The sequence below is a fragment of the Telopea speciosissima genome, chromosome 8 (assembly GCF_018873765.1).
Source record: "Telopea speciosissima isolate NSW1024214 ecotype Mountain lineage chromosome 8, Tspe_v1, whole genome shotgun sequence".
Taxonomy (NCBI): domain Eukaryota; kingdom Viridiplantae; phylum Streptophyta; class Magnoliopsida; order Proteales; family Proteaceae; genus Telopea; species Telopea speciosissima.
In genome coordinates this window covers 46188495-46250315 of record NC_057923.1, presented here as the reverse complement: position 1 = coordinate 46250315, position 61821 = coordinate 46188495, and the positions used below count along the sequence as shown (strand labels likewise).

The window sequence follows — 61821 nt, the reverse complement described above, 5'->3', positions numbered from 1 at the left end:
CATGTAGAATTCCAAAAGTGCCCTTGAAAAGTTGGAGGAGAGAGAGAGCAAGGGTGATGACTAGGATTTTCACTCAAGAATAAATAACATACCCATTCTATCCTTTAAAAACGTCGAGCATGGGGTGCTTATATGGGCCACTGTTGCATTCCTTACGAAAAATCACCCAAATTAGACCCAAATTTCGTCCAATTTGAAATTTGGAAGCCCAAGATATCTCAAGTTGAAGTTGGACTATCCGGAGCCTTCCAAATGGAATCTCTCGGTTACAGCAAGGGTAACTTCTGATTATTGCGCTAAAAACCCTCGAATCCGAACTTCCGTTTTACTTTGTCCCCAACCGATTTTTGATAATTACAAATAAACCCCTATAGACCATTTTTGTGCGTCGTTACGAAAACGGCCATAACTTCTTCGTTTCAACTCGGAATCAAGTGTCGTTTGAACCGTTAGGAAGCTGACTCGACGGGCTACGCATCCATACTATTAACACCTCAAATTATGCTAAGGGGCCCACTGTAATCACATTCAAACTTGACTAATTGGCTTGATTCTTTCAGTGCTCAATCCAAACTTGATTTTCTCGACTCCTGGGCGCTTCCAGCTATTCGTAGCATCTTTTGCTCTATTTTCACAAGAATTCACCTAAAACCTGAAAAGCACAAGAAAGCACCGAAGTAATTCTATCCCATGTGATAAAATATATGCTTTATGCCCTAAGATTTCACATATAAATGTGCTCATCAGATTCCCCCACACTTGAACATTACTTGTCCTCAAGTAAAGCAAAAGAAAAACTAATCTAGAATGCAAAAATCCTAACTCATTTTCGTAGGAATCACGGTTACACTTAGCACAAGCCTTTAAACCCCTAGGTTACCCCTAGTGGATGAGTTTTGTCTCGTGGGTGTTTGCAGTGAATGTACATCCAAATTCAATAAATCAAAAAGAATGATGTAAATTTTTCTCATGGCATAAGTAAGATAGTACACAGAATCTCAAATAAATACTCAACTAAAGATCAAGGAGCTAAAGATTCTCCCACACTTGAATGTTATCACCCCACATCAATTCAAGCAACTAACATATATCAAGATTAAGGGGTCTCATCATATTTTCTGAACACTACTCATCTTCAGGTAAACCACTCATAGTATCGATGGAACCAAAGACTTAGGCTTTGAGTATTTTTTTACCATACTTTCTTTTCAGGCATTAAGGCAAAAGATTTTTTTTTTTTCTTTCTTTCTCAACCACAAACTCCATTTCTACTCCACTACTGTTCTCTGAATAACATGGTGGAGCATACACCAGACACCCAAATACTTGGTAGCTTCGGTTTTTGCATATATCCATAAGACACTGAGACATTGATGCAAGAGTTTTTTTTTTGAGTTTCCTTCCAAGGAATTTCGATCAAGTCACCCTGCTTCATGAGGCACAGTGCTCTGTCTAGTCTCAAGGAATTCCACTTTTCTTTCTGTTTCTCTCTTCTTTTTTTTCATTCACTTTCACTTTCATGCCTTGCCTTGCCTTGCCACAAATAAATTGGTCTCAACTACTAGCCAAAAGATCAAGGGGTCCATAAAATACATGGAGGAATCTAACCATCAAATGAAGTAGCACTCATATTTTCAAACTCAATCCCCATCACCGGATACAAACCAACTACCGTCTTTGAAAAGAGATTTTTTATTATTTCGCATGCTGGGGCATCTAATTCCCTCTTTCTCTCACTTCGCAATCAAAGAGACTTATGCACAAAACCAAAACTACCGCCGTAATCAAAAGTCAGTAATTAAGTCCAACACACCCCCCCACACTTAATTCATGCAGTGTCCTCAATGCATGCAGAAAAGAAAGAATAAGGACAAGAGGTGAGATGAGGGGCCTTACCAGATATAATCAACAAGGAGGATCATGAAGAGTCATGAGCTCTACAAAAAGTGCTAGGAGCAGCAATAAAAATCTCAATCCATGGCCAGTAAATGTAGAAAGAGCTTCAGAACTAGAAAATACTCGACCATGAATTTTAGTAAAGCGAGACATAAGATGGAAGTTAAGCACACATGAGTAATACCCCATAGTAAAATCTATCCTCATGGGACAGTGAAAAATGAAGGCATTGAAACTCAGGTCATAAATCCTTCCATTCTCTCCCATTTGCAATGTAGAACACATGCCATTATCGCAAAAACCAACCAAGAATGGATCACAGTAAGCATAAAAAGGATTATGAATAACCTCATCCAAATAATCATAAAAAATAGGAGGTTTACTCAAATCAATCCTAGCAATACAACTTATCCCCCCTTTGCATAATTTGGTTTGCCAAATAAGGATCACAATTATATCCTTGAAGAGCATCATGACTAACATTGTCCTCCTCAATAAAATCATTAAACCTAGAAGGTTTGGATAAATCAACATATGGGACAATTGAATCCTCAAAATGACAATCATCTGGGTTTTCCAAAAGGGGAGAGGGAGATTGAATTTCTAGGGTTTTTATGCTATCATGAACATCTGATTCTAAATCAATAAAAACACTGAGCTGACTAAAATCAAAAATTTCAGGCAAAAGGTGGACTTCCCCAGGTAGCTCATCATACCTCACTTCACTAACATCTTCAGGAGACTCAATCTCAACAAATAAATCATCTTGAAAATCATTTTGTTGGGGTTGACTCTCATTAACTTCAAACTGGGGTGGTGGACTGGCAATGTCATTAAACTGGGGATGGGGTGGTTCATTCTGAACTGGAATCTGGTAACATGGATTAGGTTCAGGCGGACTAGGTAATTTACCCATTCCCTCCTCAAGTAACACGGTGATCAGTTGAGAGAGTTGCTTCTCCATTCTATTACTACTTTCTACGAACAAGGCAACGTTCCTATCAAGCTCACTCATTCTGGCCTCCTCACCCATGTTTTGAAACTCAGGGGGTTGTTGATATGGTGTAAGGAGAGGTGGTTCATGGAGATTTAATGGAGGGTTGGGCATTGGAGGACCAAATTGACTATGATATTGGAAATTGGGTGGTCCAGCTTGGTTATTCCTAGGCATTGGAGGACCAAACTGACCATGATATTGGAAATTGGGTGGTCCAGCTTGGTTATTCCATCGATCCCACGAGAAATTAGGATGATCACTCCACCCTTGATTGTAAGTGCCAAAAGAATTGTACTGAAATAGAGGACTCACATGCTCATCACCATAGCTCCCCCCATACAGATTAGGACATCCGTCCATAACATGGATAGTTTGGGGATGTGACCAATCAAAATTTTCTAAAAGCCCATAGTTGGATTGGGGAACAAAATTATACTGGGATGGTGCAAAGTGATTCTCTAACTCACTACTTTTGATCGCCCTAGCCTATTTAAACCTTTCCCCCAAAGTCATATGTGCCTTAGCCTGTTTCCACCTTTACCCCAAAGTCATCGGTGGAGGTGTATCTCCCATTATTGCAGACATGCATAAACCAACCACCTATCCAAAATTGAAGTCTCTTTTTTTTTTTTTTTTTTTTTTAAAGAAAAATAAAAGGACTAGAAAAAATCACTAAAAACAAGAGGGAGTCCAAGGTAGATAGTGAATCTATCCCTTAAAAATCGAAACAATGGTTCAAAAGCTGTAACGATGCCATATAGGTTGACAGCAAGGGAACCCGTATAGTCTTCTATAGCCGCCTACGGGCGACTCCAAGTGGATTCTGATGTTGAGTGGAGGTCTACTATACGTTTATATTTCCAACGCTCTCACTATGTCGCTTTCCTGTTATCAAAAGTGGTCACCTCCAAATGTAAGTCACATGTCAATCCACCCAACCAAGTCAAGATGTAGTGTCATAGGTAGCTTAATCCTATGAGGGACACCAAAAGATGGAGGGTTGAAGCATATGAAGGACTTTAGATTGGGCATACACTATTTGAAACAGAAAAGAAACAAGAAGAGGTTTTCAAAAACTGATTTTTTTTTTCTTTTTTAAGAAGAATAAAAGAAGAGAAAAAAAAAACTATAACACTTCGAACTACTTAAAAATCATAAAAATAAAGTGGACAATAATCTCCCCAGCAACGGCGCCAAAAACTTGTTTGAGTTAAAATAATACCGTAAGCGTACGGGTTGAACACGAGGAGATATATGCTGATCTATTTAACTAACTTGAAAGTAATGTAAAGTAAACCAAATTAAAGTGTTAACTTAAACTAATTAAACTAATAAAAATTAATGCATCCTAACTCATAAGCATCTAACAAAATTAAGGGATTAAATTGGCGTCCTAACGTATGTGCATCTAACCTATCAAACTAAAGTGAATTGAAAGGAATAAAAATGCTGCCATACATAATAACCACATAAAAAGAAATAAGGGAATAAAAGTGCATCCACAAACCACAACCATATAAAAAAAATAATAAAAGAAATAGAGAGAGAAGAAGAAGAAGATAGGGAGAGATAGAGGAGAGGGAGAATGAGATTAAGAGTATAGAGAATGAGATACCTTGATGTGCTTGAATACTTGAACAAACCTTGCATGGCTTTCTCTTCTAAATCTCCAAGTCTTGTCATCAACTTAGGAACTTAGACTAGAAAGCTTAAAACTAAACTAGAATTATTACAACCATATTGAAGACATAAAATTAAAGCATGAATCAAAAGCATTACAACCATGAAATTGAAAGCATGAAATCAAACTAGAACTTAGAAAGCCAAAAACTAGAAGAAGAGAAGAAGATGTTGATCCTGATAGCTCACCTAGTCTTGATGGTTTTCAGGGTTTCTTCTTCAGGAATTATTGGGATATCATTGAGAGGGATGTCTGCTGGGCTGTTTTCAGCTTTTTCAAAGAAGGTATCATTCCTAAAGTGGTAAACAACTGCTTTATTTCCTTGATTCCTAAGGTGGAGGGGGCAGTGTCTCTTGAGAAGTTTCACCCTATCTGCATGGGGAACTTTGTCTGTGAAATCATTTCGAAGTTCCTTGCCTCTAGACTTGGTGTTTTGTTTCCTCGCCTGATCTCTGAAGAACAGGGGACCTTTCAGAAAGGGAAAGTTATTTTTTCCAACATCGGTCTTGCTTCAGAGTTGGCTAATTTGATGCACAAATCTATTAGAGGTGGTGGCATTGGCATGAAGGTAGATATCTCTAAAGCTTACGATTCCCTCTCTTGGGGTTTCCTTTTCAAAGTGTTGAAGAAGTTTGGCTTTAGTGATCGGTGGGTGTCTTGGATTCATCAGCTACTCTCCTCTACTCGCATCTCAGTCTTGGTTAATGGGGGGCCCGTTGGTTTCTTTGGTGTGGAAAGGGGTCTTCGTCAGGGTGACCCCCTCTCCCCCCCTCTTTTCTGCTGAGGAGGTCTTGTGTAGAGGCTTGAAAAGAATGGTGGACTTGCTGCAGATTCTTCCCCGGAGAGGTCCTAGGGAGGTGGCTACCCCAGGACACTTATTATTTGCTGATGATATTTTTATTTTCTGTAATGGCTCTCTCAGGTATGTTCGGGTGTTGAAGGAGTTCCTGGAAAAGTACTAAAATATTTCAGGCCAAAAAATTAATCTTGAGAAAAGTAAACTTTTTTACAGTGTTGTAGCCCCCTTGAGAAGGCGTAGAATTTCTGAAGTGCTGAATATTCCACTTTGTTCCCTCCCTACAAAGTACTTGAGTGTTGAGATCTTCAAAGGGAGAGTTACATCGGCCATGGTCCTTCCTTTAGTGGATAAATTCAAAGGCAAGTTGTTAGGGTGGAAGGGGAAACTCCTCTCTCTTACAGGTAGGGTGTAGCTAGTGAAGTCAATCATGCTTAGCATCCCGGTCCACAATTTCTCCATTTATTGGTGGCCTTCTTCCATGGTGTCGCTTATGGAAAAATGGATCAGAAATTTTTTTTGGTCGGGTGATATTGAGTCAAGGAAGCTTGTGATGGTCAAGTGGGATTTGATGTGTAGACCGAATCAGGAAGGTGGTCTGGGGATCAAGAAATTGAGAGATGTGAATTTAGCCCTGCTCTACAAATTGGTGTGGTCCATCAAGCATGAAAACTCCCTAGTGAGTAAGTTCTTGCGTGGCAGATTTTTAGATGGTGATGGGAACCTTAAAACCCCTTCCTCTCCCTCTTCTATTTGGCCGGGAGTTAGAAGAGCTTGGTCTGTTGTGGAGTGCCATGAAAGGTGGATTGTGGGTGATGGTACCTCTATTAACTTTTGGAATGATCATTGGTTTGGGAGTTCTTCGATTGTTGAGGCCTCAGGGTTGCCAGAGGACTGGTTTATTAACAAGAAGGCTAGAGTCTCTAACTTCATTAAGAATTCTTCATGGTCTCTCCCCCCGGTCCAATCTGAGGTTCTTAAGAAAATTTTTGATGATGTCCATAAAGTGGCCATCCCTACCTTCTCTGTTACTGATGAGTGCTGCTGGGGTCCCTCCATCTCAGGCAAGTTTAGCTCTCGGTCTGCTTGGGATTGTGTTCGCAGTATTTATCCAGTTGTCCCTTGGGGTAACGTGATTTGGAACAATTCTTTGCTTCCTCGACATTCTATCTTTGCTTGGAGATTGGTCCTCCGAAAGATCCCAACCCAAGAGGCGCTGCGGTTGAAGGGCCTTCATCTCGCTTCCAGATGTGTCTTTTGCTATAGTGCTTCTGAATCTCTCTCCCACTTGTTCTTGAGGTTTGACTTCTCTATTGGCCTATGGAAGTTCTTTTTGAATTTTTTTGGTGTTGGTTGGCCGAATTTCTTCTCGTTTGAGGATTTGCTTGCCTGGTGGTCTTCTAAAAGCAAGGTGGTGCCTATGCCGAATGCTTGGGCAGTTGGAGTGGTGCTTATTCCTTTTTTAATTTGGAGGGAGTGTAATAATAGTCTGTTTGAGGCTATAGAGAGGCAGCCCGCTGCTTCCTTCCATGCCTTGCTCTCCTCCATCAAGGAGATCTCCTTCTCCTTCAAGCGGCTGGTGAGAAATCAAGCTGATTTGCTATGTGCTCGTCTCCTTCATATCCCTATTCTTCCTCGCCCTAGGCAGGTTGTTTAGGAGGTGTGGTGGAGTAGACCTCCTGGTGGCTGGGTCAAGCTAAATTCAGATGGGTGTTCTCTTGGAAACCCAGGCAGGGCAGGGGCAAGTGGGATTTTGCGTGATGTTACCGCGGTTCCTATTGGGCCTTTGGGTATCTTTTTGGGGATTTCGTCAAATTTCTTGGTTGAGTTCTCTACTGTTCTCCATGGCATCCTCCTTGCCAAGGAAAAGGGTGTCACCCGCTTGTGGATTGAATGTGACTCAATGGCTATTTGGATGGCTTTTCAAGGGAGGTCCATTCCGTGGCAGGTGCGTTAGTTGTGGCTTTCTATTTGGCCTTTCTTGGACTCCATTGAGTGGAAGATCAACCATTGTTTCCGTGAAGCAAACCATGTGGCTGATTTCCTTACGAAATACGCGGCTAAAGGTGCTTGTTCAGGTTACTGGAATGCAGCCCTCCCCCCTTCTTTGAATGGCCTTTTGTTAGATGATGCTTTAGGGAGGTAGAGATTCAGCTTTTGCTAGCCAGTTAGGCTGTTGTTGGGTGTTTTTATTGTGAGGATTCGATCCTCTCCTTGTTGCTGTATCCAACTGGGTTTGCCTGGTCTTTTCTTTTGTATTTTCTTTTTCTTTTTTAATACAATTTGTACTGATCTTGAGCAAAAAAAAAGAAGAAGAAATTTCACTAATTGATTGAACTAAAAACTGAATTAAAACCAACTTAAAATTAACTAAAAACTAACTAGAACTAACTCTCTTACAACCCAAGAGCATAGGTATTTATAGGGGGAAGGAGAGGAGAAGAAAGAAGAGGTAGGAGAAATATTCCCTTCTCCTTCCTCCTTTACAAAGCTTGATCCCCAAGAAAAAAAAAAAAGAAAAAATACCACGAGGGAGAGAAGAGAATATTGTTTACATAAACCTTCTATTTCTAGAAAAGTAAATTTCTAATTCTAACTTGTGCTTCCTTTTCTTTGTAGATATCATCTCTAAACAATGAGATCAAAGCATCTTTGACTTTTCAACCTTTCATAGATGAGAAAATATCTTTCAAATTAAATCTATCCCAAGTAGAATTTCAAAAATGCCCTTGAAAAGTTGGAGGAGAGATAGAGCAAGGGTGATGATTAGGATTTTCACTCAAGAATAAATAAAATACCCATTCTGTCCTTCAAAAACGTGGAGCATGGGGTGCTTATATGGGTCTCACTGTTACATTCCTTGTGAAAAATCACCCAAAATAGACCCAAATTTCGTCCAATTTGGAGTTCGGAAGCCCAAGATATATTAAGTTGAAGTTGGACTATCCAGAGCCTTCCAAATGGAATCTCTCGGCTACAGCAAGGATAACCTCTGATTATTGCACTAAAACCCCTCGAATCCGAACTTCCACTTTACTTTGTCCCTGGCTGATTTTTAATAATTATAAATAAACCCCTGTAGACCATTTTCGCGCGTTGTTACGGAAACGGCCATAACTTCTTCATTTCAACTCAGAATCAAATGTCGTTTGAACCGTTACAAAGCTGACTCGACGGGCTACGTATCCATACTATTAACACCTCAAATTATGCTAAGGGGCCCACTATAATCACATTCAAATTTGACTAATTGGCTTGATTCTTTCAGTGCTCAATCCAAACTTGATTTTCTCGACTCCTGGGCGCTTCCGGCTATTCTTAGCATCGTTTGCTCCATTTTCATAAGAATTCACCTAAAACCTAAAAAGCACAAGAAAGCACTGAAGTAACTTTGTCCCATGTGATAAAATATGTGCTTTATGCCCTAAGATTTCACACATAAATGTGCTCATCATGCATCATCATGCCAGGATGTTCCAGATGTCATGCATCATCCCTCTCCTCCGCCTGATCAAGTCCTCAAAGTTGGTGATTTGCATCTCCATAATCTTTGGGTGCTACATGTGGATCAACATCAACATGCCCTAGGAGTCCTATCTCCACTAAAACTATAATGGAAACTTAGGAAAAATTCTATACACTTTCCTTTCCATAAGTACAGAAATCCTGCATGGAGAAACCAACCCACCATTTGGGCTATCCATGGCGTGATATACAATTGTTTATTAAAAGAATGGAGAGAGAAAGATATAGAGAGAAGCATCACATCCACCCAAAATCCTATAAAGAAACTAACACATCACATGCATAAACACGCCATCCATTTTATTAGATAGCCAATCCCATAGTCACATAGACATTCTAACATCATGCATGGGCCCACAATGATATGGATCATTCCATAATTAAACTACCACATCTCATGTGACAACATGTACCCAAGCCCACAATTCAAAATTAATTTAATTCCAACTAGGTGAATGGCATGGCCTAGAATGTACTTTTGAATTATGTGTTTCTGAGTTGTGATGGAACTTTAGATCTTCTTTATTTAACTGATATATGATGATCTTGTGGATATTTTATTTCCCTTTCTTTTGGAAGTGTAACTATCAAGTTCTTTATATTTTTTTGAGCATAAATGAATATGCATACATTATAACACAAGTTTTTAGGATTTTACAATAAATCATGTAATTCATCTTTTGGGTGGTTCAAGTCTTCTGTCGCTCTTTGATATTTACTTATTATTTATCTACCCCTTTTTGTGTGGTTTGTTGCATGTAAGTGTTGCTTCTGGATCCTGGGGATTGTTGGATATCGTAGGATATCCAGGTCATTATCCGGATCCTCTAGGTTCGAGGTGTGGCATTAGTTTTTACAAAAATAAATAAATAAATAAAGTGACCAAAGCTTTTGATAATGCAATTTTGAGGTCAATTTGAAAGAATCTAGTTTCTATCCATCTTATTATCATTCCCCTTCCACTAATCCACCTAGTTGATTAAAGAGGATGGCGACTGCCAATTTGCGCCAACTAAACTTTGCAAACTCACAATCAAAAAAGACATGCGAGAAAGACTCACCCTGCTCTTGGCATAGCTCATACCTTTTTTTTTTTGTTTTTTTAATACAACACTACCATGATTTATTAAATCGAAGAATTCCAACAAGGTGCTGGGAGTACAATAGGGATAGAAGGGGGGGGGGACACTAACCACCAAACATTTGAAAGAAACAAATTTGAAGCTCGCACAGCAAAATAATGAGCTTCAGTATTGAGCTTCTGAGAAATGTAACGGAAAAGAACTGAAAAAAAACTGACTAACAATAGAATCTATTTCAGCTAGAATATCCAAAGTAGCCCAATCAGCCATTCTAGACGAAGAGTATAAAGCTGCCACAAGAGCCTGACAATCAAAAAAAATAACCATACGCTGCAAGCCTAAACAGAGAGCCAACAAAACACTATCTCACAATGCCTCAGCCTCCATAGCAGAAGGGGAGATACCAAAACCAGCAATACTCTGTGCCACCAAAAAATGTCTAGAGTTATTCCGTAGAACCACTCCACAACCATCCCTATGAGACAAAGAAGACCATGCACCATCTGTGAAAAAGAAATGGTAGGAGTCTGGCAATAAAGGAAGGGGACACAGAGAACATAGGCGGATCTATACGAAGCTGTTCGGATCTATGGGCCGCTTGCCTGCCATCAGCCACCAAAATGTCTATGGTACACATAGTGTTCCTTAGATCCGGGACACACCTACGAAAAACTGCATGGTTGTGAGCTTTCCAAATAGCCCACAGTACAGAAACCCAGATGATGGCAATATCTCTACCATCAGTAGAATTGCCAAATCGGCCAAGCAAAAAGGAAATCCAATCTTGAAACGATGAGTCATGGACGTCCGAAAAGTAAATGCGTAAAGGGTAGGCCCTCCAACAAGAGGCCGCAAATGAACACTGCATAAGCAAATGCAATACAGTTTCAGACTCTACAGAGCATGTATCTATAGTCAAGAGGTGTCTATTGGTCAAAGCACTATAGACAGCAAAGCTATTAGTGCAACAGCGCCATAAAAGAATCTTAAGCTTGGGCAAAATATCCAAATTGCATATTTTCAACCATAGTGGATTAAAGGTAGATGGGCTCTCAAAGGATCCTGCAATTTTGTTGTCAAAAGCAGCAAAGTAGGCAGATTTCATGCTAAAAACCCCAGACTTAGTGAAAGCCCACCACCAACCTCTACCATGAGATCGAAGACTAAGAGGATTGGTAAGGATATCGGTGGCCTCTGACTGGGAGAAGAAAGATTGGACTAAGGAGATATCCCACTTATGAGAAAGCAGGTAGATGAGTTCAGCGACCATCGTAGGGCCATTAATAATGGAAGGAGATACTATACGACCACCCGGGATACTAAGGACCTAACCATCAATGTAAATATTAATATGTTGCCCATTGCCAACCTTATTTCGTAGGCCACTAAGGAGCAGAGGGTGTCCTTTCAAAAGGCTGTTCCACGCCCAAGAATAATTAGAATGAGGAGAAGCCTTCAAAAAAGAGGAATTAGGGAAATAGCGACTCTTACAAACTTGGACCCAAAGAGCATCGTTCTCTTGTATAAGTCGCCAACATTGTCTGGCTAAAAGGGTTTGATTGAAGCAAGCAAAATCCCTAAAGCCCATGCCCCCAAATTTCTTACTCAAGGAGAGTTTCCCCCCCCCCATTTGATCCAATAGATGCCTTTATCTTTGTTATCTTTTCACCAAAATCATTTTAATATTTTATCAAGATCCTAACAAATGTTTAAAGGGAGATCGAACATTGACACATAGCCCATACCTTGAGGCTAATGAAATCCCTTTCATAGAAACTAGCTCATCAACCGGTAATTTCTTATGGATGAATCTCCATTCAAACCCAAGTCCTCAAAAGAATCCCCAACTTCCAAATCGCCTTCAACCAAGCACTCTTCGGATTTTTTAAGCGAATCTTTTTGCATGCTGACTTATAAAATTGCACCACTTGACACTAGTAATCCTAATAAGGAAAGAAACCAAGGTTTGGCTATAAATATAGCCTTAAGAAAATAAAATTTTCATAATTCATTATTAACTCATAGATTTGAGAGAAATTATCTCAAAAAAATTGCAGACTCTCTCTCTCTCCCAGAGTTGGTGATTGACATTGCAAGAGAAAGGATTCCACTACACTCTTCTCAATCAAAGACTTGAGTGGAGATCAATTCCTACCTCCGCGGATAATTCGATGTTAAAGTGTTGTGAATGGGCACAAATGCCAATAGGCTTAGTCAAGAGGAGAGACTCCAACGAAGAAAAAAAAAAAAAAACAACCATTAGAAGGATGATACATAAAAAATCAGGGTAGGGAAGAAACAACTCAAAGTATGATACAACAAATCTAGGGGAGGGGGAAACAATTCAACGGAGGATACAACAAAATCCAAGGGAAGAGGAAACAATTCAAAGGGGGAATACTAGGGCTGAATCTCAGCTTTATTCCTCTATATTTCTATTTCTAATCTATCACTCGCTTGATTTCTGGCCATATTATCTTTATAATACAAAGGGATGGCTCTTATTAACTACAAGCACCAGCGCCAAATCCCAACTTTCCTCCTGCCACATTATAAACCACCTCATATTTGTGCTGTTGCATATTTCCAAGGATCCCCAAATCGGTAGGAAGGGTGTTTCCAGCAAAAGCCAAGCAATATTGAGTTGAGGTTGCTTGAATTATAATTCCAGACTGATCAACATTCAAGTCAGTACCTCCACTAAAATGCAACACTATGCTTGGTACTGTTACTGTAGTGTAACCAGACAGGTTAAAGCATGTGTCGAATAGTGCATACGATGGCGCAGGGGGATAGTTTAACATTGCTAGACGAAATGCTGTACTTAGAGCTAAATAGGCTGTTGGTGCCAACCGAGTGATGACAGTTCCAGAATCTATAATGGTTCCAGAAGTTGTAAAAACAGATTCTGCAATTGATAGCTTCTGTCCTCCAACACTTATACCCGTCATATTTAGGAAATAGAACGAGGGGTAATTCGGATTTGTTAGCAGTGGAGTATATTGAGCAGTAGAAGAGGAACCCGCTTGGCTACCGAATGCAAGAAAACCAGTAGAGCTGCTTGAAGATGGAAGACAATAGGAAAAATTCTTTCCATATTTTGAAGCAGTCTGTGATACCGTAGAGAACGGTTGGCGGCCGAGACCTAGTAATCCATCTGTAGTACCAAATAGGCCATTGGTGTTGTGACCACACCCGAATTCAAAATTTGGGAAGAAATCAGAGGAAGATAGTGTTAGTGTATCGGTTACATAATCCCCTTGAGAGGTGGATCCATCACCATATTGGACCTGGTAGAGGCAATTGGTGGTGCAAGATGACTGTCCGTAGCCTGATGATTGCAGTTGTGTGCATGCATTGGAACCACATGAGATGTTGGAATAGGTGGAGGAAGCAGAAGAATTGAAGTAGGGATCTTGTTGTGAATAGCAATTGCTGGAGTTGCATGGTAGGCATTGGATCCAAGTGAGATCACTACCTGTATCGAATTCTAGTGTGAAATTTTGCTCAGGTGTTCCAAATCCAATCCTGACAACGTAGTTTCCAGTCCCATAAGAATCGCCAGAGTTGGCAGGAATTTGTACTGTAGAATCTCCTACCGATGACTGTTGGTTGGAGAATTTGGAATTGATAGACTTCACTCGGGTTTGGTCGTTGGTGAGAATCTGGCTAAGACTTGGGATTTTTGATTTCCCTTCTTTCAATAGTGAGCAAGGTCCATATTTGCGAGTTATTTGCAATAGCCTGCTTAAGATTTCGGAACCTGAAAGCATAGATTGAGAAGGTAACCATTGTTAATATATAATAATTGTTTGAGGGGGTGGGGGAGGTAACCGCCTAACCTTTCCTTGTACACTGTTATATTAATTTCCTTGGCATCTTATTGACTTTTTGAGTGTTTTGGATCCACCGCTGCTAACTGACCGTGCGGCCGGCGTGTACGTGCCTTCACACAGGTAGGGGCGAAATGACCACCCTACCCACTACCGAAGCACCCTGTCCAGGTGGGTTTCATGTGGGGTCCATGCCCTGCCTATCTGAGGCAACACTCCGGCAGCAGAGGATCCCGATCAGTTAAACTACCAATTATCCTTTCGGGAGACCTATTGTTGAATTGGGAAAAAATCATTGGCAGGCTACATGGCGCTTGTGCCTAGACCCCAAGAAATGTGAAATTTTCACCCAGTTGATCTCCTGCATGTACTCTCATTGGCCCTTGCACTAGTGTGGGGGCCAATGAGAGTATGTAGGGGCATCAACATGGATGAGAATTTTTCATTTCATTGGGGGTAGGTGGTAATTTTACATGCTCCAATGTTTGGGTTCTAGAGCCACGTGATCAGGCAACGTTCTTTTTCCCTTTAAAAAAATGTTAGAAATGTTACTTTCCATTGAGTGAAATGAAATATATTTAATACAAGATTCGAGAATTGTCAAATGAAAATTTTACCATCATTATAAGCATATGTTCATTAAAATGTTTAACATGAAATGGATTTCTTCCCAAATAGGTGAAATAGCTCCTAATCTATTCCTCAAGAAAGTGCGAAAATCATACCAAACACCTTCCAAAATTGAAATCACCCCTTAAAATATTTTTTGAAATCATAGCAAGAGAGCTTAGAGTACTGGTTTGTCGAAATTGGATCAAAGATAAACGATAAGAAAGAATGAAAACAGCCCTCTTTCTTATGAAAATAAATTTCTAGTAACCAAATGCATTAGAACAGATTTTTTTTTTGTCCTATGATCCTATCCATCCACATGTTTTTTTGCTTAAGGTCAGCAAAGTATGAAATAAGAAAAATCAAATGATGTTACATAAAAGACTGGAAAGCTACCAGTAATCCTTCTCAGAAATCCAACCTTTCACCTTCAACAATGTCATCAGCAAAAAGCCAAACTTTGAAGAACTAATTACATAGAAGAAAATTGTCAAACACAAACATAAAGTTGAAAGAAAATCACCTTCGGCTGGAGTAGGGCAAACGTCGGATGGATTCAAGGAGCTAAGTGAAACAACATGAGTCTGGAGTTTTCCAAATCTATAAGCCTCTACCTTCTCTAAAGAACAACCAGCAAAGAGAAACAAAAGAAGAACAATTGAAAGAGGGGAAAGGAAGGAGGAGTAGTTAATGGCCATGGATATGATGGGTACTGGGTTCTCTAAGACAAATACTTAGCTACTGGCAATAACCCAACCTTCAAGGTCTATATATATAGAGTGAAGAAGGATCTACTTCTTCTTATTTTGTGGAAAACCATTACTCTGCCAAGACTGACTGACTCATTCATTGGTCAAAGTCTTATTCCTCAACACAGTTGTAGCAATGCATAAATAAATGCGCACTCCATGTCCACAATAGAAGTACACTCCAATTAGCTGCTAGAAGAACCTTCTGTTCCAAGCATGTTTTAAGAAGCATTAATGTACATTTCAAGTAGCAGAAACTTCATAGAAGCGAGAACTGGAAAAAAAAATTTATATAAATTTATATAGCCGAAGGCAGAAGCGGCCAAACAAAAGGAAGTGGAGAGCCATCTTTGTTGAAATATTCTTTGCTTATTGCTTTTTTTTTAAAAAAAAACAAAAATTGTACCAAAGCTTTTGATAATGCAATTTGAGGTCTATTTTAAAGAATTCAGATTCTATCCACCTGTGGTGACATATGGAATGGAAATTATATTCAAGAATTGAATTTGTTCTCAAATAGGAAATGGAAAATGGGTTTGTTTACTCTTATGTTTATTTATTGTGTCAAATAATGGATAAAATGGCACCTCGGATTTCGTTGCAGTAATGGATCATAGTACTCATATGTTTAGTGCACACATGATTTATATTGACAAAGTCAACCAAGAAAAAGATAGTACATGTTGTACATTTTTACTACTACATGCCTATGATTCACGAATCGTTATCCTCTTCTGTTACAGCATGGTGCTGTAACGTATCATGCAGCGCTGCAGAGGCCATGTGGCACAATGGGCCCCACATGGTGCACATGGCCTCTACAGCCGCCGCACGATGCGTTACAGTACCGTGCTGTAACAGGAGAGGATAAAAATTCATGATTCACTGCATACTATAGGTCCTAAACGGGTCTGGGAGGTCTTGTATGTGTTGGATGTAATGTTCATCAAATTCAAATAAATTGTTTATTCTAATTAATTCGCATTTACTTTTATATGGGTGATTATATGTCCAAAGGTATAGCATCAAAGTGTTTGCAACTAGCTACAGGGACGGAATCGACTCCGTTTACATGGTTACCACATTGTGTATTTGTGGGAATGGAGATTTTAGACACAAATGTGGGTACGCTTCAGTTGTGTATTAGACTCGAACATTCGAGAACTCGGCATGATTTATTGCCGTATGTTTAGTGTAAATGGGTTCTCATGATAGTTGTGTGCTCCCCAGAATTGTGAGATCTTTGTAGATTGACATGGTGTACTTTAGTGTATATAAGATTATTGCCTACATATGACTGACTATACATTACTATGCTAGGTCCACTGTGTCTGCTTGTGGACAAAAGTGACGCTTGATAAGTTATCCACTTTTCGTGTAAGTGAATATCTCGAGAGAGAATCCTAAACTTGATTGGACAAAAATTCTGAGCTCGATCGATTGTAAAGTGTTTACAAAAGATTTTATTAAATTATTGTTATTTAATAAACATTTAATCTTTTTTTTTTTTACCCCGAATATTCTCTAGGACCTGGGACAGCCCCTAGCATTTTATTAACAATAAAAACACTAGAGAATCAGAATACAAGGGGGGGGGGGGGGGACATTCCCGCCTTACCCCAAACCTCGCCATAGTGGCTAACATCACTCAGCTCTCTCTAAGCTCAATCCTTCCCTCCACACTATTTTCTTATGACAGGTAGGCCTAGTGCATCTTCCCAGATTATCTGCAGTAATTCACGTGGGAGTTCACTTTCTGTTGCAAAAATCATGTCTTCCTTTCTATCACATGCATAGTTTGCAAGCCAGTCTGCTGCCCTATTGCCTTCTCTATACTTAAAAACCACTGTCGCCTACATTTCTTGCATCAGGGATAACATCTCATTGAACCAGTACCAAGCCCTCCAAGAATTACATTGGTTGCTCATAGCACCCCGTACAATTGTACTTGAATCTAAGTTGACATACACATTATTGAGTCCCTTCTCCCTACAAAGAATGAGACCATCCACTAGAGCTCTCATTTCAGCTAAATTATTGGTGCATTCACCATAAAACTTGGTGTAGGCTGCTACTACTCTTCCCTCACCGTTTCTGAGAATAGCACCTCCACCCCCCATTCCTGGGTTCCCCCTGCACGCCCCATCAATATTCAGCTTGACAGAAACAAACGGTGGGCACCACTAGACCGGGATTGGGACCTTGACCACGAGGGGCTGAGACGCCAACCCAAAAAATTGCAGCACCAATGAATCTTGAAAAGATGGGGGTTTGCAACGTTGGGTAAAAGGTATTTCATGGATCCATCCTCTGATCACCTCTACAATGGATCGAGCAGGTCGAGCCTTCTATCCATTTCTCTTGTTATTTCTTTCTCTCCATAATTCCCAGACAATGAATAAAGGGATTAAACCCTTAATGACACCACATAGGCTTCTACTGTTAGCGTTGCCCTGCCAAAATAATAGCCTGGTTCTTACTTCCTGCAAAGCTATGTTCTCTATCTGCATCAATCTTAAGTAGAAATCCCGTACTTTAGTGGTCGTTCCTCCCCACACTGGGCAGTGAGAAGCCGTTTCTATCCTTGGTGCACCGCAACAATGGCATTTCGACGCCAAAGGAATTCCCAGCCTCATTATGGAATCATCAGTGGGCACCCTTCCACAAATCAGCTACCGTGCAAAGAATCCAATTTTCGTTGGGACTGCCTGGTGCCAAACCCATTTTGCAAAAGGCCTCTCCACATTAGGCTGCCTGATTGCCTTCCACGCCGATTTCAAAGAAAACACTCCAGATCTTTCCCGAATCCACGCTAGCCTGTCCTCAGATTCTGAAAGATTGATCTTCATAGACTTCAGTTCGTCCTATACCTGATGAGCATCAATTTTTTGTATTACTTCTTGGTCCCAATTGCCATCTCCATTCAAGACGTCCTTTACCCACAGGTCAAGGTTGAGATTGTGAGCTCCATCTACCTGGTCCAGCAGGGTCCCGAACGCAGACCAACCAAAATAACACTTCACCTCTACCTACTAGCCATCTCAAATTTAAGAACATGAACTCCTTTAGATTTACTGCCCGATGCCAGGAAATAGTTCATGTCATTCTATAAGAGGCCAGCGCCATGTGTTGGTTCTTCAGGAATTTAGCTTTAAAAAAAAACGACCATAAGTAGTCTGTAGTGAAAACTCGCCATAGCCCTTTTAACCGTAGGGCCTGCCCTAAATCCTCCAATTTTCTCACCCCAAGTCCACCCTCATCCATAGGCCGACACACCTTTTCCCAGCCTACCCAGTGGTGTCAGTTTCCCCACTCTGATTCCCCCCGTAAAAAGTTTGCACACAGGCTATCAAACTTATGTATAATTGATCTTGGAATGTCTAGAGAAGCAACGACGTGAATAGGCATGGAAGAAAGCACATGCCTTAAAAGAATCATTCTCCCTCCTAAAATAGCAACTTTCCTTTCTACCCCACTATTTTCTTTCACATCTTTGCTAGAAAATCTTCAAAATAACTGACTCGCAGCCTTCCTTCATACAAAGGCGCTCCTAGATATATTAACGGCAGTTTTTTCCTTTGGTACCCCGTTACCGCCTCTATCACTCGACATCTGTTCTCTAGCATTTTGTCACCCACCACGAAACAGCTCTTTGTTTTGTTTACCAGCTGCCCAGATGCTCCATCATATCTTCCAATAAAGCCCATTATTTGCTTTAGAGATTTTTTTAGTCCCTTTGCGAAAATGATAGTGTCGTCCGCAAATAAACTGGGTGAGACGCCTGGGCACCCCCTTGGGACTTGGAAGAACTTGGCTCGCCCTTCAATAAATAAAGATCTCAACCCTCTACTCATTACCTCTTCAGCCATGATAAACAAAGCCGGTGATAATGGGTCTCCCTGTCTCACACCCCTTGATGACTTGAAGAAACCCGCAGGTCCTCCATTTAGCACCACTGAGAACCAACAATTTTCGACAATTTTTTGAAGAAGCTCAATCCACTCCGCTGCAAAATCAGACCTTTCCAGCACCACATAAAGGAAACTCCACTCCAGTCTATCGTTCGCCTTAGCCATGTCCAACTTTAACACCACATTACCTCCCTGAGTGTTTCTGTTGATGTCATGGACCACCTCTTGCACAAAGGCAATATTATCATGAATACACCTACCTTGAACAAATGCTCCTTGTTCCTCGGAGATTATGTTAGGAAGAATAGAAGCCAGCCATGTAGAAACAATCTTAGCTATTATCTTATAAGCAACATTTAATCACATTGTTTTGTCATCGAATCAATGATCAGGTTGTGTTATACTAGTTATTCAATGGACAAGGGTAGTGATAGTAATTTAATTTCTATACTCTGAAGTCCATTGTGAATAGTTTTAAAATGGAGGGACATACACATAATGTTTTATATCAATTATGGGTTTTATGGCTATTATCAAAATTATAGTGTACTTTTGTATAATAATTCTAATAAGTCGATTGGATATGACTCAATATAGGCTACCTTGTTGTACATCTCAATAAGATCACATCACTTGATAGTAGTAATCCCAATAAGGAAAGGAATCAGGGTTTGTCTATAAATATAGGCTTCATAAAAGAAAAATTACGCAATTCATTACCAACTCATAGATTTGAGAGAAAGAATTTCTCCAAAACATTACAGACTCTCTCTCTCTCCAAGAGTTAGTGATTATCATTGTTAGAGAAATATTTCCCTACATTCTTCTTGATCAAAGTATTGAGTGGAGATCAATTTATACCTTTGTAGATTTGATGCTAAAGTATTGTGAACAATTAGAGGTGCTTTGCTGACGGCACTCAAGCGGTTACCCAAACCCATATTGAGATTTTGTTTGAAATATTCTATACTGTGTGAGGGTCCATTCTTTATATCAAATTGAAAAGGTTTCAATTGGATACTATTGACATTATTTTTATCGATTGGATTAATGTAACCAATAAAATATAAAATTATGTGATCATGCCGGCCATGACAGTCTCATAATTCACGCTAAAGGGTTTGTGTAATGAGAAATTTATCGAAAAAAAAAAAGAAAGGTTAGTGTTGTGGATTGATTCCATTTGAATAAAAATCGTGTTATTATTAGATGACATGTTTAATAGAAATAAAAAAAATGCATTCAAAGCACTATGAACGCAATAATGCCTTTTGTGATTAAGATGACTTTTACCAAAAAAATTAGATTAAGACGACTTAGGAAAGTTGTTATCCATCTTTATCACAAAATAATAAAAAATTTATAAAACTCTTTGTTTAAATTATAATTAAGGGGGCAAAAGAGTTTGTTTTTAAATGGATTCGTACATGTTTTTTTTTAATTAATAAAAAAAAAAGTACACATTTGTTTTGTGATAGACTTTACTTCATTTTAAAAGTCGGTTTTGTTGCATGATGGGAGTGGGACCTTTAATGTGTAATTGATAGCTGGTAGTGTACCTTAGCTAGGGATGGTCAATTCTCAACACGTCGTGAATGTTCCTCATTTTAATTCTAATTAAGTGTGCCAGTTGGTGGATTTTTTTCTAGAAACTTTCCATTCATTCTAAATTTACAATATTTTTTACATGTTTTACATGCAGGAATCCCTACCAAAGTGATGAGGCATAAAACACCCTACCTATCAGAGGTTGCCACGTGGCTGATCCGACCTCAGTCCGAGAACCGAGTTGAGCCGAGCAGGAGAATGGGCTGACCCCATCTTTGATAAGTCATCTGACAGAGCCAGACTCGAGCGAGCTGGCCGGTGGTTGAGGCCGAGCTCATACAGGTCAGCCAGACTCCTAGCCGAGCTTGCGGTCGAGAACAACCTCCGAGGCCGAGCCCTCCTCCACTGAAGCTGCCATAGCACCCCGCCGGGGATCTCTGGGCCACGTCAGCACATCTCGAGAATCACGGGATAAGGATCGAGCCACGATCCCAGCACAACACAGAATCGCACTCTACATGGACTCTTACCTTAATAAGAGTCCGACCCCGAAAATAACTCTCCACTCCGCTTTACGCGAGAGAACCTTCTGAAAGAAGGACTCCTACCATACTAGGACTCTTCCAACCGTCTCATCTCCTCCTCGCTCTATAAATACCCAGGTATGGAGCACTATTCCTCATCTCACTTTTACTAGCAGTTACGCTATTGCATTGGAGACCTGACTTGAGCATCGGAGAGTCCTAGGCCGGAGCCACACCGGCCCTCTTGTGCTCATTGCTTGGTTTTTGCAGGCTCATCCGCGGGCGAACCAAGCATTGGAGGTTTTCACACGCAACAGATTTGGCGCCGTCTGTGGGAACGACATCAGCAAGCATCGTCGTTTCTACCGATTCCAAGAGCAATAACAATGGTGCACACGAGGTCAGGGCAGCATGGCTCGACATCCCGCACGGAGGAGCCGCAGCCCGTAGGACAGATGAGGCGGTCACCGCCCCCCGAACCCTCTCGGCAGGGGATAAACAGAAGACCACCTCGGGCAGGGGGTGTGCAGCCCATCACGGGCACCATTCCCCCACCAGAAAGTGGGAATGAGGGAGGTATGCTAACCACGGCCGCAGCTAGCCGGGTACAGGCCGAGCCATGCCTGGACGGAATGGGCCTACTAGCACCGTCACCCTTGCCGGAGAGTTTGGACCCCGAAGCCCCGGCAAATAATCGACAGGTTATGAACTTGCAACTGCAGATGCTCCACACCAACGAGATGTTGCACACCTTCATGAACTCGAGGGCCCGGGCGGGCTGATGGGCCAACCAGCGGCGCGCCCCTCCCGGCTCGATGCGCGAGAGAAAAATTTATAGCAAAATGGTGGCCGGTGTAGGGCTGAGCCGAGCCGAGCCGATCCGCGTCCTCACACCCGTCTCGTCAGAAGACTCCACCTCCGCGCCCTACTAGAGGCGCTCGGCGGGATGAACAAGAGCATAGCCAAAGCCTGCGAACAGGACAAGAAATCGAACCAGCCGGCTCGGTAGCGAGGAGGTCGGTATTTTATGGACGGCTCGGAGAAGACGAACAGCCGAGGAGAGTCCGAGAACACAGGAAAGAGCCGATTGAAAGACGCGCGCTGAGACAAGGAGAAGGATCTCGTCATACTCCCCGGCGTCAAAGCTCGCATCTCCGAGAAGAACAACAAGGGAGCCCCCGTGGGTCCAACTTCCAGGAGGAAAAAAGAACAAGGAAGGATGGTGAGGACCAAGCTGAACAAAATGGCCGACCATAACGAGATCGACCCTATCGGCCCTCGGGCCGAGGAGCCATTTGGCCGAGCACCTGAAACCGAGTTGGAGAGGCGGCTACGAGACTTGGCGTAGCAAGTGGAGGGGTTGAAGAAACAAGTGACCCCGGACGCCTACTCTTTGGTCGGGCGCCACCCATATCCTCCAGAGATCATGACCACGCCGCTACCAAACGGGTTCAAACCTCCCCCGTTCGACCGATATGACGGGATGACCGACCCGACGAATCACATCAACTACTTTAATGCGATGATGACCATGTACGGAGGTACCGAGATCGTTTCTTGTCGAGCCTTCCTGCATCCCTCAAGGGCGCGCGACCTCATGGTTCTCATGGTTGCCGCGAACTCCATAAAGCTTCGCTCAACTCTGCCGAGCCTATCACGCGCTTCCGAGTAGTATAAAATACAAGAAGACAACGGTCAACCTACTCAGCGTGAAGCAAAGGCCCGACGAGTCAATCCGGGCATTCGTCTCCCGCTTCAACAAGGAATCCTTGGACATCAAGGATTTGGATGAGGCCACGGCCCATACGGCTATGAGCAACGGGCTCGCCAACATGGACCTCATCAAGGACTTGGCCAGGTAGCTAACAAGAAACCTGGCCGAGCTCTTGGAGAGGTGCAACGAGTTTGCAAATATGGCCGAGGTCCTCCAGGCTTGGAAGGGAAATGAGGGCCAAGTCGACAAGAAAAGGCTGACAACGGACGACCGTAGGGAAGACAAAAGGCCCAGGATGGATCGCTGAGCCGACAGGTCGGATCGAGCTCGGAGCCCCGACTACACTCCACTGAATACCTCGCGCAAGGAGATCTTGTTGCAAATACAAGACGAAGGGTACATCCGCCGACCCCGACCAATGCAAGCGGGGTCATCTTGGAATCCCAACAAATACTATCAGTTCCACAAGGACACCGGTCACGACACCGAGGATTGCTATCAGCTGAAAAGAGAAATCGAAGAGCTGATAAAAGTGGGCCACTTGAAGTGATATGTCAAAGGAAGCCAAGAAGATCGTGGAGGTCGGCGGCCTGAAGACCGAGATCAAAGAAGAGCCGAGCCTAGGGCCGAAAATAGGCGAGTTGAGCGAGGCGATGATAAAGTCCGAGCCGAGAAGAAAGAGGACGGATCCGGGCCAGCAGGTGACAAGGGAGCTCCCATATACACTATCCTCGGAGGGCCGGGCAAGAGACTACTCGAAGGCTAAGGAAAACGCGTGGTTCATCGGAGTGGCGAGATGCCTGCCAAGAAACTCAAGCCAGCGCGACGATCTCCTTCACCAAGCCAACCTCGAAGGTATAAGTTTACCTCATGATGATGCTTTAGTTGTGCAGGTAGAAATTGCGAACAGACCAGTCCACCATGTATTGGTTGATACCGGCGCATCCGTGGACCTTATGTCACTAGAGGCGTACCGACAATTTGGCTTCGGCGACGAAGCACTCAAGCCAAAGGGCACCTCACTCCACGGGTTCTCGGGAGCTGCCGCGACCATCAAAGGCTCAATCGACCGCTGGTCACGATGGGGCAAGCTCCATGCCAGGCGACGATTCAAGTCAAATTCATGGTGGTACGGTCCATAGTGGCTTTCAACGCCATACTCGGCCGTCCTTCATTGACCGCCCTCCAAGCCATCATCTCCCGACACACTTAAAGATGAAGTTCCCCACCGAGAACGGTGTCGGTGAGGTCCGAGGCGACCGAGAAGAAGGCACGGGAGTGCTACGCTACTTCGTCAAGCAAAACAAGGGTAATGTTAGAGGAATGGCAATGGGCGTCGAGCATCTCCCCGAGGATCAGCGGGATGAGCTTATCGAGAGGAGAGGACGACCTGTGGAAGACCTGACCCCATTTCATCTCAATGAAGATGACCCAACAAAGGTGGTCCAGCTCGGATCATTATTAAATGAAAATCAAAGGAATCAGCTCGGAGTTTTCTTGAAGGCGAACGCCGATGTCTTTGCCTGGTCGGCGCCGACATGTCGGGCATACCCAGGCATATAGCTGAGCACTGACTCCACGTGGACCCGGGTTGAAAACCAATCCGGCAGAAGAGAAGGAACTACACACTTGATCGACAAACCGCGATCAAAGAAGAGGTGGAAAAGCTTCGCCGATCAGGGTTCATCCGAGAAGAAAAATTCCCGACCTTGTTGGCTAACGTTGTCATGGTCCCTAAACCGAACGGGAAGTGGAGAATGTGTGTCGACTACACCGATCTCAACAAGGCTTGTCTAAAAGATGAGTACCCGCTACCTCGGATCGACCTCCTGATCGACGCCACGGTAGGTCACGAGGTGCTAAGTTTCATGGACGCGTACTCTGACTACAACCAAATCATGATGCATGAGGAGGATGAGTCATACACAGCATTCCGAACTGACCAAGAAAATTTCTGCTACAAGGTCATGCCGTTCAGTTGAAGAACGCCGGAGCAACATACCGGCGCCTCGTGAACTATATATTCCGCGAGCGGTCGGAAGGAACATGAAAGTCTACATGGATGACATGTTGGTGAAAAGTTTGAAGGCCGAACACCACTTGGCCGACCTGGAAGAAGCCTTCGATGTATTAAGGAAAAACCAAATGAAGCTGAATCCCACCAAGTGTGCATTCGGCATGACCTAGGGAAAGTTCCTCGGCTTCATGGTCTCCGTCAGAGGCATTGAAGCCAATCCGGAAAAAATCAGAGCCATCCAAGAGATGAGTCCTCCAAGGACGATCCGAGAAGTACAGAGGCTAAACGGGCGTGTGGCGGCGTTGACACGATTCATGTCAAGATCGGGAGACAAGTGCCTACTGTTCTTTAAAGCCCTCAAGAATATCCGAAACCCAAAGGACTTTATCTGGTCGGACGAATGCCAGGAAGCTTTTGAAGAGCTGAAGAAATATTTGGAGAACCCGCCTCTTCTTAGCTGACCCGAACCAAAAGAGGAGCTTCAAGGCTACTTAACCGCTACCCCTGTAGCGGTCAGTGCGGTGTTGAACAGAGAAGAGAGTCAAACTCAAAGACCCATATACTACATCAGCCACATTCTTGTCGATGACGAGACAAGGTACTCCGGGTTCGAGAAAGTAGCGTTCGCTCTTGTTACGGCTGCAAGGAAACTAAGGCCTTACTTCCAAGCTCATCCGATCGCATCTTGACCGACCTAGCCACTCAAGAAGATATTGCACAAATCCGATGTTTCGGGATGGCTGATTACTTGGGCGGTTGAGCTAAGTGAATACGATATAAGCTATTGTCCGAGGACGGCAATAAAAGGACAAGCCCTTGCCGACTTCATCGCCGAATGTACAGGGCCCGACCTTGAGGTCGGGGAAGAAAAGATCGTAGAAGAGGTTAGGGCTATGGCCGACCCGGCTTGGACCATGAATGTCGACGGATCAAGCAACCCCGGAGGAAGCAGGGCCGGCCTGATACTAGTAAGCCCCGAAGGGTTTCTGATCCAGTATGCCCTGAGGTTCAAGTTTCCCGCCTCGAACAACGAGGCTGAGTATGAAGCCCTCCTAGCTGGACTTCGAGTCAGCAAAGCAATGGGCATAAAGCGGTTAAAGGCAAGAGGAGACTCCCAACTCGTGGTCAACTAGGTCAATGGAGACTACGAGGCGAAAGACGAAAGGATGATAGCTTACCTGAGCCGAGCCCGAGATCTGATTTCCGAACTCGAACACTTTGAGATGACTCGAATACCGAGAAAAGAAAATGCCACGATTGACTCCCTGTCCAGGTTGGCCGAGGCTGACCTCCAATATCTGAGCTGGTCAATATACATAGAAATCTTGGAGAAGCCCTCCTTACAAGAAGAAAGCATAAAGCACATTGAAGAGGACGGGCCGACCTGATTGGACCCCATTGTTAACTACTTGGAGAATAACCTGCTCCCAGAGAACCGAGACGAAGCAAGAAAGGTCAAGATCCGAGCTGCCAAGTATGCCATGATCGACGGAGTGCTCTATAAAAGAGCAATCTCGGCCCCTCTTCTCCGATGCCTTGGACCAAAGGGGGCCGAGTATGCATTGACCGAGGTGCATGAGGGAATATGCGGGAGTCACATGGGTGGCCGAGCTCTTGCATACAAGATACTTGGCAAGGATTCCATTGGCCAAGAATGCAAGAAGAGGCCATGAGGTATGTGAAGACGTGCGAGAAGTGTCAACGCTGCGCACCAATCCCAAGCCGACCAGCAACAAAGTTGACTTCAATGCTTGAGCCCAATCCCATTCGCTATGTGGGGAATGGACATTCTCGGAGATTTCACCCGACATCGGGAGAAAGTAAAGTATGTGGTAGTCGCGATTGATTACTTCACCAAGTGGGTCGAGGCTGAGCCCCTCGCCACCATCACCGAGAAGAACATGGAGAAACTCTTCGAGACAAGGTCATCTACCGGTTCGGACTCACGAAAGTGCTCATCACTGATAATGGCACCCAATTCAACAACCCGGCCTTTCGAGAGTTCTGCGAACACTTCTACATTGACTTCCGACCCATCTCGGTAGCTCATCCGAAGCAAATGGACAAGTAGAAGTATCCAACCGAACATTACTGCCAGATTAAGAGAAGGCTAGATGAGGCCAAGGGGAGATGGGTGGAAGAACTCCCAAGTGTCCTATGGGCATATCGAACGACAGAAGAACTCCAACCGGGGAGAGTCCTTTTCGCCTCGCTTATGGGACCGAAGCCCTTGCCCCGGTTGAAATTATGGCCTCGTCGTGCACGAGTGCTCAACTTCAATGAGAAGACCTATCAAGATGGATGAGAGCCAACCTTGACTTCCTCGATGAAGTTCGAGAAAATGCCCTACTCGAGCGCGCATACCAATAGAGGACGACAAAGTACTATGACTCAAGAGTAAAAGAGCGCACTTCGTCAAGGGGACCTTATTCTCGAAAGCTTAGCGCATCCCACCAAGGCAAGACAAGGAAAGTTAGCACCAAATTGGGAAGGCACATACATAGTCTCCAAGCAAGTTCGCCGGGCACATATCGCTTGCGGACTCAGGGGCAAGAAGGTACCGAGACCTTGGAACTCAAAAAATTTGAAGAAGTTTTTTCAATAACTGAGAATGCTTGTATTCGGCTTCAGCTCCGACATTTGATTCAATAAAGTCTTTCTCCACCACTTAACGTATTGGCAAGCTCCTAAATCAAAGTCGTTAGACCGGTCCTCATAGACCTGGCCGACCTCAAAGACCGGTCCTCATAGACTTGGCCGACCTAAAAAACCGACCCTCATAGGTCGGCAGTCAAGTCGTAAGACCGGTCCTCATAAACCTGGCCGACTTCAAAGACCGACCCTCATAGGTCGGCAGCCAAGTCGGAAGACCTGTCCTCATAGAACTGGCCGACTTCAAAGACCGACCCTCATAGGTCGGCAGCCAAGTCGTAAGACCGGTCCTCATAGACCTGGCCGACCTCAAAGACCGACCCTTATAGGTCGGCAGCCAAGTCGTAAGACCGGTTCTCATAAACCTGGCCGACCTCAAAGATCGACCCTCATAGGTAGGCAGCCAAGTCGTAAGATCGGTCCTCATATACCTGGCCGACTTCTCAAGAGCAAACATCCCCCTTTTGGCTGAGCCTAACAAAGTTCAAAACTAAGCTAAGGCATTAAGCTTGGCCAGGAAGGATGCTCGGCCACGCATCTGTTTATATGATAGCCTGTCCAATAGGACCAAAGGGAACGGTGAATTAACCAACTAAGGTGAGGATCACATTAACCTCGGGCATGGTATGGCCGAGCCGCCGACCACGTGAGGGATGGGCAAAAAAGAGATAAGTTCCTAAGCTCGGCTAGCAAAATGACTCGGCAGTTCGGCCACAAATAGAACAGTGTACACAAGGAAAAGAAGGTGAAGAGCGCCGAGCTAAAACACTTAGACAGATTTTGGCAAAAATAAATTTTTTCATTCACTATAAGCTGACAGATCGGCACAGTTACAAAAGGGCAGTCCGGCCCCCACAAAAAAAAAAAAAAAAATTTACATCTCGGTCTCCTCGAGGTTGGACTTGGAGACGACCTCAGAAGTGTCCGCGGCAGTAGGCTCAGTAGGAGGGTCTTGTGGTCCAGCTTCTAGAGGGAAGACGTCGGCCGGAGTAGGTTCCTCAAGGGGTAGAGCCTGGGTGACTTCGGCTCCCTCCTCATCTCCCAACTCCCCGGCAAAGGTAGTCGCATCATCATCAAAACGGGAGAGGTTGAGATCCGGGTACGCTACCTTGATCTCGGCTAAAAGTTCAGCTCGGCCTGCCTCGAAACCTTCGGCGTATGGAGGCCTCCTGATCTTATGGCAGACATCAGCGTACTCCTCCAATTGAAGATAGTCGTTGACCACCTCGCTCCGAGCCGTAGCCAGATCTTCCTTGACCTTCTCCTTCACCTTGGCAAGGCGAGCTGCAGAGCCCGAACCTTTCTCTCTGCGACCACCTCGGCTGAGAACTCTCCACCTCGGCCTCGGCGGCGTGAGCTTCTCTTGGGTCTCTCGACGCCTCAACGGCATCCTGGGCATCCGGTAGGCCTTCTTGCACTTGGGCCCCAGGAATGGTTCTCGGTCGGGAGCCGCTCAAGCGGAGCATGGTCTCCACGCCTTGGCGAAGCTCTACAAAAAGGCACGAGAACAAAAATCAAGGCAGACTACACGATCATATCTAATCACAAGAGTCGACCAGAAACTTACCATGTTGAAATCCTGGAGCAGTGGAGAGGAGCTCGGGTCGACAGCGCCTCGAGCTTCTCCTTGTCGATTGAAGCCGACCGCATCCAGCCATTCTTTGGCATGCGCGGCCGCGTCAACGCGAGTCCCCGGGAAGAGCCGCCGGTCGGCCTCACAAGACCGTTATTGGCCGAGGCCCTCCCAAGACGTGTCGGAGATGTTGGCGGGTGAAGCCACGGGCGAAAGACCACCACTCGTCAGATTAACCGAGAGCTTCTAATGCTTGATGTTTCTCGGCGGGCTCCTCTCGCCTTTTCGGCCTTTCCCCTTTCTCGGAGACCCCGCTGGGCCCGTATTCTTCTCGGCCTCAAGGCCGACCACAGCATCCGACGGGCCCTGCATCACGACCTTGCCCTTGGGGGCCTTGGAAGATTCACCCGGGACTTCTTGTCCAAGTTTTCTTCCTCCAGTCTGCAAGGGTCTCGGCCCTTAGCCAGCGTATCCATAGGAGGAATGTGGCCAACCACCGCAAGAGAAACCAACAACATAAAAATAAGTCGAAACGAGAAAAGAAGACTAAGTAAAGGGGTCAGCTCGAACCACAGAGACGGTCTCAGCTCGGGCTCCTACCAGGGATCATATGCCACCTCTAAAGAAATCCCTCATCCTGAAGCTGGAGGGCATCAAAGGGCAGACGCTGGAGGATCAGGTCCAACGAGGTCATCTCGTTCTCGGTCAGGGGTATTACCCTATTGACATAGTTCAAGTTCATCTCCTTCCACTCGGTTTGGAGAGAGCTGTTGGGAATGGAAGCAAAGAAAAAATGAGGCTTCCAATACTTAATGAAGGTCGGCGTGCCAACCAAAAATTTGTGGCCGCCCAGAGCCGCACTCTTCCCCGATTGGTGGCAGAAATAGTTCCACTCCTTCTCAGGAGCTTCTTTAAGAAGAAGAGCGGACAGAAAAGCGCCACGCTCGCACCTTAGCTCATCTCGCAGAATAAGGCGTGGAAGCCGTACACGGCCAGCCAAGAGTTCGGCACCAGCTGACTAGGAGACAGGTGGAAGTGGTCCAAGATCTGGTCCACCAGGCCGAGAACGGGGAGCCTAAACGCATACTTGAAGGGCATCTCATACAAAGCCACCTCGCCGGGCCTGATGAAGCAGGCCATCTCCCCGGGGTTAGGAACTCGGAGCTGAATGTCCTCGGGGATGGCATAGGTCGCCCTCAGATAGTCGAGGTCAACCTCCGTGATCGTGCTCGAACGGTGTTGACACTACCTTCCTCGGGCTCGGGGGCATCGTGAGCCGACCGGCCAGCCAACCCCACCTCGGACGAATCTCCCTCACTTGATTCCTCATCGGATGAGGATGACCCGGAGTTCTCGACTCGGTGCACGGCGATGGATTGGGCTGCGTGGTCAAACTCGGGAGTAACAGAGGCCCACCTCGGCTGACGAAGCTCCACTACATCGGGCTCATCGAGGTCGAGCCCACAGTCTATGGTGGGAGAACAAGCGGGGAGCTCTCGGCTCGGACTCGCGCCCTCGCACCACTGGCGAACAGCTCGCCCATGGGACTACTACCAACTGACATCTGGCGGAGAAGACTTCTTGGTTGAAGAAGAGCTGGCGCGAATGAAGCAAAGGCCGAGCTGATCACGAACAAGTAAACACCGAGCGCTACCGAGTTGAAGAATCCAAGCTTGCCGAGAAGTCAATAACTTAGAAGCATGAGGAATGAATAGTTAGGAGTTGCCTATTTATAATCCTTGGGTTTTTGATCCAACGGCCGACCGAGCTCAAGATAATTCAACGGCCCGGATCAAAGGGCGTTTTGAATTCTCGAGCCTACCATAATGACTCACTGCGTGGCGTGTACGAACACCCAAGCGTCCGGACCGTGCAACGTCAAATCCGTGGCAAAAGATAAACCTGGCTCGACCGTGAAAAATCTTCCGAGACAAGCCGACTGGAACTTCACTCATCGCGTGCCGAGCCGACTCACGATGAGTGGGGGGCCGTGATGAGGCATAAAACACCCTACCTATCGGAGGCTGCCACGTGGCTGATCCGACCTCGGTCCGAGAACCGAGTTGAGCCGAGCGGGAGAATGGGCCGACCCCATCTTCGATAAGTCATCGATAGAGCCGGACTCGAGCTAGCTGGCCGTGGTTGAGGCCGAGCTCATACAGGTCAGCCGGACTCCTAGCCGAGCTTGCGGTCAAGAACAACCTCTCGGTGACCTCCTCTGCCGACCCCTTGGGCCGACCTCGAGGCCGAGCCCTCCTCCACCTGAAGCTGCCATAGCACCCCACCGGGATCTCCGGCCATGTCGGACATCCCAAGAATCACGGGATAAGGATCGAGCCACGATCCCGGCACAGACAACACGAATCGCACTCTACATGGACTCTTACCTTAATAAGAGTCCGACCCAAAATAACTCTCCACTCCGCTTTGCGAGAGAACCTTCGAAGAAGGACTCCTACCATACTAGGACTCTTCCAACCGTCTCATCTCCTCCTCGCTCTATAAATACCCAGGTATGGAGCACTATTCCTCATCTCACTTTTACTAGCGATTACGCTATTGCATTGGAGACCGACTTGAGCATCGGAGAGTCCTGGGCCGAGCCACACCAGCCCTCTTGTGCTCATTGCTTGGTTTTTGCAGGCTCATCCGCGGGCGAACCAAGCACCGGAGGTTTTCACACGCAACACAAAGGAACCATTTCGAAATGGATCTCAGTCGACTCTAATTGTTTGATTTCCAAAATCTCTACGAAATCAATCTGGCATATTTTACTCTCTTGTAGTTGGGCAAAGCGGATTTGGGCTGGCCCTTTGGGATTGAGAACTAAACTTCTCACCCATCCTTCTATGGAACATTTTTGCATATCCTTTCTTTCCCAAAACCAACTTGATAAAAAAAACTCTTATTTGGTTTTTATCTGTTTTTATGATTACCTGCTATTTCATTTGGAATTCAAGAAACAGAGTTGTTGTAGGGAAAGCTAAGGCAGACCCCATTAGAACAATGACTCTCATCAACCATTGGATCGCTGATCTCAATCTTAAATCCCCCAATGTCATTGACGAAAATATCTGTGAGGGATTTGTGTTTCCTGATAACCCGGTTGCTATAAAGGATTTAAATATACCACTTCTTAACTTTGCTGTTTTATTATGTGTAGGAACCTTCCAACCAAGTGTGGATTCCTCGACTTGGGCTTTTTGTATTTTGATTCAAGGAAGATTATTATATGCCACTGCAGGTTTTTTGACGGCGTACCATGTTTTGGAGCCGAAAGTGAAAACAATAATGTGTGGTCTTCAACAAGCTTCCAGATTTGGTATTAAGATCAAGGAGGTTTGGGTTTCAACAAAGGAGCCTCTTCAGTATATCCCACAACCATCACAAACCTCTTGGCCGTGAGATATAGTGCCTCTGTTGATGATACTACCTTTTTGTTAATTTCGGATAAAACTCTTATTTTTTGGATGGCTAAATTTGCTTGGAAAGCAGTCCACTACCATCGACACTTTTTGTATGAAAAATACATTGTAGATACTCTATTCATATATATATAATCTCTTTCCATCAAAAAACAAAAAAAAATTGTTACAACTATTAAGGCCTCTGTTTACTCTTTGTACCTTTTAAAAGTCAATTTTGTTGCACGTAAATAGTAATCTACATTAAAAAAAAACAAAAAGTTTTTCCTTATGCAGAATGTCCTCCATGCCCCCCATGTATGGCGGAAATTCTGCCCCCTTTTGTGCCACCGTGTGCGCTCTTATTGGCTGGCACATGCGGTGTGGCCCTTGCGTCCCACCCAGAAAACAGTGCCCCTAAGTTTTATTATCCCACCTCTTACAAACCAAATTGATTCGGTCTGACCAAACTGGACTAGGTTTTTTTTTTTTTTTTTAATAGTTAAACAAAACTAGGTTATTCCATTTAAATTGCGATCTGTTCCAAGCGAGTGAGAGTAACCACATGTCAATTAAAGAGACCTTAAACATCTTTTACAATCGAGAGAAAGGAAGATTCCCCAAAACCTTTTGTCCTCACACCACCTAATATCTATATCTAGAATGCTCCTTGGGGTTCCCTTGACAAGTACCAAAAAGCCCTCAAACAAGAAATATAGAACAAAATTACAATAGAACAAAACAAAAATGATTTTTCAAAGAAAGATATAGATAATTTTTATATTAATAAATGAAAATATTTTCTGCAAAAACCTTTTGACGAAAAACTTTTTAAATTGGCAGTTAGAAAGTACTCGTATACTTTCGTAATTGTCAAGTCACTTGCAATTGAAAATTATTCACTAAGATCCACATTCAATGTACATGAAGTCTTTTCATGGATGGGCTCCATAGAACTTATGTGTACCAATTATCAAGAGACTAGTCCTCGTATCTCCCATACTTTGAGCAATTTTGAATTGCACCCTCAAATGAATCATCGATCAACAATGCACACGTATGAAAGTAATACATCATGATAGGTGCAGTCAAGCTAAGTACTATAAAGTGGCTCATCCAGATGATCATCCATAAAACCAGACCACTAATCTAGTAGGCCAAAAATCATGGTACAATATAATCAATTTTTACAAGTCACAAAAGGAAAATATAGAAATATCCAGAGGAAAAGACTCAATCAGGACGAAGGAAATCACTCATAGTCAATTGAGAGAGCGTACTCAAAGATCACTCCCAAAGGAAAGGGAAAGTAGTTTAAAGTTCATAATCAAGCAAATTCGGGTGCATAAGCGTCTCAGAACTCAGTTGAAGAGGCACTACCCGAGTCTTTGCCCTAGTCATTGCAAAGTCCGTTTCATAGCCAAGTTTCATATCGAAAAAATTCCATATCAAAAAGAAAATAGAAGTAGCCATACCGCCAAATTGTCGCCATGGCGTCCATAGGATCGAATGTCACCACCTAAGACGGTGGTGAATTGGGTGATAACTATTTCTTCTACAAACTTAAAAACTTAAAAATGCAAATGGAAGATAGAGGAAAAGAGACAATGAAGATACAAAAGAAATTTAGAAAGCTTCAGACAAACTTGTCCAACGTCGACTACCTTGATCATGGACCAAGTATTTTTTCACTAAGTAATTCTTTTCCTGGGCAAGAATCAAGCATTTACACAAACTTAACTACTTTTTTAGGCTGAGCACCCAGACCACCCTGGTCAAGGATTTCTACCCAAGCCACAAAGGAAGTATTTCCTCAAGCCACACAGGCTTCCTTTACAACAAAAATGGCTTCTTCTTTCAAGACTGATAATTGTAACTAATTAGTCACACTATGATCAATTATAAGATGCTTTTGCACTTTACATGTTGAAACGCTTGTTCCATCCGTTCTCAAGATAATGTGATCACTTGCGCATGGATACAACAACAACAACACTTTCTCAAGATGATAATGACGATGAAGCTCATAGCTCTTCTCAAGATGATGATTGAATTAAGCTCTTTCACTTCAAGTTGTATTCTTGTCAATTGACTAATTGATTACGTCAAGTAACTCCATCTTTTTATCGGCAAACGAACTGGTTGTTAGAGTAAAGCTAAACTTCTTCTTTGAATATTTGAATTTCAATTTTATTTCCATGAGAAACTAGTTGTTGGAGAATCATTTAAACTTCAAAATAGTTGGAAGTATCAATCCATTTTAGTTTCCAATATTCAACTTAAGATTTTCTAGAAAAACTAGTTGTTGGAGCTCTTCAATATCAGTGAAGATGTTTAAGAGTTTCACTTACGCGGTTAAAGTTCAATTTGGTCATTAATAATAAATCAAAGACTTTTCAACTTCTTAACCGCGTAACATTTAACCCTATTGCACAGAAGATAGTCTGACAATTATGAAAGACCGTGGCAATATGGCGATTATGTGATAGCCACTCTTGGACATGCACAAAAGATGGTCAAACAGAAGACGACAACATTGCCCATCTGAGAAAATGGTAGTGATTTGGTGATATGACAATTCTGTGATATTTTGGCAACTTGTCGATATGGTGGCGATTTGGCAATATAACACCATGACGGTGATTTGGTGATATGGCACCACGACAGTGATTTGGCGTCACAACGGTGGTTTGGTTATATGGCGGCAAACTGAAGATTTGGCATCATGGCGGTGATATGGTGATATGGCACTATGGCGGTGATATGACACCATGTTGGTGGTTTGGCGATATGGCACCACAATGGTGATTTGGCAATATGATGCCATAGTAGCGATCTGGTGATATGGGATTGAATAAAAAATTAAAATAAAGCAAACAGAAAAAAGAAAAAGGAAAAGAGAGCGGTTGAATAAATAAAAGAGGATAAGATTTAATATAAAATAAAAAATGTTACTAACAAATGGTTGAATAAAAATGAGAGAGATTGAACGAGGGAGACAAAGATGGGCATTTGTTGAGAGAGTTGAAGATCGATAGTCCCCACATTAAGATCCACATGTTGGCAAATCCACCTCAGGAAATGCACTTGTCCTAGGAGGCGCGAGTGTTACTTGGAATAGAAAGAAACAGTCCTGCATTGCCCTATCCACGATGGAGTCGGAGTATATCGCATGTTCAACAACAGTTCAGGAGGCTATTTGGCTCAGAAGGTTCTTGCAGAGACTTAGTGTTTCTACTTACTCAGACGACGTTGTGCTTATGCTTTGTGATAGCACAACATTGTTGGCTTTTGCCAAGGACCCGAAGTTTTATGGAAGAGCCAAACACATTGACATACAATATCATTACATTCGAGACATGGTTGTGCAAAATGAAGTAGTTCTAAAGCATATCTCCACTGGCAATATGTTGGTGGATCCTTTGATGAAGCCCATTGTCAGAGATGTTTTCCTTGTTCATGTTAGGAACTTAGGACTGAGGCAGATTTGATATGTATTTTACTTTGGGAGATTTTTACAGAAGGGCATTTATTTATATCTTCCTTTCATATATATCTGAGATATATTTGCTTGAGTGATATTGTGTGTGCACATTTGTTTATTGTAAAGATGTCACTAGGCACTGAGTCGACCCACTCACATGGGTGACTCGCCTTGGCGCTTGAGGGTAGCAAGCAAGGTAAGCCTATGAGTATTTGTACTTCATGGCGCCTTAGTTAGAGCTAAGATGAGACTTTATCTGATCCAACGAGGAAGAGACCATACTTCTACATACCCTGTGTAAAGTCAAATGTGAGGTTTCAGACAGAAACCATGAGGGTGACTGTGCTAGAAATTCTGGTTAGGCGCTTGGTGCAGTGACTAGACTAAGATTCGTATGGTATTTATTTTTTGTGAGTGACATGCCCACATCAATTGGAGTTTCGCCATAGCATACATATCATACTGTATGTGCTAGTACCGGAGAGCAACTGAATGGATCCCTGCTTTGTCATTGTTTAAGCCACATGGATTATATTGATCCCTCAGTACCCTTACTACTTGAGACAATATAATGAAGAGGATACCCAATGACGCTACTTTGACGTACTCGGGACACAATTGGGAAAGCTGTTGGGAATAATCAGATTGACATGTGGGGGCTCAAGAAAACCCATCCAACATTACACCTTTATTTTGTGACTCATTGCTCGGGCGACTTGTCGTATTTGTGATTGATGTAGTCATGAGTACATTAAATACAATGGGTTACAACTACTCATCATGAGGGATTGAGAGAGTTGAATCTGGTGTAGTTGGATCGTTTGGGGTAATTCGAGATTGTTTGTAAGTGTTGTGCTATGTTGGTTAGATGGAAGCTTGATATAGCAATTCTACCATGTTTTAACTCGTTAGGTCGCACACCTCCTTTCTTGTATGAAGAGTTACACGTATGAGAGATGATTGGATGAACGATTGAGTTAGTACACTCTGTGTGGGCGATTGAGAGATGTTAACTGAATCTGGGTAGACCCAGTTCGGGTTTGGTGCCCACCCATGGGTCAACCAATTGGACCAGTTGGGTTTGCCACTTAAGGAGGTAGCCTCCCCTCTTTGGGTCTCTTCCCTCTGTGTGTCCTATTTAGAGTGGAACATTTTGAGGAGGTGGGGACTGATTATATATAAATATAATCAAGTCACCCCAAAATCGCATTGCATTCTTGCACCATTGAGATCTCTCTCTCTCTCACTCTCAATCTTGTTCACCAAGTTACTAGCTAGTGTGTTCTCTATGGGATTCCATCTGTTCCTAATGATTTGTGGTATGGTATGGAGTACTCCGTGGAAAAGCCTTGCAAGATATCTAGAGATTAAAAAAGATCGTTCGAGTTTGTAAAACTTGTAACAAAATCTGTACGAGATTTGTTCACTGCGTTTCCATCTCCGTTCAGGCAACATCCTAACAAGTGGTGATTTATTTTACAATCCCAAAGGATCCCTTCCTTTGAAAGGGAATGTCAGTGAATCAAAGGCAATTTTCATGGAAAATATGGGTGTGACAAGGTGGGCAAGTTTGCTTTCTGTGCAATGACCTATCATATATGAAGAGAACGTAGTCGTAGCAGATGGACCTCCAAATCCAGCATAATTACTCAGATTTGGGAAGTCATTCCCTTTGAACTTAGTACAAAGATTAGTCACTCTTTTGGCTGGTGTTTGGGGTCCCCAAAGAACGCCACATTGCTACTTCTTGGAACCTCCCTATTCCTTCCTAAAGGATGGAGTGAAGGTCTGTTTCTTTATTTTTCTTATCCTTTTTTCCATTGTTTTGTTCTCCCTATTTGGGGCTATTGTGTTTCTAGGCTTATTGAATATATATTTATTCACAAAAAAAACAAAAAAAAAACAATGAATATAGAGATTTTTTTTTTCATTAAATTCTCATTAATACAATTATTGTTCTTAATTAATTACCGGAACGTACTTATATTTTATTGCAGTTGAGTTTTTGGAATATTGACTGACGCATATACACAGAGTTTCAATTGTACATGAAGCGATGGTTCCAAGAGATATACCAGATTTCTGTGTGACCAATGACTTCACTTTGAATGTACGTAAACGTATGGTGTTAAAGAGTGAAGTAGATTCGGCAGCAGAGTCTCCAAGAAACTGCAGCCGCAGACTCTTTTATTTTTTTTGTTAAGTTTTTTAGTTCTTAGGCCTTCAAGCTCTAGTATCACATGTCAGATTTAAAATTTTAAGATCAAATATAGATTAAGGAACATTAATATGTATAATAAATTAAATATAATATGTACCTGAAGTCATGGAGACCACGAACGTTGATTTTAATTAGAGTGATGGAATTTCTATATTTGCATTGCTGATGTTAGGGTAGTGATGCAAGTCCATAATTGCATCTTAAAGTCCATAATTGCATCTTATTATTTATTTTAGTTTATGATTAGTTGTTTAATGTAATTGGGCATAGTTTTAGGATTCTTGATTATTTTAAATTTTAATTTGATTGATAGGTCAGTCCAAACCCATGAGTAATTTATTTAATTAATATAAGCCCACCCTTTAATTATGTAAGGGCTATGCCCATTTTAAGGAGTTGAATATAGAATGGAATTTTGAAATTTCTCCTTTTGAAGAACTTCTCCCCTTCCAAGCCTTGAAGAGCTTGAAGATAGGCTTAGAAGAACTTGTATTGTGCCGACTGAACACATCCTCACCCTCTAGCGTTCCTTGAAGAGTACGATAGTCGGTTTCTCGTTTCCAAATCTATATGTAATATTAAGCCTTCTAACCAATCATATAAATACAATCTTACACAAGATTTTTTAAAGGTTTATTGAACATATTGAATTCCTTATTAGGTAGGTAGCTGGACCACTGAGGAAACTTATAACACCCTTGCTAAAGTATGAGCCTTACCATTTAGCTCCATAAAAATGAAGAACAAGGCTGTAATGTTTTTAAATTGGATAGGTTTAAACCAACCTCCAAGAAGTAATGGTAGGCGTTTAACTCTATGTTCGGGATGGAATTTATTATGTTCAATGGACTACAGCTGCGGACCCATTTTCGATCCATGACTTGTTGATCTTTGTAATCCTTAATTATGAGCTTTCACGTTTTTCATAATAAAGCTCTTTTTAATTACAAAAAATAAAAAATAAACCAAGCTATAATATCACATGTTAGATTTAAAATTTTAAGAACAAATATAGATTAAGAAGCAATAATATGTACCTGAAGTTATGGAGACCAATGTTGAATAACCAAGTTCGAGATTAGAACTGAAACTACTATTTAATGGTTCCTTTTGTCTTTGCATTGTTGTTGTCAGGATAGAGACCAACCTCATATGTAAATTTATAGGCTCCTTAACCAATCATAAAAAGACAATATTACACAAGATCTTTGAATATATCCATAAAATGCTTTAAATCCAAAATAGAGGTTTACCCTACTACATATGGAATTCCTTATTGAACCTGATACACCACTTTCTGTGCATCCAATCCCTATTTTACACGTGGTACAATTTGGGCTATAAGCAAATCGGTTCTCAACCCGAAGCCTAGAAAGTCATGCCCAAGACAGTTATACCGGCCTAGACACGTCAGCAAAGACAGTTGTAAACTTCCAAGGATCCTGCAAGTTTGTTGTCAAAAGCAGTAAAGTAGGCAGTTTCACGTTAAAACCCCAGACTTAGTGAAAGCCCACCACCAACCTTTACCATGAGATCAGGGACTAAGAGGAATCGTAAGGATATTGGTGGCCTCTGACTGGGAGAAGCAAGATCGAACTAAGGAGATATCCCACTTATGAGAAAGCATGTGGATGAGGTCAGCGACCATCGTAGGGCCATTAATAATGGGAGGAGATACTATACGACTACCTAGGATACTAGGGACCCAAGCATCAGTGTAAATATTAATATGTTGCCCATTGTCAACCTTATTTCCTAGGCCACTAAGGCGGAGAGGGCATCCTTTCAAAAGGCTGTTCCTTTTTTTAGAACAATAGAATGAGGAGAAGCCTCCAAGAAAGATGAATTAGGGAAATAACACTCTTAAATACTTGGACCCAAAGAGCATTGCTCTGGTGTATAAGTCACCAACATTGTCTGGTTTGAAGGGCTTGATTGAAGCAAGCAAAATCCCTAAAGCCCATGCCCCCAGATTTCTTACTCAAGCAAAGTTTCCCTCATTTGATCTAATAGATGCATTTATCTTTGTTATCTTTCCACCAAAATCATTTTAATCTTTTATCAAGATCCTGACAAATGTTTAAAGGGAGATGGAACGTTGACACATAGCACATACCTTGAGGCCAATGAAATCCCTTTCGTAGAAACTAGCTCATCAACTGGTAATTTCTTATGGATGAATCTCCATACAAACACAAGTCCTCAGAAGAATCCCTGACTTTGAAACCGCCTTTAACCAAGGAATCTTCGAATTTTTTAAGCGAATCTTTTTGCATGCTGACTTATAAAATTGCACCACTTGACACTAGTAATCCTAATAAGGAAAGAAATCAAGGTTTGGCTATAAATATAACCTTAAGAAAATAAAAGTTTTGCAATTTATTATTAACTCATAGATTTGAGAGAAATTATCTCCAAAAAATTACACCCTCCCTCTCTCTCTCTCCAAGAGTTGGTGATTGAAATTGTTAGAGAAAGGACTCCACTACACTCTTCTCGATCAAAGAGTTGAGTAGAGATCAATTCCTACCTCCACGGATTCGATGTTAAAGTGTTGTGAACAAGCACAAATGTCAATAGGCTTAGTCAACAGGAGAGACTCCAACGAAGGAAAAAAAAACAACCATTAGAAGGACGATACATAAAAAATCAGGGTGGGGAAGAAACAACTCAAAGTATGATACAACAAATCTAGGGGAGGGGGAAACAATTAAACGAAGGTTACAACAAAATCCAAGGGAAGAGGAAACAATTCAATGGGGGGAATACTAGGGCCGAATCTCAGCTTTATTCCTCTATATTTCTATTGCTGATCCATATTATCTTTATAATACAAAGGGATGGCTCTTATTAACTACAAGCACCAGCGCCAAATCCCAACTTTCCTCCTGCCACATTATAAACCACCTCATATTTGTGCTGTTGCATATTTCCAAGGATCCCCAAATCGGTAGGAAGGGTGTTTCCAGCAAAAGCCAAGCAATATTGAGTTGAGGTTGCTTGAATTATAATTCCAGACTGATCAACATTCAAGTCAGTACCTCCACTAAAATGCAACACTATGCTTGGTACTGTTACTGTAGTGTAACCAGACAGGTTAAAGCATGTGTCGAATAGTGCATACGATGGCGCAGGGGGATAGTTTAACATTGCTAGACGAAATGCTGTACTTAGAGCTAAATAGGCTGTTGGTGCCAACCGAGTGATGACAGTTCCAGAATCTATAATGGTTCCTGAAGTTGTAAAAACAGATTCTGCAATTGATAGCTTCTGTCCTCCAACACTTATACCCGTCATATTTAGGAAATAGAACGAGGGGTAATTCGGATTTGTTAGCAGTGGAGTATACTGAGCAGTAGAAGAGGAACCCGCTTGGCTACCGAATGCAAGAAAACCAGTAGAGCTGCTTGAAGATGGAAGACAATAGGAAAAATTCTTTCCATATTTTGAAGCAGTCTGTGATACCGTAGAGAACGGGTGGCGGCCGAGACCTAGTAATCCATCTGTAAGACCAAATAGGCCATTGGTGTTGTGACCACACCCGAATTCAAAATTTGGGAAGAAATCAGAGGAAGATAGTGTTAGTGTATCGGTTACATAATCCCCTTGAGAGGTGGATCCATCACCATATTGGACCTGGTAGAGGCAATTGGTGGTGCAAGATGACTGTCCGTAGCCTGATGATTGCAGTTGTGTGCATGCATTGGAACCACATGAGATGTTGGAATAGGTGGAGGAAGCAGAAGAATTGAAGTAGGGATCTTGTTGTGAATAGCAATTGCTGGAGTTGCATGGTAGGCATTGGATCCAAGTGAGATCACTACCTGTATCGAATTCTAGTGTGAAATTTTGCTCAGGTGTTCCAAATCCAATCCTGACAACGTAGTTTCCAGTCCCATAAGAATCGCCAGAGTTGGCAGGAATTTGTACTGTAGAATCTGCTACCGATGACTGTTGGTTGGAGAATTTGGAATTGATGGACTTCACTCGGGTTTGGTCGTTAGTGAGAATCTGGTTAAGACTTGGGATTTTTTATTTCCCTTCTTTCAATAGTGAGCACGGTCCATATTTGCGAGTTATTTGCAATAGCCTGCTTAAGATTTCGGAACCTGAAAGCATAGATTGAGAAGGTAACCATTGTTAATATATAATAATTGTTTGAGGAGGTGGGGGAGGTAACTGCCTAACCTTTCCTTATACACTGTTATATTAATTTCCTTGGCATCTTATTGACTTTTTGAGTGTTTTGGATCCACCGCTGCTAACTGACCTTGCGGCGGCGTGCGCCTTCACACTGGTAGGGGCGAAACGACCACCCTACCCACTACCGAAGCACCTTGTCCAGGTGGGTTCCATGTGGGGTCCACGCCCTACCTATGTGAGGCTACACGTTGGCCGCATAGGCAGGCGGCTGCAAAGGATCCCGATCTATTAAACTACCAATTATCCTTTCGGGAGACCTATTTTTGAATTGGGAAAAAATCATTGCCAGGCTACATGGCGCTTGTGCCTAGATCCCGTGAAATGTGAAAATTTCACCTAGTTGATCTCCCGCATGTACTCTCATTGGCCCTTGCAGTAGCGTGGGGGCCAATGAGAGTACATAGGGGCATCAACATAGATGAGATTTTTTATTTCATTGGGAACAGATGGTAATTTTGCATGCTCCTATGTTTGAGTGCTACAGCCACATGATTTGGGAACGTTCTTTTTCCCCTTAAAAAAAGTTAGAAATGTTACTTTCCATTGAGCAAAACGAAATATATTTAACACAAAATTCTGGAATTGTCAAATGAAAATTTTACCATCATTATAAGCATATGTTCATTAAAATGTTTAGCATGAAATGGATTTCTTCCCAAATAGGTGAAATAGCTCCTAATCTATTACACAAAAAAAATGTGAAAATCATACCAAACAACTTCTGAAATTGAAATCACCCCTTAAAATATTTTTTGAAATCATAACCAAGAGAGCTTAGAGTACTGGTTTGTCTAAATTGGATCAAAGATAGACGATAAGAATGAATGAAAATAGCCCTCTTTCTAGCCCTCTTTCTTATGAAATTATTTTCTAGTAATCAAATGCATAAGAACAGATTTTTTTTTGCCCCATGATCCCATCCATCCACACAAACACAAACAAAAACATAAAGTTTGAAAGAAATTACCTTCGGCTGGAGTAGAGCAAACATCAGATGGATTCAAGGAGCTAAGTGAAACGACATGAGTCTGGAGTTTTCCAAATCTATAAGCCTCTACCTTCTCTAAAGAACAACCAGCAAAGAGAAACAAAAGAAAAACAATTGAAAGAAGAAGGGAAAGGAAGGAGGAGTATTTAATGTCCATGGATATGATGGGTACTGAGTTCTCTAAGACAAATATTTAGCTTTCCCTCAACCCTCTATATATATAGAGTGAAGAAGGATCTACTTCTTCTTATTTTGTGGAAAACCATTACTCTGCCAACACTGACTGACTCATTCATTGGTCAAAGTCTTATTCCTCAACAGTTATAGTAATGCATAAAAAAATGCGCACTCCATGTCCGCAATAGAATCTTCTGTTCGAAGCATGTTTTAAGAAGAATTAATGTACATTTCACATGGTTCTTGCCGCCAGCCCTATATGTAGCAGAAACTTCATAGAAGCGGTCAAAAAAGAAGAAGTGGAGAGCCATCTTTTGGAAATAATCTTTGTTTATTGCTGGTTTTTTTTTAAAATACAAAACAAAAACAAAAATGTACCAAAGCTTTTGATAATGCAATTTGAGGTCTATCTTAAAGAATTCAGATTCTATCCACCTGTGGTGACATATGGAATTGGTTATATATGAAATGGAAATTGGATTCAAGAATTGGATTTGTTGTGTCAAATAATGGATAAAATGGCATACTCGGATTTTGTTGCAATAATGGATCATAGTACTCGTATGTCTAGTGCACACATGATTTATATTGACAAAGGCAACCAAAAAAAAAAATAGTACATGTTGTACATTTCTACTACTGCGTGCCTATGATTCATTGCATACTAGAAAACCTCTCTAATATAACACACTTACAGGACCTAAACGGGTCTGGGAGATCTTGTATGTGTTGGATATAATGTTCATCAAATCTAAATAAATTGTTTATTCTAATTAATTCACATTTATTTTTATGGGTGATTGTGTGTCCAAAGGTATGACCTCAAAGTGTTTGCAACTAGCTATAGGGATGGAATCAACTCCGTTTACATGGTTATCGCATTGTGTATTTGTGGGAATGGAGATTTTAGACACAAATGTGGGTACTCTTTAGTTGTGTATTAGACTCGAACATTCGAAAACCTGGCATGATTTATGGTGGGATGTTTAGTGTAAATGGGTTCTCATGATAGTTGTATGCTCCCTAGAACTCTGAGATCTTTATCGTTGCAGATCGACATGGTGTACTTTAGTATATATAAGATCGATGCCTACATATGACTGACTATACATCACTATGCTAGGTCCAGTGTGTTTGCTTGTGCAAAAAAATGATGCTTAATAAGTTATCCACCTTTCATGTAGGAGAATATCTCGAGAGATAATCCTAAACTTGATTGGACCAAAATTCCGAGCTCGATCTATTGTAAAGTATTTGCAAACAATTTTGTTAAATTATTATTATTTAAAAAACATTTATTCGCGTTGTTTTGTTATCAAATCAGTGATTAGGTTGCTTTATACTAATTGTTCAATGGACAAGGGTATTAATGGTAATTTATTAATTTCGATGCTCTGAAGTCCATTGTGAATTGTTTTAAAGTGGTGGGGCATACACACCATAAAAAAAAAGTAATATTTCTTATCAATTATGGGTTTTATGGTTATTATCAAAACTAAGGTACACTTTTGTGTAATTATTCTAATAAGTCGATTGGGTATGACTCAGTGTAGGTTACCTTGGTGTATAACTAAATAAGATCATACCACTTGATAGTCGTAATCCCAATAAAGAAAGGAATCAGGGTTTGTCTATAAATATAAGCTTTACAAGAGAAAAATTACGGAATTCATTACCAACTCATAGATTTGAGAAAAAGGATTTCTCCAAAAAATTATAGACTTTCTCTCTCTCTCACTCCAAGAGATGGTGATTGCCATTGTTATAGAAAGGATTTCGCTGCACTCTTCTCGATCAAAGTGTTGAGTGGAGAACGATTTCTACCTTTGTGGATTTTATGCTAAAATATTGTGAACAATTAGAGGTGCTTTGCTGGCGGCACTTAAGTGATTTCCCCAAACACATATTGAGATTTTGTTTGAAATACCCTATATTGCGTGAGGATCGATTCTTTACATCAAAGTGAAAAAGTTTCCATTTGATACTATTGCTTCATTGGGATTGGTATCATTGCCACCCTCTCCGATTTGGATCCTCTACTGCCGAGCTGCCCGGCAGGATCGTGTTGCCTAGACACGGTGTTATATGCAATGTCCGCCTTACCCCTATCCAAACGCCTTGCCCGAATAGGGATAAGGCGGTCTTTGCACGCAGCATCATGTCTGAATAGCACGATCCTACCGGACCGCTCGGCAATAGAGGATCTGGATCCCACCCACTCTACATAATCATGTATTTCATAGCACGATCCTAAGGGTTAGTGTTATGAGAAATTTACCGAAAAAAACAAAGAAAGTATAGTGTTGTAAGAAGGCGTGTTTGATTCCACTTGAATAAAAATCGTGTTATTATTAGATGACATGTTTAATAGAAGTCAAAACAGAAAGAAAAAAAAAAAAAAGATTCAAAGCATTATGAATGCAATAATGCCTTTTGTGATTAAGACGACTTAGCTAAGTTGTTATCCATCTTTATCATTGTGATTAAGACCCTTGTACATTGAATATTGTAACAAGGGTCTGTTATTTATCCAAACATAACAAGACACCAATTACCCTCTTGGAGCTACAACTGGGATATGATTGGATATAAATTCATGAGGATAATTGTGTAAAATCAAATTCACTGTTGAAAATAAAAAAAATTCAAAAAAAATAAAATTGATTCAACTAAATTTTATAACAGAGGGCTAAAATGTAATTCAGCACAGCACATCTTCCCCAAAACTGCTGACGTCTGTTGTTGGCTGGAGAATCGTCTCCTTCCTTAAGACCAAGTTTGAGTCTGTCAATGAGAGCGCACTAAGCACAGAGAGAAGGGGACCGAAAGAAAGACAGAGAAGTAAAGGATGCGAATAAGATTTCCGTCATCAACGTTTCTGTCCACGAGCCATCATTGGTCGCTGCTGGCAGGTAATCTCTGAGTTTTACCATCTAGGGTTTATGGTTTTTTGTCTTCCCTTCCCGTCCCTTCTTCTTTCCCCCCATTTTTCGGGTGAGAATATAAAAAATTTGAGTGTTGCTTTTATCTTAATGAATCAAACTGGATTCGCTTTTTTTTTTTTTTTACCACTTCTGCTTAAATATCCGATGAGAGGACGTACAGGTTCTCCATATTAATGTAGTTCTTACTTTTCAATTTATTGATTCTTGTATCTTTTTGTTTCTAGTGTTCATATCATAGTTCTAAAGTACTTCTAGCTATAAAATAGAGTTGTATGTTAGAATAAATCGATCCGAATAGGGACAAAATCCCAAAAACCAGGATCTCCATAGGGCGTTCAAGAACACAATCAAATAAATAATAGAAAACAGGGATAGAACCACCAACCTTGTTTCGCATCCATAGTGATGATGATTGCAGCAGAAAATAAAGAACAAAGATCTAGGTGCTTCCCCTCTATTCCCAAAGTAACTGGCCTGATGAGAATACCGAATGCGCTGGGACGACGAACACTGAATATCTCCCTCTTTTTCAAGAATGCACTCCTCAATAGTAATTGAGAATAATAAGTTGTCATAGGTAGAGGGGGGACCTAGCTCTCCTTATATAGTAATCCCTATAGGGTCTGACTCATCACAGTCCCAATAGGAATCTATCTGGGCCACACTAAGCCAGTCCACATTAGACTTCTAATATAACTTAATGACCCCACTTTATTAGACCAAAACCCTAATTAGTTTGGTTTAGGGATTTAATTATGTCCATATAGAATTTTATTAGAACTAAAATTCTAACATTCTCCCACTTGGACTTACATTAAATACCTTATTTTTAAAAAGATTTAAAAACAGTTTTGACCAAAACAAATCATAGGCCAACAACTCTTTAAGAAAACTTTATGTGCACAATTTTTAAAATAAATTGGTCTAGAGGTCATATTAGAAAGTCAATTCTATCCCATAGAGTTTTAGACACCAAATCATGGCGGTAACTGCATCTATGATCAAGCGACACAGAGCCTTCCATGGTCACGAGAGCCCTCAACTCTACTAACATGGATGCAATGTGGTAGTGTGGCAACGAGATAATACTCACGTAGTGATTCCTTATGTATTATCCGTTTTATCAGTCCAAAATTTCTCTTCTTTAAGTGGCACAGGCTCACTAGAGAAATAAACTTTGTGATTCTAACGAATCTGTATGTCTCATCAAAAATAACTCGAGTTATACTTTATGTGTTACAAGACATACCTTTAGGCTAACAACTTAATGCCCCAGCCTTGCTTGAGGTTAACACATTCCTTAAGACTTTAAAATCAGAAATATATACATCATGTCAATAAATAAAACACTTATGTGTTTAAAAGAAACTGCATGCAATGACACCTGATATATAAATCAAAGTTTACCATAAGGTAAAAATACAGATGAAAAGAAACTTTAAATTACAATGAAGCAAAATAAAACAAACTCCCACTAACTAACCACATCCCATGATGCAACTAAGCACGTGCTCATGACATGTCTCTCAAAAACACAAGGGCAAAGACCTTTGGTTAGGGGATCTGCAACCATATCATCTGTACTAATATGCTCCACTGTAATGTCACCTTCCTTTACTCTCTCCGTTATGGTCAAATACTTGACCTCTATGTGTTTAGAACCTCTAAGTCCTTTATTGTTGTTTATAACCAACACAACAGAGCTGTTATCACAGTATATCTGGATGGGTCTATCCACAAAATCTACAATAGTCAACTCCTTTATGAGATTTCTGAGCCAAATAGCCTGAGTAGCAGCCCCATAGCATGCTACAACTCTGCCTGCATAGTCGAAGTGGTCACCAATGTCTGTTTTTTACTCTTCCATGATACTGCCCCTCCTGCCATCAAGAAAATATAACCTGATGTGGATTTCCTGTCATCCTCACAGCCAGCAAAGTCAGAATCTATATACCCCACTAGCTTGAGTTCAGGAACGTGTCTGTAAGTCAGCATATAATCTCTTATCCCCTTCAAGTACCTCAATACTTTCTTAGCAGCAACCCAGTGGCTAAGACCAGGATCTGACTGATACCTGCCAAGAAGTCCCGTCACAAAAGCAATATCCGGTCTAGTACAGACCTGAGCATACATGATACTACCAAGTGCGCTAGCATAAGGTACCTTCTTCATTTCATCCCTCTCAGCTTCATTTTTCGGGCACTGTGTCGATCTCAGTTTGTCACCCTTGAGAATAGGAACATTCCCAGGTTTGCAATCCAACATCTGAACCTCTCCGAACACAATCAACATAAGCCCTCTCGAGAAAGACTTAATAAACGGCGAACGATCTCTATGGATCTCAATCCCAAGAACAAAGAGGCCTCACCAAGGTCCTTCATGTCAAATTCCCTAGATAAAAGTTGCTTTGTATTATGCAACATCCCTAGGTCACTTGCTTGCAAGCGGGATGTCATCCACATACGAGAATGAGAAAAGCAGAATTTGCTCCCATTGACCTTGTGATATATACACGATCCACTTTGTTTTCTATAAAACCAAACGAAGTCACAACACTGTTAAATTTCAGATACCACTGCCTAGAAACCTGTTTGAGACCGTAGATAGACTTCTTGAGTCTACACACAAGATGATCTGAATCATCCACTGCAAAACCCTCAGGCTGAACCATATATACTTCCTCATCAAGATTGCCATTGAGAAAGGTGGTTTTAACATCCATCTGATGCAGCTCCATATCAAAATGAGCTACCAATGCCATGATCACCCTGAAAGAATCCTTCGAGGAGACTGGAGAAAAAGTCCCATTGTAGTCTACTCCCTCTCTCTGAGTGAATCCCTTGGCTACCAGTCTGGCTTTAAACCTCTCAACTTTTCCTTTGGAATCTCTTTTGATTTTATACACCCATTTGCAACCAATGGGCTTACAACCTTTAGGTAAATCAACAAGCTCCCAAATATCATTATGTTTCAACGATTGCATTTCATCTCTCATCGCATCTATCCACAAATCTGATGAGGACTAGAAACAGTGCTGAATAAGTAATCGGATCGACCACACAACCAATGTCATAGTCATGTTCTCCTAGATAGACCTCATAGATAGGTGATATAGCTGACCTTCTCTCCCTGGTGGATCTCCGTAATGGTGCCACTACTGCCTCAACCTAAATCTGAGGAATCTCAGCTGGAACTGCATCAATGATAGGATCCTCAACCGCATCCTGAATAAGAGGAATCTCATCAGGTGCTACATGAATGCCGGGGACGGTATCAATATCAGGCTCCTGAACTCTAGTAGGTGTAACCAATGGCACAGTATGCCCCACATTAGTCTGAATAGGTAGAAGAATAGGTACCGATGTACCAACCATGTAATTATCTTGAACAGTCTGAGAACAGTCATTCTTTTTTGCCACATCAAATTCCAGAAACTTCGCTGTTTGTGACTCCACAATCCTAGTGCCTCCGCAGGGATTATAAAATTTATATCCCTTCGAATGATCTGGGTAGCTGACAAAGTAGCAACGAGTAGTCTTGGGATCCAACTTGTTTAAAGTCAGATTATACAACTTCACTTCTGCAGGGCACCCCCAAACTCTAAGATGGTTTAAACTAGGTTTACGACCGGTCCACAACTCAAAAGGTGTAAGAGGAGCAGCTTTAGTAGGTACACGGTTAAGGATATAAATAGCAGTTTTCAAGGCTTCACCCCATAAGAACTTAGCTAAATTTGTCCTACTAACCATACTCCTCACCATGTCCATAAGGGTACGGTTACGCCTTTCGGCGACCCCATTTTATTCAGGACTTCCTGGCATAGTAAACTGACTAACTATTCCAGAGTCCTCAAGGTATTTGGCAAACGAGCCCTTAAACTGTCTAACATCGCCATGTATGCCATAATACTCACCCCCACGATCAGATCTAACAATTTTAATAACTTTCCCTAACTGTTTATCAACTTCAGTCCTAAAAATCTTGAACTTGTCAAGAGATTCAGACTTTTCTTTAATTAAGTACAGGTATCCATATCGAGAATAGTCGTCTGTAAAAGTGATGAAGTAAAAAATTTTACACAATGTGGCTGAATAGGGACCACTGATGTCAGTGTGAATGACCTCTAACAGGTCAGAACTACTGACTACAGTTTTCTTCTTTATTTTGGTCATCTTTCCCTTACAACAGTCTACATAAGTTTCTAGATCACTTTTGAGAATAGGCAGGATGTCAGACTTTATCAGCCTTTCCACTCTTACCTTAGAAATATGACCTAGCTTCTTATGCCACAATGTGAAAGACCGTTCTTTAGGTAAGGGTCTTTTAAAAATAACGCTTTCAATACTACAGGAGACGTAGATATCAGTGGGAGACAAACACAATCTGTACAATCCGTTGGACATAAAGCAGGAACCAACTTTAGTTGAATTAAAAAATAAATTAACCATAGTGTTCTTTATTTCAAAATAGAAACCACTAATGTCCAAAATTGAAACCGAAATTAAATTCCGCCTAAAGGATGGTACATAAAAAGTGTTCTTTAAAGTCAATTTAAAACCAGAATCTAATAATAAAATGACATCTCCCACGAACTCTACGTCAGAATGTCCATCATTTCCTACGATCAGCCTTGATTCATCCTTGTTTGGCCTCCTCCGGTTTATGAACCCCTGTATGGTAAAAGCAACATGGTTAGTTGCACCGCTATCTAGCCACCAAGAACTGGATGGGGCTTCTGATAGATTGGATTCACAAACAAAAGCCAAAGAATCATTACCTGATGGCTGCTTGGGCTTGAGTAACCAAGCCTTGTATTTGTCGCAGTCCTTCTTCATGTGACCCTTCTTCTTGCAAAAGAAGCAGCGATCACTCTCTTTCTTCAAAGAGTCTTTCTTGGGTCCCAAATTGTTAGTCTGATCGGACTGTTTATTGGCAGACTTATGAGTATGGTTTTTAGACTTTTTACTCTTACGGGCTTTGGAAGTAAACAGGGCAGTAGGCTTTTTCTCTTTCTTCAGTTTCTCTTCCTCAGACACAACCCTAGAAATTAGGTCATTAATGCTCCAAACTCCATCTTGGAAAATGTAGTTGGTTTTTATGATGCCAAATTCAGAAGGTAGGGTATTTAAGGCTTGATGGACAATTAGGGCATCTGGAAGAGGAATGTCTAAGGCCTTAAGTTTAGTTTGGTAATCAACCATCCTAATAATGTAATCCCTAACACCCCCAGAACCATCATATTCCATATTAAATAACCCTTGCAGAAGTGTCCCAATCTCAGCATTCGATGAAACTTTGTATCTCTTGGAAATTGCATCTAGCAATTCCCTGGCAATACATTTCTCAGGCAGACCACTTTTTAGGTGTTCTGGTATCGACCTCTTTATGGACAGTATACTGAGTCGATTACTCTTTTGCCATGCAGCATGCACAAACTTTTCATCCTCAGTACTATCAGCAGTTAGTTCCATTGGTGTATCCATAACAAGGGACGTGTGCACATCTGCCATTTCCATAGCAAACATAATGTCCTCTTTCCACTTCTTAAAGTTTGACCCAGTGTGGAGCTCAATAGTAACCATGTTATTATTGACAGAGAAGGTGACTGAAAATTTAAACAGTGAACAGTATAATAATTAAAATGATGCAAGTACAACTTGAAAACTTTATAAGCTAATGAGAATTTTACAAACATCATTGTGAAAACACCTTTGGGCTGAATTCTCAATATGCAATTGTAAAAATCCCTACATACCAGTGGCCATGGGAATACAGCTCAACTTTCAAAATCCACCACCTTTGGGTGTGCAGAATTCTAGGGTCAACCTATTCACATGCATACTGTATATGTACCCCTTCAAGTACCAATACATGACCACCACCTTTGGGTGTATGACCACACATCAGAGTTGAAGGACATCCCACAACTGTATAAGACCGGTGTTTCACAAATCCACCAAGGAAGATCGCTTTGGCGGCTGCATCCTGTCGAAAACATGAAACCCTCTTTCTGGATTTTCCAAAATTACTTACATCCTTAAACAATGTGTTATTTTACAATTTATGACAAGGGACTTTAAATGTCTTAAAATTAACACAAAAATAATAATAATTCTGTTCATCAAGGTAGGTATTCCAGCAATTCAGAAATTGGTTTGGTTCCCAATAGAACGAACCAATAAATTACATAAAAGGGCATGCATCAAAAGAATACCAAAAATATTTAAAATATTCATATCTAATCAAAACAGAGGGCACCACTGTGTAGAGCACACAAAAACAGAGCCAACACAAAAAATGGGACCCCAAACAGAGTCTCGTAGCCCCCAGAAAGCCCGGTCAAAGTTCAAGTCCAAATCCGATTGACTGTACTGGTCAAACCGGTCCGAAAAATCAAACCAAATCAATTTGGCTCAACACCGGTTCGAGTGAACCGGTTCAGACCCAATCCAATCGGGTTCGGGTCAACCCAAAACGGGTCAACAACCGGGTCAATGGGTCGGGTCTTCGGGTCAGAAACCGGGTCGACCCGACCCGGGTGGCGCACGTTAGCATCGCCCAGAAATAATGTCAGGCGCACGATAGCAAAACCCAGATTCCTTTTTTGTTTTTTGTTTTTTTTTTTTTAACTTCTGCCGGCGAGTGAAGATCACCCGCGGCTGCCGCCGGCGCGTGAGAGCGCGTCCGACAGCTGCCGGCAGTGATCCACCCATCGAAATTTTTGATTTTTCGAGCTCTACGCCCCCATGTGATCAGATTCTGATTTCGCTGGATAAAAAAAATGGCAGAATGCCAGTGTTCGTACGGGTTTTTGAAAAACTGAAAAAAACCCTAAAAACCTTGATTCGAATCAAAAAATTTTCAATTCCCTTATTATGTTCTATTATTTTGAATCCATATAGGTTCAAGAACGGATCTATGGAGGCTCTGATACCACATGTTAGAATAAATCGATCCGAATAGGGACAAAATCCCAGAAGCCAGGATCTCCATAGGGCGTTCAAGAACACAATCAAATAAATAATAGAAAACAAGGATAGAACCACCAACCTTGTTTCGCATCCATAGTGATGATGATTGCAGCGAAAAATAAAGAACAAAGATCTAGATGCTTCCCCTCTATTCCCAAAGTAACTGGCCTGATGAGAATACCGAATGCGCGGGGACGACGAACACTGAATATCTCCTTCTCTTTCAAGAATGCACTCCTCAATAGTAATTGAGAATAATAAGTTGTCATAGGTAGAGGGGGGACCTAGCTCTCCTTATATAGTAATCCCTATAGGGTCTGACTCATCATAGTCCCAATAGGAATCTATCTGGCCCACACTAAGTCAGTCCACATTAGACTTCTAATATAACTTAATGACCCCACTTTATTAGATCAAAACCCTAATTAGCCTGGTTTAGAGATTTAATTATGTCCATATAGAATTTTATTAGAACTAAAATTCTAACATCGTAGACTACTAGATTTGTTTGATGAAGAAACAATTTGACTCATTGCTCTCTCTGTCTCAACATGATTATTTTGGCTTTGTATTGTTCTATGTCAAAGAGATGTGCCATAATTTTGCTTATTTTTTTGAGGGTGGGGGATGCTCTCTCGATTGGTCACTGCTAGCATGTTGGGAAGTTACTTTTCTTAATGGTTTAACTGCAAAGGACTAGTCCCTGCCTTTGTGTAGATCCTTGGACTGACCCTGCATTTCCCCATAAAGAATACAACTATTCTGTATTTCAAGAATCGGCTACGTCTATGATATCTAAATTCGTATGAGTTATGATGTTGTGTTTTGGTACTTGAACCTCAACATTGTTATCACTGAAGCTGTCCCTAATGGAATGTGGCTGTTATGTGAAAGATATTTATATAAAGAGTGCTCTTTTGTGATTTGATTTTATCAGCAAGATGGTGTCTTCTCTTGTTTAATTTCATTCCAAGTCTCATGCTAACAGAAATTGATGAGATCGCAGACTTGATCTCCAAAGTTCAGGTGTTCCAAACCAGTCCCTTGTTTCTTCAATCCCTCTGCAAAACTGCAACCTACTTTCTGTTCCAAACATTGAAATCTTTCTTTGTGCATACTGCACTGTCTCAAATCTCAAGTTGAGACTCTCAACTGAAACAGAAACAGGGCGTTTTGGAACACCTGAACTTTGGAGATCAAGGGTCCGATCTCATCCATTTCAGTCTAACCTTCACCTCTGTTCTTCATCCATTGCAGTATCACCTTCACCAGTCCCCACCTTTGGAGGTGTTAGTGAAGCTTGCTGGTTTCACACGCAGGGCTGAGACCAGTCTCCGTAGAAAATATTGAGCTGCACTTGTGTGTTCCCTTCCTTATTTTTGGAATGAGCAAGAACCATTTTTCATCTCTCTCTCTCTCTCTGTGTGGCTGTATTTGGAAAATGAAGATCTAATAGGCTAACTGTGGATTGGATTTGTTGATGTGGAACTGAAGCATTGTTAAGTCTTTGTTAAATAGTAATGGTAAGTAGATGCTAAAATATACCATCTTTGAATTTTTATGATAATTCCCCTATTAATGTTCCCATTTGGTTTCTTGTATGTTAGTCTTTAGCTCAAATAGGTAGAGAACTTTGGGATTCTCAAAAATGTCTCATTTTTCTATTGTTTCCAGATTGGTTCTTTAATAACTTTTACTAGTCATGCTGATGGATCCTTGCAATTGCTTGGCTTCAAGGGACAAGGTCTTACATTTTCCCCCTTGTTTTTAGAACTTGATCTTAGTAAAGATTCATATTGAAACATATTTTATTCAATTAAAATTGCTGTCATTTGCTTTCTTATGTGAGTCTTTAGCTCAAATAGGTAGAGCACTTGGGGATTTCCTAAGAGATGGTGGTTTGAATCCATCAAGTTTTTTTTTTTTTTTTGTGAATTATTGTGACATGAGTGCAAATGACAATTGTAGGCATTATATAACTCAAAAGAATAGTCAAATATGTTGAAACGACCTTCTAGTACACCTTGTGGAAAAGAAAGATAAAAATTCCCTACTACCTTTATGGCTTTTCAACTTGTCTAGCAAAAACAAAAAATCAATGAATAAGTTGCAAGGAGGAGCTACAAAGAGGATCCTGAAGCTGAAATCTGGAATTTTTTTTGGAGTGCATTAAATATTTGAAGATATAGATCTTGAGTTCATATTGGCTTCATATGTTTCTCTGCACAAGCAGGCCTGTCGATATGTGTGTAATTGTTTCTTTCTATGAGCAAAGTGAAGTTGCATAAAGAAAATGTATGTCATTTTTTTATGTGAAGGCATGTCCCGTTCAACATTAAGTTGCAAGGAGGAGTTACAAAGAGGATCCTAAAGCACCATAACTAAGGAAAGACTCGATTGAAAATGAAAGTACTAATAGATCAACTTTTGTTGGCAGGAGATTCCCACTTGCTGAAAATATAGTTTTTGATGAGTTTGGAAGCAGATTAAGTAGTATTTCAAATTTCAACTTGCAGTAGGTCTGGGTGGCTCTCAAGAAGTTAATTTTTTTCAAACTATAGGAAACAAAATCCATTGCCCAACCATTTCACTCATAAAAAGAGGTGGTGAGTGAATGAAGATGCCATGATCAACGCAATGGGACCCCTATAGATACAAGGGGTGCGAAATGATCGCCCCACCCCTCATGAAGGGCGGAAATCCTACCCTTGTTGATGCTTCTGTGCATACTATCATTGGCCCTGCGTGGCAGAGTTTCTTAGCATACATCATTGACAATTCCACTATAATGCCTTAAATGTGTTACCATACATCAATTTCTGGATAGTGAAACCAGTTTGTGTCTATTGTGAGTCTTACTACTTCTAACCCCCCCTCCCCCTTTTCAACCTATAGAAAGTGTTGCCCTTAACCTCATTAGCATGTTTCAACTGGCATCCTACATGGAAAACCCAACTTTAGATTCAAGTGTATAACTGGAGCTGGTAGATTTGGAATTGCATTTTCATACAATAGTAGTAAGCACAAAGTTGGATACTGTCTTTTGAATTCTAAATCATCTCATGAATCTTTTCATTTAACCTAAATTCAAGGGCATAATAAATGCAACCAAGGCACTACAAAGGTGAAATTTCTTCTGGATGGTGGTTGGGGATATATTTTTCTTAGAAGCTCATCTCCATCACAAAACACAGCATTTCAGCAGGTCAAAGTATATACTTTGCAACACTATTGTTGTGATCAGCATTCAACGATCATACTTTCAGCTTTTGGGGAGACCTTTCTATTCTCAATAAATCAATGGCAGAAACTCAAGAACACTGTCCTTCTGTTTTTTTCTCAACATTTTGTTCACAAGGTCTATAATTTAGGTTTTATTTTTCTGGTCCGGTTCAGTTTAAACCATTTAATAAAACGGTCTCAATTTTGAAACCACAATCGGACAATTTATTAAACGCTTTCACGGATTCGATTTAAATGGTTTGGTTTCAGTAAACGGTTTCTGTTTGATTTTGGCACATTTATGTACATCTAAGAGTGTTGAATGGTCCGATTCGGTTTAAACCATTTAATTAAACGGTCTCAATTTTGAAACCATAATCGAACCATTTATTAAATGTTTTCACGGTTTCAATTTTAATGGTTCGGTTTGGTTTCGGTAAACGGTTTTTGTTTGATTTCGGGACATTTATGTACATCTAAGAGTGTTAAACGGTCCGGTTCAGTTTAAACCATTTAATCAGACGGTCTCAATTTGGAAACCATAATCGAATTGTTTATTAAAGTTTTCACAGTTTCGATTTTAATGGTTTGGTTTGGTTTTGGTAAATGGTTTTTGTTTGATTTCGACACATTTATGTACATCTCATAGTGTTAAACAATCCGTTTCAATTTAAATTGTTTAATTAAACGGTCTCAAACAATAATCGAACCGTTTATTAAATGTTTTTGACGGTTTCAATTTTAATGGTTCAGTTTGGTTTCGGTAAACTGTTTTTGTTTGATTTCGACATATTTATGTACATCTTAGAGTGTTAAACGGTCCGGTTCGATTTAAATCATTTAATTAAATGGTCTAAATTTTGAACCCATAATCGAACCGTTTATGGAGATTGGAAGAAGATACAATGACCCAAAGCAGAGACATACAATGAAAAAGATTGCTGCCCAATTAATGGAGATTACAATGAGAGAGATTACTACCCAATTAATAGAGATTGCTGTCTCCATCTAGCTGAGGAATTCCAAGCAAATATGCCATACAGGTGTAAAAAAAGCCATATAACACAAGAGAGCCTTGATGGGTTTGAACCATCATCTCCTGGGTGTAACCCCAGTTGCTCTTCCTTTTTGAGCTAAAGACTCAATTTAAGCTAAGAACTAATGCATGTTTAAATAATTACAATAAATATTTTCACTTGGAAGACAAATCATATTGATGCAGCTTAAAGTTTGTTTATGAATTTTCTAAGTTATTTAATACTAATAACAATACTATATGGTTTCATTTTAAGCCGATACACTAAGCCACCACTGCTAGAAAAGCATTTCAAATTTTGTGGGACTTGCTAACCATGCCTAAACAGTCCGGCGATGAAGTCGTAAACTTCCACAACATAAGCAGTTGCATTGATTTGTCCACAAGTCTGTTGCTTTCAATTCAAAATCTCAGACTTATGGTTGCTTTAGCTCTCAAGCCACCTTTTCAGCTCTCTACCTTGTTTGCTTAGCTTTGTTGTGATAGTACATATTATGTTATGCCAGTACATGAATCATTTTTCCTTGTTATGAAAACTTTAAGTGATATTTAATAGTTCCTGAGAAATTATATGGGTGGTAAGATTCACAGGATGGTCTCTTTGTATTGTCGGATGTAGGTTTTTGAGAAGCTCCTGGAAGCAAGGCAACATTGCTTGAGAGAAGCAAAGAAGTTGTTCCTGTTCTTGTGGCAGATCATCTGCTTGATGATTTTATAGTCTTATATAGTTTCACTAAGTGGATCTGAATGCTCACCGGCTACATGGCATGGCTGGTTCTACCTTGAAGAAATTATACCAGCTGGCTCTTTGATTTTCTGTATTGATTGTGGCAAACAGAAATTATTCACATGCTGCTGTTTTCTAAAATCTGAGAAGACCAACAATCACACCCCTTATAACAAGAAATCTATCTTTGCTGGTTTACTTGCTAGTACTAAACACTACACTTGGAGTATGGGAATTGAATTTCAGGTTATTTGACCCAAGGGATTCCAAGTTACATATCAATCGGTTGCTGTATGTCAGATCCTTCAGGAATGGATGTCTAGGCGTGTATTTTCACCTTAAGTTTTTGTAGATTCTTGGTTGCATCTTATTTTAAAAACAAAGATTGTAAATTCAAAAGACTAGATTTAAATAATGCTTTATATGCATGGGTAGCTAGCTTTGCATCTGACAGAAATGATAATCAAGAACGTTAAAAAAACTATACTTACAAGAACTCTGTTATGAGCATCCTTTAGCACTACCACGTTAGATGAAGTTCAAGAGAAGAATACTTGGCAATTCTAAGATATGCGTATTTTCTTCCTCATTTTCAACTCTGCATGAATAACTACCCTTAGTTTAACTTAATAGTATTGCGGCATCTTGGCTTGTCATAAGATATGCGTATTTTCTTCCTCATTTTCAACTCTGCATTATGAATATGTGTTCATGGAATGCTCAAAATTTTCTATTCATTCATCATCATAAATTGTTGGGAGGCTCCTAAGAGCTCATACATATTTATGGGCAGCAATATCTTGCCCCTAAAGAAATAGGAAATTGAAACTAACTTGGAATTGGAAACTAATACAAAAGGAATCTATTGAAAATAGAAATTTCTAAATAAACCTCTACATCGCAAGGTAATGTACAGCTAAAAGTCTTGACACCCAAGAGAAAAAGAGAAAAGCCTTTACTGGTAGAAGGTAAAAACGAAAAAAAATTCAGAACGACAGCAACTAGCACGAAAGATCATAAGCAATGTATCCTTCCATCAGATCCTTCAATTCCTAAGAGAACCACGTTATTGTTTTATGCTATAATGATGTAGAACTATGGTTTTACAATGAAATTGTTTCCAAGGAGTGGCCGAGTGGGTTGAAGTCCCAACTAGCCCTCGGCCTTGATGGAAGCAAGAGATAGAAAACTTGCTGTTTTGGCTGTTGACAGTATAAATGGAAAATGGAATATAACGTTTAGAGTGAAACCAGGACTATTTTGACGGCTGATGAAGATGTTAATTGATAGGGATGGTTAGGCCAGTGTTTTGTGCAAGTTTAATGTAGATTATGGTGAAAAGAAGCTATTTCAGTGCTTCAAGAACTACTGTAACAAAACTAGAAAGTAGCAAGTAGAAGAGAGATGAGAAAAAGGAGGAGAAAATACTTACCTAGGAATCCCACTTATGATTGAAGGAGTCCACATTCAAATAAGTTTGTGGATCCACACAGCAGTAGCTCAACAGCTACAGAAAACTTTCATGTGTTCTATTTCATCCGAAGAAGAACATTACATATATATGTAGTACTTCTCCTTAAAATAACTTGATACTTATCTACTACAGAACTAGAAAGTTCATCCATCACAATATTACAGTAATAAACTTATCTAAATCCCTTAAAAAAATATTTAACTGAAATTAACTCTTAACTGACTAACCCTATTACAGAAAAGTTTTAGCCATTCATACTACCTAATAAATCCTACTTAATTACATGAACATAAACACCAAAAAGTTACCGAAGTGGCCCACAAACAGAAGAACCCAAACCCGGCCTGCAAAAGTGTTCTGCTCTACATCATGTAAAGCCTTTACTGTGATCAAATTAGCATTGCCATTGGGCACAGAAAATGGTAAAATAATCTTTCTGATGCAGTTTCTTGTACCTCCACTGTCAGATGAACCAGGGCTATCTCTATATCTCCATCAAGTTAAACTTGAAAGCACTGGAGGGGGCACTGCTGGTGCACTAAGGTGACTGTCAATGGTACAGTTCCATATCCAGAATACTAGGCTCTTCTCAAGGCTAGGGTAGTACAATGAAACCCATATCTTGTTCGGAATACTAGGCTCTATCTGCTAGACACCAAACAACAACTACTCTGCCTTATCCCAACTAAATGGGGTCGGCTACATGGACCTTTGCCCTCCAATCAACTCTATCTTCTAGACACTAATATTAGCAATTACTTCTCTGATAAGAAAACCTATAATAGTAGTTATGCTATAATAAAAGAGATCAAACAAAAAAGAGATGAGAATGTCTAGAGATCCCATATGCCAAATTTTGCTAGGCCCACAAATATCCTATAAGAATTATATGAAAAAAAAAAAGGGCTTAAAAATCAAGTTGCTGTTCAGTAGGTTTTGGTAATAGGATAATAATTATACATAACAATACCATAAGTTTGTGAAATACTCTGTTCCATCATATATAGCAAAAGCACAAGTATTTATCAAAGAATTTCATTTTTATTCTATGCTAGAAGGTAATTTGTTACAGACAAATGGCAAAAACAAAAGACAACTTGTTTGCACTAAAACCTGTTAGATCCAGAGACATGTTGACATAGAACAACTTATGCAAAGAGGTGGAAAAACATAAAGACAATGGTATGAATGATGGTTGATGTCAAATGTATACACCTAGTTCTGAGAGACCATAATGACTAAGTTTTCACTAGATAATCCTAGGCTCCCCTCCTTCACAAGGTGCATTGGAAGTTGAGTATACTGTATACCACTCATTTTGGCTAAACAACGGTTCAGGGATCAAACCATGGTTCCCTAGGGAGACCAAGATATTTATCTTTAGGGTTTTGCACGCCCTGGGTTAGCCCATGGTGTCCCATGGGTGCCCCATTTTAATTTTAGGGTTTCCCATGGTCGCCCATGGGAACCCTGGTGCATCCCTATTAGGGGTTTCTCCTTCCTATTGCATTCCATAAAATTAATTATCACAATAGGGACGGAGAAACTCGTCTCTAGTCCATCACATGGCAAGAGGGATCCATCCCATACTCGAATGCGCAGTGGAAAATAATCGATTCGAGTTTCTTTCACATCCCATAAATATTAATAATCAATGAACAAAAGGAATTAATAAAGAATCGCTAACCTTGGTGAGCCTCAAGTGTTGCTCCTCCAATAGATAGTGGTTCTTCCTCCAATGAGTGCTCCAAGCAAACGGATCGAACCTCCAATGGTGCTACCAAGGTTCTACACGCCAATCCCGTATGCCCTCAAACTCCTCAAGCAGATCTAGGGTTTCACAAACCCTAACTCTCAAA

The 61821-nt window shown here is 41.2% G+C and overlaps 1 protein-coding gene and 1 pseudogene across 1 annotated transcript; both read right to left on the bottom strand.

Moving 5' to 3' along the window:
• Positions 1-12406: 12406 nt before the first annotated feature.
• On the bottom strand, positions 12407-43898 carry LOC122672348 (annotated as a pseudogene).
• LOC122670660 (aspartyl protease family protein At5g10770-like) lies at positions 12449-13793 on the bottom strand. The gene has a single exon (XM_043867617.1). The coding sequence runs from the start codon at positions 13748-13750 to the stop codon at positions 12482-12484; it is 1269 nt and encodes a 422-aa protein (XP_043723552.1). The 5' UTR covers positions 13751-13793; the 3' UTR covers positions 12449-12481.
• Positions 43899-61821: the final 17923 nt, after the last annotated feature.

What these genes read in the sequence shown, in the direction of transcription:
- LOC122670660 (XM_043867617.1), bottom strand. Translation starts at nt 13,750, where the DNA reads ATGCTTTCAGGTTCCGAAATCTTAAGCAGGCTATTGCAAATAACTCGC.